Source organism: Vanellus vanellus (genome assembly GCF_965231255.1).
Source record: "Vanellus vanellus genome assembly, chromosome: 1".
In the NCBI taxonomy this organism is placed as follows: domain Eukaryota; kingdom Metazoa; phylum Chordata; class Aves; order Charadriiformes; family Charadriidae; genus Vanellus; species Vanellus vanellus.
In genome coordinates, this window is record NC_138905.1 from 87704750 (window position 1) to 87772481 (window position 67732).

At 41.8% G+C, this 67732-nt stretch overlaps 2 protein-coding genes across 3 annotated transcripts; one reads left to right on the top strand and one right to left on the bottom strand.

Moving 5' to 3' along the window:
- Positions 1-2133: 2133 nt before the first annotated feature.
- On the top strand, positions 2134-9655 carry GSTK1 (glutathione S-transferase kappa 1). The gene is made up of 8 exons (XM_082498211.1): positions 2134-2241; positions 2907-2988; positions 3724-3852; positions 4180-4280; positions 4681-4716; positions 7230-7346; positions 7871-7964; positions 9313-9655. Exons 1-8 carry the CDS (start codon positions 2176-2178, stop codon positions 9360-9362), a joined length of 675 nt encoding a protein of 224 aa, XP_082354337.1. The 5' UTR covers positions 2134-2175; the 3' UTR covers positions 9363-9655.
- A 3114-nt stretch (positions 9656-12769) lies between these two features.
- Positions 12770-52346, bottom strand: LOC309685428 (rap1 GTPase-activating protein 1-like; the record flags this gene model as incomplete). Of its 2 annotated transcripts, XM_082498311.1 has the most annotated exons (21): positions 12770-12793; positions 12950-13035; positions 19429-19531; positions 19617-19743; positions 24625-24741; positions 27073-27176; positions 28436-28582; positions 30141-30275; positions 30916-31002; positions 31218-31289; positions 34028-34183; positions 34440-34569; positions 35208-35308; positions 35559-35642; positions 35733-35786; positions 36082-36160; positions 37627-37730; positions 45477-45668; positions 45766-45804; positions 46915-46962; positions 52314-52346. In XM_082498311.1, 21 exons carry the CDS (start codon positions 52329-52331, stop codon positions 12770-12772), a joined length of 2007 nt encoding a protein of 668 aa, XP_082354437.1. The 2 variants fall into 2 exon arrangements, with proteins under 2 accessions (XP_082354437.1, XP_082354436.1); XM_082498310.1 differs by lacking the exon at positions 12770-12793 and having other exon boundaries at positions 12840-13035; positions 52314-52331.
- Positions 52347-67732: the final 15386 nt, after the last annotated feature.

Below are 67732 nucleotides of genomic sequence, written 5' to 3' on the forward strand. Positions count from 1 at the left end.
TCAGCCTCACTACTGGCTGAACCCGAAAATGGGAAAGCTTTATCAAAGCTGATGTCTTCTCATGCGTATGACTTACTTTTCAAACCACTTTTTAAAGAATTTGCCTGCTTTGAAGAAGGCAAGACTTGGTTTAATAACAAAGGAGAAATCCTTTGTAATCTTAAATTATACTTTTCAATGATTTTTAACAGAACATCTGCTAACCCTAACACGTATATATATATAGACAGTTGTCTTGGCTCTACCTGGCTTTAAGTCAAGCTTCCTCAGTGCTATCACATAACATGGAATAAGTTAGAGGGCAAATAGAGTTGGTTTTGCTTCCTTCTTTCTGTCCACACTTAATTTCTTTACCTTACTATAAGTGTTGCCAGAGGTAACGTACAAATGGACAGCACTAAATAACGCATGGTTTGGGTAATCTTAGAGAGCTGAGTCAAACATCTTTAACACAAAGAGGAACAACTTGTGCTCCACTCAAAGGTAGCCAGTCTGACTCTCTCAGCCACTCTCTCCCTCTTTTTAAATAAATACATATAATATGTAATACAGGCTGTGATTATGAACCAGTTTTGTTTCTCCAAGGGAAAATTGAACCTCGTAATTTTTTATAGTATCAGTGAATGAAGAATTGAATGGAAAAAGTCAAGTGGATGAAATTCCTAGAAGCACTCAAAATCATTTAGAAAACATATATTGATCATAGCTGTTAATAATGGTAGACACTCCCTACAATGTCATTTCAGAACTAAATGTGAAACAGTGCATTTTCTTTTCAAGGGTAGATGTATAATGATCAATCAATATAGTTTCATAGATTAAACATGTTAAATATAAAGACAAGCAGTTCTATTATAACAAGCATTTTATTTTTCTAAGACATAAAAGTTTGTAAGCACATACTTCTATGCTGGAAACTGTTATCATCTCTACATTCAAAATTTATTGTCTAAAGTTAGACACATTCATGTTTTAACTTCTGAAGAGGAAGAGGCCCATTTTCAAAGCATTTGAGTGCTTGAAAACCCATAAAACCCAGTGGGAGATGCCTACCCAAGAGCTGAATTTAGCCCGGCATATTCAGTATTGTTCATTGACATACGGGAGGAAGCAAAGACCAAAGAGCTGAGTCTGTAGATGGTACCTCAGTTACTCCAAAGAGCGAATACTCAAAAGGCAGTAGGGAAGCGTACTGCACTTCCAGATCAGGCAGCACGAAAGACTGAAATTCTCTTCTCCAGGGCCACATTGTGATTGCCTCTGAGCACGAGGGGGTCTCCTGAGGAACGAGACGATGGAATTAGCGTGGGCTGTGCGCTTTTGGAAGAGCTGACTTTGTGCTGTTGCTCATGTACACGAGCCACGCTTAGAATAGTGAAATGAACTTAATGAAAAGGAGATGGTGTGTCCTGGTTTGTTGTGGCCCAAACCACGACATGGTGGCATAATATTATCTTGCTACTTCCTATGTGCTTCAATGGGGTATTGGAATATACTTGATAGGACTTTTAAATATCACAAAAGGAAAGAGACTTACGAATTATTTGACTGGTGTGTGTAACATAATAATAAAAAAGGAAAATACAAAAAAAAAAAAAAGGAAAAATAGTGATTGTTTCTGTGCTTTAGATTGTAGCATAAGAAAATTCTTAAAAACATCAGTGTGCTTAAATAGAATGGTTTATAACTATGAATTTTCTAGCGAGCAAGAACTTCGTTACCCCAACCGATCAGTTTTCAGGGGGAATTTTTGGCTTTTTCTTTTAATTACACACACCCTCCGCAGGCTCCGGCAGGGAAGCCGCGCTGCCGGGGAAACATGCCGGGCTGCTCCGCTGGGTCAGGTCCCTCCTCGGGAGTCTCCTCTCCTCCTGCCTCGCCATGGAGAAGGGCACAGGCTCCCCCCGGCTCCCGCCCCTCCTCCTTCTCCCACGCCGGGCTTCAACGGGAGGGACAGCAAAGGGCACCTCTCAGCCGAGACCGGGCCCTGACCACGCCGGGGCGGGCAGCCGCACCGGGAAAGACGGAGAGACAGGGCCAGACCGCCCGAACCGCGATGGCGGCCCGGGGAAGCGGAAGGACGGCCCCGCCTCGGCCCGCCCCGCCCCGGGGAGGTGCAGCGGCCGCCGGGGCCCGCTGGGTAGCGGCGGCGGGACGGGAGGGTGCCGAGCCGAGATGGGGCGGACGCTGGTGGAGCTCTTTTACGATGTGGTGTCCCCGTACTCCTGGCTGGGGTTTGAGGTGAGGGCGAGGGGAGGTGAGGGAGGCCGTTCCCGGGGCGCCCCGCTCTTCGGCGGCCCCGCGGCGGCTGCTATGCCGGCGGGCGGGCCGGACCGGGCCGGGCCTGGGCGTCGCTCCCTCCCTCCCTCCCTCCGCCGCCGCCGCCTCTCCTTCAGGAGGCGGCTGAAGGGCAGCTCGGACGGCTGGCGGTGCCTCCCCCCCCCCCCCCTTCCCGCCTTATGCTGCGGTGTTATCTGTTATCTTTATCTCGCGTGTGAGGGGCGTTGCGGTTTCTTCCTCGCGGGTGGAGAGCCCGCGGCACGAAGGAAGCCTGTTCTCAGCCAGACGGCAGCCGCGGCCTGTGCTGGTTCGGGAGTTACGGCTGAACATTCTGTTTTAGGGATAGTTTTGTTATTTAACAAGTGCGAGTGTCCACTCACGAGCTTGATTTTTTTTTTTTCCTTATTTACCGCTGCTTAGACTTGTGTGGTCGTAATACAATCGCGGTCCTTCCAGTTTTTCTGAGACGGGAGTGCTCTGGCAGCCTGCAGAGAAGGGTTTTATCCCTAGCACTAACATAATATAAAAGGATTTTCTGCGGTGTCTATTTCACGCCTTGGCTTATTTCCTATTTCTGCAGCCGTCTGCTCTCACTGTTAATCCGTCACAACTTTTTCATGCCGCAGGTGCTCTGCCGGTACCAGCGCATCTGGAATATCGATCTGCGCTTTCGCCCAGCTTTCCTTGGTGGCGTAATGCAAGCGACTGGTAGGCACTGCGGGGAGATTAGCTCTGCAGGGAAATGCCTTTGCTGGTAGGACACTAGTGGGCAATCTCTTAGTGAGCGCAGAGCCAGAGAGGCAGCTTTAAACTCAGTTTTGGCACCAGTAGCAAATTAACCATAAGACTGTGGAGCTCGGTAGCGACTGAGAAATTGGCCACAAGGAATTTCACACAGCACAGTCTGTGCCAAAGTTCATCAGTTCTAAAACAGGATAATAATAATTTCATGTGGCATGTTTTCCTAAAAGTTTTCTGTTGAGTTCAAACCAGAATTAATTTGTGGAACACTTGCACGTTGTAAGAGGCATGAAGTATCCAAGTATGCCATAAAATAGAATTTGTGGCCTTATTAGAACAAGTTAATCACTGAGACTTATAAATAGTGAAATTAACAAGTCTCTACATTTGTTTACGCATGCATTAGTAGCCATTTAGCTTAAAAGTCGTCTGTCTGAAGCAGTATAAATTGCTGCTAGGACACTTGTACCTTGGTTTAAAACTCATTCTGCTAACTTACAGAGTTGATCTGTGCAAAATCAAAATAAATCATGTTTAAATCCTAGCATTTTCTTTGGAAAAACTGTGTATGTTTCAGTAAGCCAGTATGAAATTACACTCTTCCTTAGGTACATGTATGGATGAGGTCTAATTTGCCCAGTTTTGTTTTGTCCAGTGTTGTTATAGTACAGTTAAAAGTCTCAACAGAACTTTTTCTGAAAGGTAACAAGCCCCCAGCAATGTTGCCAAAGCGTGCAGAATACATGCTGAAGGATATAAAAAGGATGGCAAAATACTACCAAGTGCCTGTACAAATTTCAGAAGATGACTTCCAACGTATCTTTAGTACAAGTAAGTAAGAGACGTAGCTTAGCGGTATCTTTCAACTTTAGCACTTCTGGTTCAAGTTCTGCGTAACAGTAAAGGTGAAGATGAATCCCCTTTCCACAGCCTCTTCCTTTATCTGTGAGCAGTATGAAGTCTGTGCATTTTTAACCATAAAAGGAACTTCTGGAGAAACATGCTTGTGAATTATATGAGCATGGAAGATACTGTGAATCAACATAAGCTTTACTATTTGGGGGCAGTTACAGAGAAGATCGTACTGTTCTTAGGTAGCACTTGTGCAGACCGTATCTGTTCCTTCAGTTTATTTCTCTGTCTCCTCACTAATCCCAGGCAGTCTTGGGGCCATGCGCTTTATCACAGCCATTGATATGACACAACCACGATACTTGGAAACCTTATCTAGGGAGTTCTGGATGCGTTTTTGGTCACAGGTTAGTATTTTGTGAAGCCAACTTCTTGATCCTTTCTCTGTCACCCTTCCTGCCCCACTTTGTTCAAATGTGGGATTCAAGCAAGAGAAAGGAAATGTCTTTTAATGAAAAGTCAGAGCAGACAACATCACAGTGATTCAGGAAAAGAACTGGCTTATAGTCAGCTATATCTGCCTTCTTTTAGGTATGTATGATGAATCCCATGGGCTGAGTGGATCAGTAGTTTGTATCAGAAATCATTAATACATTTCCAGATTAGGTGACTTGAAACTTTTTCTGAGGAAATTTCTCTGGCAACTAGCATTGTTTTTATTTATATTTTCTTAGAAAACTTGCTTTTAAGTCCAGAGCTCAGCTTTTGTTCTTAAGTACTGAATTACTTATTTTATTCTTTTACCAGCGTGAAGATATCAGTCAGATGGAGAATATATTGGCTGTAAGTGTTGCCTTTTTGTTGGTGCTTCTGTGTTTCTGATGCAGATTTTTATTGATGGCTTGGATCAGTAATGGACATGAAGACAGCTTAGTCACATGATCATTTGGAGTTTTGAGAAATTGCAGCTAGAAGAAAGTGGATTTAATTTCCCTAGCAGCTCTGTTTGGAATGATTTTTTTGTTGTTGGTATGCTTTAAATGACACTCAGAACCAGAATCTCTTTTTTTCGTTAATTCATGTGGTGAGATACCCAGGGTGGACAATGGATTATCTGTTAATACTGTTTTATTAACAGTAGTGAAAGTATGAGCAGTGTCTCCAGAATGTATTGAGGTCTTGCTGCTATATGAAATCTTCAGCTGAAATGCAACACTTTGGAGTGATGGAGTCAGGCTTTACTATTAAGTTCAATGCTGTATTGCCCTTTTACATGCTTAAAATTGTACTATTTTGATGTATTTTCTCGTGCTGTCTAGATTTTGTTTATTACAGTAAAAGCTGTAATGGCGTGTAAGTTAGTATACCATGAGATCCTCTTTAAGGGCTCTCCTTTCCACATTATTTTATTTTTTAAGTTCTTGGAATATGAAGAAAAGAGAGGAATTGTCCATGACTAGTCTCTCCTATCCAACATCCCTATTTGAAAACTGAAACCTGCAGTCTTGCTCTTTCCCCAGAGTCTAGTCGTTGCACTTCAGCTTCATCTTAGTGTACCTTTTTTACCAGAATTTCAGCAAAGGTTTGCATTTTGCCTTTTCAAGAGGCAAGATTTGAAGGATATAGTTAAACTGTGGTGTGTCAATCTTGGTAGGCAGTTAAGCACACAGGTGCTTCCTTGCTTCCCTCTGTTGCCCAGTGGGAAAGGGGAAGAGGAATAGAAGAATAAAAGCAAGAAAACTTGTGGGTCAAATTGCTTAATAAGCGAAGGAGAAGTGGAAGGGAAGGGGAAAAGGAAGGGAAGGGAAGGGAAAAAGGAAAAGAAGAAAAGAAGTGATGCAAAGGCAAACGTAGGAGCTGCTGTGAAGAAAACTAACTCCATCCCAGCCAGACCCAGTACATAAATAGGCACAGAAAGCACTTATATAGTCTCCGAGTCCATCATTATTTAAATAAAGATAAAGCAAGGACATGCAGAACTTCAGCTAAACGATACTCAAAAAGATCTCTATGTAATTTAGTCACTGTTTGGTAGTCTATGAGTATCCCCCTATGTTCAGCAAGGCAGAGAGGTAGGCATCTCCATGTTTGCTTGTGTCTGTCGTCATTCACCCCTGGAGCAAGTACTAGACTTTCCTCTTCTGGAAATATGCCATCCAAAGGTGGGTGAGGGGTCCCAGCCTTTTCATCTGAGTTTTTATAGGTGAATTTATTTTACACATCAATTAGAAAAATGGAATGTTGTTTACTTGATACAATTCCTTAGTATTTTTTTACTTCTTTTTTTTAGTCAGCAGTAACTTCGCATAAATTACTACAGAAGCAATGTATAGTCTTTGAATCCCGCCCCAGTCCACTTAAATACCCCTTCCACTCTAAAATGCTGAGGACCAGATACTATATCTCTGTGTAAATATTGCAGACTAAACACCGTGGCTACCAAGCATACACAGCATTTCATTCTACTCCAGTGCTACGCTTGTTTATCTCCTCTTCAACCATAGTCAGAAAGAGCTCCTAATCTCCCTGATGTGGAAGTAGGAGAAGGTACAATAAAATGTGGATGCTAAACAAAAAAGTGTTTGAGAGAAAGAAAAAATCATTAACATCTGCATGTGCAGGATTACTGGCCCGTGTGCAATACTGTTAGCATTTTTAAATTTATGGTTTTTTTAAGAAAAAAAAAAGGGCATGTCATTCAGGTACATGGCATGGAAGTTAACGTTTTTTGTTAAATACTTTATTAAAACAGGTGCTTCTAATGTTGATGTTACCCGATAAACATTGGACTTCTACCTTTGGCCACTTTGTCTCATTCCTGTGTGGCACAGACACAGAGGAGACTAAAAAGAAACAGCAATTAACACTAGCAACTGTTTAACCTCTGAAAGTTACAGTCTTTTTCATGCAGTATCACTTATAGATCCTGTGTGGCCACATTTGTCATACAAACTGGTTTTGTCTTGGCAGGCTTGTACACTAAGATTTTCAGAACAATTTTTTCTTTTTTTTTTAAGTTATCTGGTAACTTATTGGGTCAGAGGTTAAACTTAGTATTTATCTTTTTTTTTCTTTTTTTTTTTTTTTCCTGTTTAGGAACTCCTGAAAAAAAAGTGTAGATTTGGGGCTTAGAAGTTTAAAATATCCCTTCTACTTTGTATGTGAGAGTTGATAAATGATGAATTGGTGGGGAGTACAGCAAAACAGCTGTGCAAGAAGTGCTTCAAGGGTATTTTTGTAATTTTTTTTTTTGTAATAGACCTTGGGTGATAATGCTGAAGATTAAATTGACTGGACCATAGTAGGAATTAGAACATTTAGTTTTAGAGTACTCCTAATTATACCATCTTTCTCAGGTTGCCAGACAGGCTGGGCTATCACCAGAGCTCAGCCAGAAGCTACTTGAAATGATTTCATCCCCTGCAGTGAAGAACCGACTGAAAGAGACAACAGAGGAAGCAATAAAATATGGGGTGAGAAGCTTCCAATGCCATTTGGCATCACAGCTATGCATTCCTTCCCTAGTAAGACTATTGGGAAGCAAGGAACAATGAAAGTGATGATTAGAAAGCACTATATAGACCATATAAAGCACTATATAAAGCACTATGCTTTGTGAACGTGTGAAAACTAACTCACTGGTTTTGGTAGTTTATCCCATTGTCATCTGGGAAACCCATTCAGCTCATTCCAGCTGGACAGCAAGAATGGGGAGCTACAGGACCAGTACTAAGAGCTACCATTTATCGCTACTTGACAAAAAACTGTGGATTTATCAGGTTGCTCTTTTTGCTCCTTAAAAAGGGGCGCACAGGCTCTGGAGAGTCCCCTACTTTCTGATGGCTACATTAGACTCATCTTTAAGAATGAAGAAGGTGAAAAGAAGGGGAGGAAAAAAAGTCAAAGCTTTTGCTTTTTATTCCTGAAGATTGATCACGTGTCTGAAAAACTTTCTCTCATTATAACATTCTCTGTTTCATCTCCACGGTGTCAATAGGCATTTGGGATGCCTGCTGTTGTGGCACATTTTAATGGAGAACCTCATCTCTTTTTTGGCTCTGATCGTTTAGAGCTGCTAGGCAACGTTATAGGTGAGTGTACCTAATAATATAATATCCCTTTTGGTTTCATGCTTTCACCCTCTTCTAATGAAGTATGTAATACAGCTAAATAAAACACTCTTAATGTCTTAAAAATATTAAATAATGTTGGGTATCCTTCTCATGGGATGAAACTGCTGACACTGGAATGTATCTTGGTACAGTTAGAGTGACCAAAGACATAGTCCTTTTCCAAAGAAGCAGTAATTTGACTTCTCCATCCTCTCTTGGTATGTTTCAAGGCTTTGTGTTCCACATATCCAATTACTATTGAAACTCTTTAGTTTTTAAAATGTTTGTATTTAGCCCTTTGGTACTGGGCATTCAGTCTTGGCTAAGATTAAGGCTATGGCTGATGCAGCTTTTTTTCTTTCCATAGTTTTAACATTTTAATTTTCTATCTGTTCCTTAATAAAAAGCACATTATCACAGCTCCCCAATCCATAATTTGTAATTACCTAACTAAAAAACTTTTTAACAGAAATTCATATATTGACCATCCTTCTTTCCATTTTTCTGTTAATAGAATATGAGCTTCAAATTTTAAAAGACAATTGGAATAGGTTGTGATAACTAATAAAACTCAGTCACCTGCTTTTGCATAAGTTAGAGGGCATTTGACTATTGATCTCAAGATTTGGCACTTGAGTTTATCACTAGAAAGAGTTATGTACATAATTAGCTCTGATACATTTGTTGAAAAATTTCAGCAGAAAATCTTAATGTAATTTAAAATTAGTTATAGGCTTAACGAGAAGGGATTTTTTTTGAGGTTTATTTTTTTTTCTGGATGGGTTTCTGATTCTATAAAAATATTCTTGATGAAAATGAGAGTGAGGAAGATAAATACCCAACATCCAGTACAATAGTCACTAATCCTAATTGGAATTCCTAATGGAATCCTAATGGAGTTCCATTAGGAATCCTAAATGGCCTGGTTTCTAGTCTCAACTCCAAGGACTTCAACAGATTTTCCTTTTGTTTCTCTGACTCCCCAGCCTTCCACCCTTTTTCTCTTCCTCACCCCCAGTCCCTCAAAAAAGGACTCCCAAAAAGAATCTGCTTTACCATCATGTGGAGTGCCACAGACCTGCAGAATCTCTTATCTGTGACAGATCAAAATTATTCTTCTGTACAGCTTCAGTTGTGACTAGACAGTGAAGAATTTATGGAGCTGGCTGAAGCATGCCAAACAAGATATAAATCTGTAGTCCATTATCAGTAGTTAGTCTTCAAAAGAGGAGTAGGAATAGTCATCCTGCTGCAGAAATGCAACTGGCCAATCACTTCTATGTATTAAATTTTAACTTTTTCTCTTTTGTGCTGGTTTGCTTTGCAGGTGAAAAATGGCTGGGACCAGTTCCATCAGTTCCAAGCCCCAAGATGTGAAAAGTCCTGGGGAAATATATATGAGTGAAAACATATATGAACATGGTCAATATTCAGTGATCTGAATGTATCCAATTTTATGGAGAGAAGGCTTTTTCATCCTTAACAGCTAACTTTACAGCTCAGTCTCATCTCTAATTGCGAAGAAATTCAAGGTTTGACGGTATTATCAGCGTGGTGAGGTCTTTACCAATACAAATGTGCTTCTTTTCTTTCAACAGATTAATGATTAACTTTAAAGATTAAACACTAAATATTTAACTTCTTGCAGATTAAACATTCTTCTTTCCTGATTAGTTCTCTTTCTCTTACCCTAAAAGCATGAGGATTAAATTGTTATGGGTCTGCGATCTCTGGATTTCTCGTATCTTCATGCTTGTCCTTTAGAAACGCACACACATACAGCCTAAGAGGAGCTGGCCACTTTCTCCGTTTATTTTAAGTCCAAGATACTACATAGACACTAGGAGCACAGGACAAGGTATTCATGCTTCCTTTTACTCTGCAGCATGGTAATCGGTGGGGACACGAGAGAGAAGAGTGGAAGAGAGAGGGACAATTCAAGCCCAAAGAGAAATCTGTGAAACCAATCAAGTATTTCAAAAGGAACTGTTCCCCCTCCTGGACAGTATTTTATACACCTCGCTCTGCAGTGACTGACATTTGAGGAGACCACCACACACATGCATTCTTGGGCACCAAGCCCAGACCTTGCAGGGGTTTTTAATTAATGCAAGTTTTATGGTAATGTCTTTGGTGGACAATGATGAATACTGTATAAGTTTAGTTGGTAGCTGAACCAGACTGTGTCTTCCCATCTCAAGAATGGCCTAATTGCTGCCTATCCAAAGGTGATTCGGATATGGCTATGAGGGACTTCCTATCATATAGTCTGCTGAGGGAAAGACATGCAAACTATAAAATTAAAACCAAAACACTTTGTTTTTCACTCTCATCTCTGATTACAGTAGTTAGAAATTTCACACTGAAATAGTTTGAACCTGGCCCTGTATTAGCTGAATTGGAATAACACACTCGAATTAATTTGATTTGTATAAGGTTTGATTTCTCAGTGATTCCTGGCTATCTCTGACGCATCACTGAAGGAAGCAGAAGAACTAGCAGCAGCTGGAATTCCATTTTTTGTCTCTTTCTGAACTTTAAGGTAAAACATATTCATGGTTGTTGACTTGAACAGCAAATCCTGAAACAAAGCAAAATATTTGTATTGTTCGTGTTCTTACAGCTTTAAGTGTTCTAAGAGTATCATTTGTTCCTCTAGCCACAGTTTTTCCCTCTTACACCTCTTTCAGCTCTTCAGAAAATACCCTATGATTTGAGAACTCCTTCCTCCTTCCCACCAGTGCACCCATTAGTCTTTGGGCAAATCGAGCCTGGAATTTAAGGAAATCTTTGTGAGATATGAGGTTGCATTCATGTAGGAGTTAGAATTACAGGGAAGTTATCATGTACGTGGTGCTATAGGTTTCTTTGAGTCCCTTGAAGCCCTATTAAAGAAATTTTTTACTATTCCCACCCTGAGATTTGCTAGTCTCCAGTTTGTGCTATCAAACTGATTCTGAGGTTGTGATAAAAAATGGAATGACTGAAACATCACTTTAAGCCAGATCACGCCAGTGACCTGTTGCCGCTGCCATAGGTAGTGCTGTCTGAGAAATGGGTAAAATGGGAGGTAATGAAATATGGTGGGAGGGTGGAGAGAATGCAAGGAACATATTGAAATAATCTCGTGGTGAAAGCCAGGGTCTCATGAAACTTTGTCGTTTGAACCAGCTTGACTTAAAAAAAAAAAAAACAAAAAAACAAAAAAAACAAACAGCCTTTGTGCTAGAATGTTCTTGATTTGGCAGGTGGGCTAAATGAGATGGATCATATAGACTGCTATATATGTCCCAAAATGATCTTAAAAGCCCTTAGACCTACTTGAAATCCATGGAAATGAAATGCTCAAAGGCTCGGGTACTAAAATAGTACTTAAACACTACTGAGACAAGGAAAATCCAAACTCGGGATTTTCCTTACATTGCTTATTGCCTGTGATAACCACTAGTAAGTGGTTACAGCCTTTGCATCTATATCATTGAGTATGCATATTGTTGCAATTCCGACTGTATAGCTACAACGAGAAGAAGTTGCCTGTTTGGGAGCAGAGCTCTGAGGAAGTTCTGCCTCTTGTTTAGGCAACCTTACTCCTGCTTTACAGAGACCTGATCAAGCACAGGCTCTTGGCAGACACTGGTGATTCTACCAGTAAACACTGGCTGGCAGCTATACTGTCATGCTCAGTAGTTATCTTTGGCGTAGTGTGCATTTAAGAAGTCTCAGCGCTGACTACCAGCTTCTGTACCCAGCTTCCCTTTCTGTTCTGTCTTTAAATGTCAGTCTGCTGCGTCACCAGTGATCGCCACCCCATGGATTTGACCTGTTTATCTCACTGCTCTGAGTGCCGCCAGGTGGCAGGGCAGCTAAAAATTGAGCATTACTTGAAAACCCATTGAGGATCTAAACTGTTGTGTCTTTTTACCAAGTACGGGGATAGATGCTAATAAGTAATAAGAACTGCCAGCTATTTATGAATAGCTGGAAGAATTTTCTTCCATAAAGATGATACCTACTATAGCTATATAACAAAGTAGTTCCTGAGAGCCTGGCATCCACATCACTTTCAAGGTAGCATGCTGTTTAGCTGTGAAGCCAGAGGAGATACTGGGCAAGGAAAGGGACTTTGAGCCAAAAGGGACAGCGACACAGGCAAAACTGGTCTATGAGCTCTTGGGAACAAACTTAGAGTTGTGTTCCCCTTTGCTCTATTGCCGACCTCATCAGGTGATTCAGTCCCACTTCCCATATCTGGAAAAGCTGTGAAAGTGGCATGGAGAAGTAGGTCCCACCAGTGCTAGGCTGAAAGCAAATGAGCAAGTGTAGAGATAGGTACAAAGTTACAAAATGAGAAAAAGAAAGTGGTTTAGCAAAATAATGAAACCTTAGGAAGCACAGAATAGGGGCAGATAAAGCTAGGTGGCATCTGAGCAAAGGAAACCAAACAGTGAAAGAAAAAGAAGAGAATAAAACTAAGCATAGATTAGGGCAGGGAGAGGTGTCTAATTGGGAAATGCTGTTCCCTGAGAGGGAACGGCAACCAAGAAAGGCAGAGCTTAGGTAGATTAAACAGGCCACAGTCAGCTGGCCATGGAAGATCATTTGAAGGTATAGGAATAACTCTATTTACTGTGACACCGTACAGTAATTGCTGCACTCTTTTAGTGAGGCCAGGGGTAGCCCAGGGGACTGCCTCCACCCTGAACCACTGGCCAGCGGTGCTTCTCCATGTGCGTTACCTGTGGTCCTCACTCAGTGTGCACCGAGACAGTCCTCCAGTGGCGACCTCACACGCAGCACAAAATGGAAGCCTGCAGAACAAGGCAGTTCTTTAACCTTCCCTGCAATCACCTTCTTACTGTCCTTTCAACCCTCAGCAAGCAAAGCCTCCTAAATTAAATCTCTCTCTTTTCTCCCATCCTTGTCTCTGTGCAAGCGAGAAGGGAACATTTTATTAAAGCACTTACTGGATTATGGTGCTGAGCATCTGCTTTGCTGCCTTTTCCTTTTCCAGTGGGGCCAGCAACACTGCTGGAAGGAAGCAACCTGCTTCCTAGAAGGAAACCAAGCACAGAACAATAAAGAAATAATCAAGAGGGTATCTCAGGAGCTGCAGACATAGCTGGTTTTACCCCAAACTTTTCACAGATCTGTGGCTCATCCACAGGTTAAGAGTGAACGGAGTGTATCTACAACCAACTTGACTAATGTTACCTTGACCTACTTCTCATTCCAGCTTGAAACACAAGGAAAGTGACTACTTCACTTTCATTTCATTAAAAAAAATCATTGGCCACTGGTCCCAGACTCTGTTTCAATGCCACAGCTGTTCTGGCTATAGTTTCTTGCATAAAGAAGCTATGTCTATAGCTATCTAATGAGTAATGAAGGCATTCTGCAACTTTCCCGATAGTTTCCATCAGTCCCATTTTCAATTTCTACATCAGTCGACTGTTATACACAAAAAATAGTTTAAAATAATACAGCATGTTCCAGTAGGTGACAGCATCATGCAGTCAAGCTAAGAAATGCCATTACTGAATAATTCTGTCCAACCCGAATGCCTTAAGAAAACACTTTGTGAAGTAAGAGTCTAATCTTATGCTCTTACAGTGTTTCTCTCCCTTTTCCTCCCTCTGCCCCCTCCCTTAAGATTCCCACATCTGACCTCAGGGTTTAAGGAATTTGCCTATCATCACGTATCAACACCATGGCAAAACCAGGGATGAAATACTTTGCAAAATTCACAAACTTAAAACATTCTTTTGCTTTCTGTAATCATACTCACCATACACATTTCACAAGAAATGAGTAAGGTCTTTAACATAACAGCCCTCTTTCTTACACCATTCTAATTTATTCTTACATGACCCTCTATCCCTTGTTGGTTTAAAATTATTAAATATCGTCATTTCATAGATAGTATAGTTCCTTGGAGTTTATACATAACTGTATTGCAACAGTAAATCTGTATTATAACTCTTTTCTTTGAATCTGAGGAAAATGGAAATAGTTTGAATTAAAAAGTTGGTGTCAGCGTGGAATGTGCTAAGAGGGCAGAAGGAGCGACGAATGACTGATGGCATACCTAGCCACCATTCAGTCACGAAAGTTAAGAAAGCTGTAAAATTCAGCTAATGAGGGATTCCTGCAAGAAGATGGTAAGCCAAGATGTTCTTCACAGGAACATTTTGTTCTTTTTGAACTGTACATGATCATACCAACATTTTCTAGGGGACGGGTAAGATGCAACTGTTTCAGCAGTTTTTCAAAGGTAGACTATCCCCTTTCCCAGTTTCATGATGTAATTTAAAACTGTGAGGTTTAAAAACAAAACTAGTAAATCGCTGCCATTTGTTGCTAAACTGTGGCTTTAAACAACATGAATTTGCAGTACCAAGGTTCTTCTCCATTTTTTATATATCCCAGCTCCAGTAGTTTGAAATTTAATTATGATGTATGTAGGTAGTGACTAACAGACCGAGTAACTGAATAAAAACACATCTAAAAGAACTATGCGTGTGAATAAACATAGAATTGTCATTAAGAAAGTGTTAAGGAGGGTTATAGCTGAATCCTGGCCTTGAGGCTAGGGGGAAAAGCACCTCTGCCTCATGTGATACGCACTGGCATACAAGACAGAAAATAGCAGTTTTGGCCATGGTAATTCTCTATGTCATTATCTAGCTGTGGTAGCATAATGACCATATATTATTTTACTTTATTTAACTTTGGTCTCTCAATCTGAATGGCAAATTGGAGAATCCAAGAATGTGTACATGGGTTTGAAATTGTAGAATCATTCAGTGTAAGATCCAGACTTAGAGTGGGCATCCAAAATGTCTTAGGTTTCTTCATAAAAAATCAATTCAGACTGATTTTACACAGTAGATTGACTGTGGCTGAACAATTATTGTATATCTCACTAAAGGGCAAAACTAAACACCCAGATGCTTCTCTGTGTCCCATGGTGTTTCCTTTGCTTTCAGTTTATCTTAACTCTGGCATTTCTTCAGTTTGTTATGCTTAGTTATGGATAATTACAGTTCTTCCCTGTTGCATAGATTAACCCAAATTATCAATGTTGATTTAAATGTAATTTTGACTAGGTGTCATGGGTTAACCCCAGCTAGAAAATAGGATCACGCAGCCATCCACTTGTGTGCCCCCTCCCCAGTAGGACTGGGAGAAGAGAGAGAAAAAGGAGAAAAAAAATTTTGGGTTGAGATGAAGATAGTTTAATAGAACAGTAAAGGAAGAGAAAATAAAATAATAATAATAATAATAATAATAATAATAATAATAATAATAATAATGATAAAAGATTATACAAAATAAAGTGATGCAAACCAAATTGCTCTCACCACCCAATGATTGATTGCCTAGCCCGTCCTGAACAGCTATTGCGGATCCCTGGGCCCCGGGTAATCCCCATTTATATACTGACCATGATGTCTATGGTATGGAATATTTCTTTGGCCAGCTTGTCCTGTCTATGTTCCCTCTCAACTTCCATGGGAAGCTGAAAAAGTCCTTGACTTAATATAAACATTACTTAGCAACAACTAAAACAACTTGTTATCAACGTTATTCTCATACTAAATCCAAAACATAGCAGCTACTAGGAAGAAAATTAACTCTATCCCAGCTGAAGCCAGGATACTAGGAATATTAACATGTATTGCCACATTTGATCTTTTGGTAATTAGCCTTCTATCAGGACCGGCTGTAGTACATAAATAGAAAACTTTTTAGTATTAGCAAAAATCAAAATAAATATATCATCCCTGTTTTTTTTCTTAATTTCTAGCACAAGAAATTGCTCTTAATCCCAGCTTTTTCTATCTCAAGAACTGTCAGAATTTCTGGAAAATAAAATTTCAAAAACTTCAAAATTCCTATGGACAAAATTTCACTTTGTGCTCAGAAAATGCAGGCTCAACTCTGCTACCTCATGTACCTCACGCTCACACATAACCTTTTAGTTCCTTCCTCTGTACCCCTTCATCTATTACTACAAACATATTCTAAATGGTGTGGATGGTGACATCATCAAGCTTTTTTACTGCAATCAGCAATAACACTCAACTACATCTTTACAGTCTCCTGATTAGGTGAGTCGATTTCAACTAGTCAGAAAAGTATCCACTATGTTTATCTCTTTTAACCATGGCTCTCCTGGCATAAATCAGAAGTCCATATACAAACCTGCATGTTTTTTGGTGTACCTTTATATACTTTAAAAAAAAAAAAATCTCTACACTGAAGATATAAAAGTAGATATGATACCAAAAAAAATAACCACTCCTGCAGGGTACAGCTGTCTTACCACGCCAAGGTACCAAGAAAACACTGTGAAACTTTTGCAGTGTCAGTATCAGATCACTGCCATTGACAATGGAGTGTATAAAACCTAAAAATTACGTTGAACTTTACATCACATCCTCTGTAATGATTATTCCCAGTGATGTATATAGCTGTGGGACAATAAGGAGTCAGCAGATAGGGAAACTATCTAGGAAGAACAGCAGAGGCCACTGGAAAGCATCCCTGCTTCCAATATCCATAGCAAAAGGGGAACAGCTAGGCTGAATAACCTAGCACTCTTCTACTGGAGAGTAGATTGAGTCAGCAGCTTTTCCCCAAGCTGACAAGCTGGGAGCTCAGAGCGAGCTGGGCTTGTACTGTCAACCTAGAAATTGGATCTGGATCTGAACTTTCATTAGCTCAGCTGCAGCTCTAGGATCCAGTGGGATTTTCTCGCAAGAAAAAGAATGCAGGAAGTAAAATGTTACATAAGTGAGTAGAGGAATGTGCCAGTTTAGGCTGGGGTAGAATTTATTTTCTTCATACTAGCTAGTATGGGGCTGTGTTTTGGATTTGTGCTGGAAACAGTGTTGATAAATACAGGGATGTTTTAGTTATTGCTGAGCAGTGCTTAGACAGAGTCAAGGCCTCTTCTGCTCCACGCACCGCCCCGCCAGTGAAGAAGCTGGGAGTGCACAAAAATCTGGGAGGAGACATGGCTGGGACAGCTGACCCCAACTGACCAAAGGGCTATTCCACGCCATATGACGTCATGCTCAGTATATAAAGCTGGGGGAAGAAGAAGGAAGGGGGAGATGTTTGGAGTTAAGGCATTTGTCTTCCCAAGTAACCGTTTCGCATGATGGAGCCCTGCTTTCCTGGAGATGGCTGAACATCTGCCTGCCCATGGGAAGTAGTGAATTAATTCCTTGTTTTGCTTTGCTTGTGTGTGCAGCTTTTGCTCTACCAATTAAACTGCCTTTACCTCAACCCACGGGTTTTCTCACTTTTACTCTTCCAATCCTCTCCCCCATCCCAGCAGGGAGCGAGGGGCTGCGTGGGGCCTAGCTGCCAGCTGGCGCTAAACTGCGAGAAGGGGTAAATGGAGAGTTAGAACCCAAGCCAATAAAATAAAAGCTTATAGTGGATCACTTCCATTGGGTTTTATGTGATGCAGGTAGATGGGAGTGATAAGTGGATTTGTGGAAAGAGCGCACTCAGATTCAACTATGGACCATGTCAGGGGAGGCCCAACAGCACTGTTAAAAACAGCACTTCATTATGTCTGTGCCCAGGAGTGCTCTTGGAGAAATGGAGGGCGAAGGGAAACTGCAGTTACCCTCAAGGTCAAAAGGAATGTGAAATCTTTCACTTGATGACAGTAGACAATTTCTGACACTCAAGTGAAACAAAGTAGTTTGCATTTACACTAATTTTATGCTCCCATTAGTATTTCTCATCACAAGTAAACACAAACTGTTCATTCACTTTTGGCAGGGAACCATCTTTCACACCTGCTCAGTCTCAGTGTAGTGCCACAAAGGCAACAGGAGTGAATAAAGCTCAAACATTTGTGAGGGGAGCTGTGGCCTGCTCAGGATAATCCCAAACCTGTGGAAATGGTAGCCTGGACAATGCCATGGTGATACAGCAAAAATCCTTGCACCGCCAGGCACATAGCAGCTATTGCCTTTTTGAAGGGATCTGGAAATGACACCATAAAGAGACAATTTCATGGTGCTGGACCTCCCTGGCCTTATAGTACCTATTTATCACTTTTTGCTCTGCACGATCAATAGCTGCACTTCTTTTTCCTGTTCTTCCAGAGTTTCAATACCAGCTCCTTGGGTCCTCTTGTGCCTCTAAGTATACAAGCACTCGTGCTGTGAGTTGTTCTGCAGAAGCAGAGAAATCTTACAGAACATCTCACAGAACAGAGGTCTCTGCAGAACATCACGCAGTATCACATCTTTATTCCTGTTGCTGAGATACAGGCAATTTTAAGCAGGGATCTGATGGCCACTCTTGATATCTCAGACAGGGCTGCTGCAGAGATGGAGAGAACCAACTCTGTCTTCAAAGTAAATTGTCTCTACTTTCTGACCTTATAATCCCTTGTAATCTTTTTCAACAATCCCTTTTCACACAATTCCTATAAAGATTTCACTGTTCCTTCCAACCTACTTACTTCCTTGCCATCCACATAATCCCTAGTATCTCTTACCATCTCAACCTGCTGCTATTCCAGAATCTTTTAGCAAAAAATGTCTGTTTTGCCTTCCACTGTTCCTAATGACTTCCCAATCTCAAAAACTTGATATTTTCAATCATACTATCCCAAAACCTTACACAGTCCCTTCAGCCTCATTCTCTAAAACATACTGAAAGGGATTTTTCCATAATTTGCCATAATTTTAACTTTAGGCTGATGGTCAACAAGAAATGCTTCAATCCAAAACAGTTCATTTTAACAAAGTGAAACACAACTGTAAACAGGGTCTGAGATCAGGGCAGCTGATACAACCTCAACAACAGATACTGCAACAGTTGCAGTACTGCTAAGGGACTAAAGAGAACTTGTAGTGACTCGAATCACCTCTGCACTGTGAATGGATCCAAGCTGAATTTCATCAACCACTTCAACTTTAGTCAAGTACTACACTAAGAGCCCAGCCTTGGCAGTCAAAAAGCTCAGTGCAGGTTAGCTACCTGATTACTCATCTTCTCAGGAGCATGCTGTTTCGTTGAGGAAGCACTGCTTCTGTAATTCCCATATCCAAACTATCTAGTTTATAAAAGGGCACTGCATTCAGAAAAGCAACCATTGAGATACATGCTCTCCCTAGAAACACATAAACACATTAATTCTTTGCAAACTACTGCAACTCCTTCTGCAATATACAGCACTATTTATTCACACTACTGAAACACACTTCCTCTTCCCGTTCTCTCCCCATTACCGTTTGCATGCCAGCTTCTCTCCCCATTTCTCTGAGCCTATCATCTACCTATGCTTCTCAAATCTTAAGTACAGCTATACAAAAGATTTTGCCAAACCAATGTGGCTCAACCTCACATATGCTTCTAGAAGCATAAGCAGAAGATTTTTTCTGGTTTTCTTTCTTTCTTTCTTTTTTACCTGGTGAGCTGGAAGTACTGGGTGTGCAGTCACTGTCATCCAGACACATACTCGGAACCATTGAATCCTGTTTTGGAGGGCCCTCAAGAGAGCACATCAGCTCCTGGAGAGGGCAAAGATGACATGTTTTAATAACGCACTTGGTAAAATCAGGGAGGTAGCCTGTTTGTTAGAGATCATACACCCACCCTGTCATTCTCCTCTTCCGTGGATGTTTCATTTTCCCTCAAACCACTACAACAACTGCTTACACTGGATGAAGAATGAGAGAATGGCTGCATCACACAGTATCCTGAAGTCTGACTCCTGAGCAGTCTGTGAAATGCAAGCATTCAACATTATCATGCTTATTGTTACACATAGACTTGCACTTTTTGTGACATAACTTTATTATATAGCAGTCAGAAACAGTCAGAATATTATATATTCATCCACAATTAGATTTTCCACCTAGGAACAGAATTCAGGTGAACTGGCTTGCATTCCTTAATTTCTAGTTGCTGCTTCATTTAGTAGAAACACCATTTCTTGTTTTCATGCTGGATAACTGTATGAAAGGACAAGACTAAATGAATTTTTAAGTCACAGACCTAAGCGTCTTAAAGCAGAGTGAGTCAAACCACCTGCATTTAAGCACTGTTTACCTCTAGACATTCATTAAAGTCAAAGATGCCTTTGTTTTGGAGATCAGATATTTCAGAAGCCTAAATACAACATGATGAGGTGTTAAACTGAGTATTAAGGGAAGGCACTACCCAGCCTAGGCTACCCATTCCCACAGCCACTCTCAACTTACCATGTATGGTCTTATGTGAAATTCCAGATAGTATAAGGGGACTATAAAAGCACATTTTTCATGTCACAGAGTTTATAAACTGTCACCACTGTGTTTCTGGACAGTTGTAACAGGAGTCAGGAAAGCATATAGACATTTGCCAGTATGATAGAAGAGTTAACTAAGAAAGTTTAAGGAAGCAATGAGGAGTTAGAAAAAACTACTGAGATCTGCATTATTTTAGGATGTCTCCATGCCAAACTATTCAGATCAAGTGCCAAGCTCTTACACAGACAGGTCAGAACCCTCCTCTTGCTTACAGATAGGAACATATCAAGGTCAGGATACCCAACCTGGTGATTTTGCATATGCCCTGTTGCCAGTAGACTGGCTCCTCCTGTAGGTCCATCCCACTAGACATTTAGCTCCCACAGGGTCATTACAAAAGGAACGTTCAAAGCAAACTGAATTGGATTACTTGACCACCACTCTCTCAAATGTGATGGACACTGAGGTAGCCTGGTGTGTATTTCATTCAGTCAAGAAAGATCCTTAAGGTCAGGTTCTCCCAGCTCAGAATTTGGGATCCACTCCTTGAAGTCATCTAGGAGAAAGAGCAGTCCTTGAGGCTGATAAGCTTATGTGGTGGAAGGTACACTGTGCATGTAAGCCTCACATTCACGGTGAAATACTCACTGCATGCACAAGAGACCAGCCAATAAGAGAGAGATGAAGTGCTTAAAAATGTTTAAGAAACCCAAAAAGCTATGAGAGGCAAGAAAGATAAGACACCTTTAACATACTAAATATATTTATTCCTTCAGAAACACTGCAAAATGTGGCCAGTCTTGACCTACAAGCAGTAATGAAACCTGAAGTCCCAGGCATATTACATGCCAGCATGCAACAGGGAGAACAGTAAAGACGGGGCCAATGTAGGCCAAAGATATTTCCTCAGGAGATAAGGAAATATATTTTGGAGGAAATGAAGGCCAATATGTTTCTCCCTTGGCAGAGCAAATCAATAACATGAATTTAAGTGAGCTGGGACCTAGATTTCCACAAAGCATCTCCTTCTCAGCATCCTCATTCTCTGCACTGCGCTTCCTGACCTATGTCTTCCGAAGGCACTAGAGACAGAGGTGGAAAGATGTTCTTCTGCTCTTGCCTTCTGTGGGCCAAGTTGTTCTCTTCTCGCTCATCTGAGGGGAGGGGAAGAGAAGGAGAGGCACTTCAAGGTGGCCTCCTTCCCCCATCATTAGTAGGGGCTGGTGCAGTGGCTGCTGACTGGGCAATGGGAAGGGCATATAGCCAAAATGCTCCAATAGGAGCTATCTGTCCATCTCCCTTTCCCAGGGTTTCTGCTCCAGGAACTGCCAGTGGAGCGTTACTTGGTGCCACTTGGTCTCTCCACAGTCCTTGAGGTCCTCTAAGTAAGTTCATGCTCCTCTTAGCCAGGACTCTCATTTCACCCCAAAAGTCTTGTCAGTATCTTCAGTGAGGTAACCAATGGCTGAGTAGCATCCGGTCCACTCCTGATTGGCTTGATGTCCCCACTCAGATGTGTCTGAGGAGGGAAAACACAGACACAAAAAACCCATGTACTTTTCCTAGGATTTGGACATACACAGTACAGTGCTTGATTTTTCAGATGCAACCCAGAAAGCCGTCTGATCTCAAGGAGTTTCGCTACCTGGTTACTTAGGCTGGGTTCATTCTTTTGAGTCTGTCCCTTGGGAAGAAGGATTATTTGAAGGCTACCTGGACAGTGGAGCAGAAAAACTAAGGAGAATTGTCCCTGTATGTGGGAGAGAAGACACTGTTAGCCCAAGTGAACAACACGTTTTCATGGGCTGCAGGCTGATCAATGCAGAAGGGTGTGTTGGAAATCAGCATGCGAGGACAGAAAGTAAGTGCTGGTTTGTCTTTACTGTAAAAGAATTAATCTATTATTCATGTGTTCCTTTTGCATTTATTTCCAAGTTGGTTTTAGTAGAACGTAGATGAAGAGTTTGATCATTCAAGCCTAGAATCTGAAACGATTATTTAAGACAGGCAGCAACATGCTGGACATTTTTGCAATAGAGAAATTTCCTGTGACACTACTCCCTGGAGAAAACCAGGAGTGGATTACTGACATACTACCAGGCATAACATTTTAAATATGGGCTGCATAAATTACTCTAGAACTAGCTGAAACTCTTTCTGCATTAGAAATATGCCTATATCATGTTCCCGATTTGTGATTCCACAATTAATGAACAATATATAGACTATTTCAGTAGAACTTCAGTAAAACTGTCTCTGAGACAGACTGTTCAAACTATGCTCCTAGACTGTTCCTGCGATACTATGTTATTACTGTCCTGGTGAAAATGGTGTGCTTTACATGGTGGAATTACATGTCCTTGATTGTCTGTCCCAGATACGATGCACAAGGTATGGCTGCATGTGGGCTGGTCCCTAACTCTGAAACCGCAACTCTAATTCTGGCTAATCACCAGTTGTGCACAACTCTATGCTACATCCCGCCTCGTAAACAAACTGTCCAGGAATGGGCTAAACCACCACAACAGCAAAAAGTTTTCTGGTGATCGTACTTGTAGTTTTGAGTCCATGGCTGGAAATAGATGCATAGAGAGAATCCTAGGGACAGAAGTAGACAGACTGCCAAATCACACAGGTCACATCTCATGTGCATACATGATATTCATGCAAGTATTGTTAGTGAAATCCCATGCTATGTTTGCTCTCTGAAAGCATGTGATAGCAATTTGAAACAGACATTGCAGCTGGCTCCCTCCCCAGCTGATGGATGGACAATGAGGGTTGGGAAGCGGGGGAAGCCGCAATCAAATGCGGAAATCGGGAACAGATGTCAAGAAAGCTTCAGCATTTTTTTCCAGGACACGCACACATTCTACAGTAGGGAAACCAGGCCTAGCCAAGTTATGAGATGTTTTCTTAGTAGGCAGAATTCTTGCTGATTATGCAAGGTTACTTCACCTACCTAATCAGAGCAAGAGTCCCTCACATGCGTCTAGCCAGGCACTTCTAGTTCACTAACAAGGTCCCAGGCAGGATGAGGAAGAGGAGGTGGAATGGTGTGGAAATACTGGAAGATGGGGGTTGCTGACCAATCAGCAGTTCCATGTCCTGCATTCTCTCTTGCCCTTGGCTGCCAGGGCTAGCATCTTAAATGGTCTGTATCTCCTAGCTGCGCTCCCATCCTCCTCCCTACCAAAATTTTTGGACACCCACCCAACCCAAACACTAGTATCACAAAAACATACTTACCAAAACTTGCCCCTTGGCTGTGACAAAATTCCGGGCAGTCCTACAGCATACAATTGGGTAGCTGAACCACTGCAGATAGTTACCAGCCTGTAATTCTTGGGGAGCGTTGGTTCTAGTTGGAAGGAAGACCCTTCCTTGTCAGACCTGGCACCTGCAGCAACTACAACCATAGAGGCCTGGCTCTTCTGAAACTTTCTTAGATCAGCCCCAGGCCTAAGAAAGGGACATGCCCTACTACAAAGTGCTCAGTGCCCTTTTTGCCACAGGTCTCATCCAAGCTCTCATGAAAAAAAAAAAATCAGGCATGGCAAGCTGTTCCAGATTCCAGAAAGTCAGCAGCAGTCTTGGATTTAGAGACAGGCTGCTCTGGAGTCTTGGAAATGCAAATGTGTGGTTTCCATGAAGCCCTAAATTATCCTAGATAGGATCACATCCCAGCATAATACAGCTTAGCAAGAGCAAAGATGCACTACCGGGAAAGTGCATTTCTCCATTTTTTGACCATCAGAAACTAGAGAACTATTTTGCAGACTACAGCATGAAGTGTTTTGCAGGAGAACACTGGGTGTGGTATGGTGTGCTTTAGCAATGAAAGATGGGTACAACACATGAGACCCTGATGTAACACCTGCTGTAACACTTTGAGGACTGAAGACAGGCTAGCTTGGGCTGGTTGGGAGCAGCAGCATGAATCCTGCTTAAAGGGGCAGAACTTGAGTACAACCCAACGTCCCAACATACCCTTGTCCAAGCTTCTCCATGAAGCTCCAAAATCCCTCCAGAGCAAACTATAGAGGAAACATACACATGAGTAAGCATGAATAATTGGACAGCTAGGGTTTTGTGTATCCTGCTGGATGCAAGCTAATATTACAGTAAAGATATAGCCCAAATCACCTTTAAGTGGTCCAATCTTTCTTCACTGACTGCTTAAGAAAGCTGAGTTCCTTACTTACATGGTCTGAATTACTGTGCCATGGCCAGACACCTAACTTTTAAGATGCTGCAATGCCTGATGTGGACAATCTCAGTAAAGCCTCCGACAGAGCAAGACATGCATCACACATAAGCCAATACCAGACACAGTGAGCATCTTTCAAATATTTAAATTATTTCCAACTCACTTGTTCTTCCTGCTGGGGAACTCTGGGGAGCTGGGACTGGATGATCTCTCAGACTTCAAGTCAAAGAAAGTTCCTGGACTGTCCAGCACCTTCTGTATCCTCTCTGCAGCGTCTCTGCTGGGACAAAAGAGAAACCAGATATACCCCAGGGCCAGAGTTAAGCACTATCTATTCTAACACTTCCTTATAAGCCACAATGTAAAGATGGATCTTTCCTACACACATGAAAGGGAAGAAAACACAGTTGTGTTGAAAAGGGCAGGCTCCTTAGACATGACCTGTTTATGGCAATATCTTAGAAATGGCCAACTTTCAGCTTCTTTTGAATTCACATAAAAGCCAAAATTAATTTCAGTATTCTCCTTTAATTCTTCAACGTTTTCTTCTACTATCCCCATTTCATTGGGTTTAAGAAGCTTTAGGATTGATTCGAGAGCTTATATATTTATTGCATAAAGAAAAAGGATTCAGCAAATTTCCCTGTTTCAGGATGGTTACAATAGTTTTATTGCTACTGGTACTTGTCAAGATATTTCTGAAGAAAGCTGTCCGTGTGAGTAACTGAAAAGTGGGGTACGTTTAATTAAGGATTGGAAACATCAGGTTTTTGTTGGGTTTTTTTTTGTGGCTTCAGTGATGGAGTTCACAAAGTTCCTCCGCTGCTCTCTTAGTTAGTTGATCCTACCTGTACTCCTCACATCACAGTTCCTCGTGCCCTCACCTATGCTAATACAACTGTTGTGAGACTGGAAACGATCCAGACAAAAAACAATCCTAAACAACCCTGAAACTCCTATGACACATGAACAAGCGGGATGGACTGGGTCAGTTCTGTCACCAAAGCCTGCATATCACAGATTCAGGGTGTCACACATGACATGTTGACCTTGCTGTTGCCAGACAGAGCACCTGCTCCAGCCTCCTCCACTCTTGCTGAGTGTACTTTCCATCAGTCCTGGTACCCATCAGACTTCTCCACAAGCCAGTTCACAGCAGAACCTGGCAGATAATTAATCCAATGAAAGAAAGTTGATATTTTTGCTGTTAGATTAATGGGCTGAATCAGTTCCATGAAGGGTCCACTAAGCACCTGAGCCATCACAAGGAATGGGAGAGGATTGGGTAGCTGAAAGAGACACTGGGAGAGGGAAAGTATGATACCTTCTTTTCAGCAGCAATGAACTGTTAGACCAGTTGCTAGTGAAACTGCACCTTCAAGAATCACCCAAAAAGTCTTTCACAAAACACAAGATAAGGCTCACTGTTCCTCATATTTAAGATTACAAATAAGAAAAAGGAAAGCTAAGTAAACACAATAGCTTACCAATCCCTTCCTAGCAAAGAGCAAGGGAAAAAAGACAATAAATCCAGGTTTTTTCCTTGTAGAAAACTTTTACAGATCTTTTAAGGGGATAGTGAAGGATGTTGTATGCAAAGTAATGGATTGAAGGGCACAGCTGCATAAGGTACAAAACTATTTAAAGTAGCGAGGAGCTGTGAGTACTGTCTTAGCTTAGATTGTTACAGGGAAGTTGTCTCAGAAGATTTTATTTTTCCCAAAGAAACTTCTATAATATTTTTACTCATATTGGGTCATAGGCACCTCATTAAGGAAAGGTCCAAGAGAATAACTTGAAAGAAAGGAAAATGCAGTAATTCTTCCTGTTGTGAAATCACTAGCTTTTCCCCTTTTACACTGAACCTTTAAGCTGTTCCCTGGACTTACTGCAACTGGGAAAAATGTGTGTTAGATGCACAGCACTCGTGACTTTTGAGACTGTATAATCTTAAAAAGATGTCTCAGCTAGAGCTGAGACAAATTTATTGATTTAACTAAATGATCACTTGTGACCAGTAGAAAACTTTTGAATGGTTATAATTCTGTCAAATATGCCAATTCACTCCTTAAACCTGTATGTTACCCCTTAATTACAATTATTTCTCAGACCATCCAACTTAAATTTTGATGTAAAGCTTTTTTTAAAAAAATCCCTATTTTAAGATATCAGAAGTTTTGTCTATTTGAACTTTTTAACATGAAAACAAACAAACAATCAAGTACCAAATTCCCCCTTCCCAAGTAAAAGCCTTTCATCTGACACTTATCTAAAAGTGGCAAATACAGACCAGGAGAACCAAGAGTCCTGGATCAAACTGCACAATGTTTAAGAGCAATTTTACCATGTTCCTCCACCCATCTCCTCCCTTCCTCCTCAAATGTTGATTCTCCCCGTTTCCAAATGTCCTTTTTTATTTTGTTTGTTTCTGTCATTTGTCCATTTCTCCATCATCCTATAACTGGGCTTTTCTTTCCATTCCAACCATTTCCATTTCAGTTCTCATTCTTGTCAATTCCCTTTCTGTCCTTATATAAGCCTTTCTACCTCCTTTTTCTCATCTCCTCCTGTTGTTTTTTCTCTCTTTGTCTCACCTTTCCACAGCTCATACCTCTTTTCCTCCTGTATGTTCTCAATGCCAATGGCACTACTCCGTCGCCCATGGAAGCGGCTGGCTCGAGTACGTGATGGGCTCCTACCAGGCAAGGCAAAAGACTAGAAAAAAGGAAAGTGTGACAGAAAGGAGGGAAGGGAACAAGACAGGAAAAACTGGAGAACTGAAAGCATGGGAGAGGGAGTTTGTGATGTGGATCCAGATCCTCTTCTTTACTCTGCAATACAATAGCACAGCCCAGCTCCACCGGTGCAAGGAGGAGTACTTTCTGTCAGAAAAGTACTTTCTTCTCAGAAAGAGAAGCTAGGGCTTACAAAGGTGGTATGAGAAAGAGATATAGAAACAAAGGCAGAACAAGATACACAGCTAGTATACAGAGAAAGAGGCTCAGGAAGGGAGGTATCCCCATATGATGAGAGATGGAGAGGCAGAATCGGAAAGGCGGAGAAAGCTAGAAGTTAAAGGAGAGAAGGAGGCAGCAAACCCAAGTCATTACTATTCTGTGACTTTGTTGTGCTGACGTAAAGAATGCATACAACTGAGTAAACTGTTACCAAGAAATTTCCACACTGAAAGGCACCTTCTTGGCTTACTCAGAGATGTTTGGGTTTTTTTTCTAGTTTGCCTGTATTGACATCGCTAGTGCAGAAACCACAATAAGCTGGATGCACTTTGGCCAACATAACCATATTGCCACTGCCAGAAACATGGATCCTTTTCTGGAAACATTTGTCACATTTGTTATGCTCACATTGATCACGTATGTTTAGTATCCATAGCAAATAAGAAAGGCTTTGATAGTGACTAAAAATACTCACTCTTTTTCTCACCCCAAACTATTAATTCTGCTGTTTGTACCCAACAGGCAAATTCTATTTACAGCAAAACAGCACCTTGAATAAACACTGTGCACCTGTTTATATTACAGAAAAGAATCTGACTGGTGAAACTGAAGAAATGGAACAGATCTAGTGTCCTTATTTTCTCAGCTCTTGCCATATGACAATACTGTACCACTCTGGTCAAACCACAGTGCATGCATTTTTTTTAAGGTATGGCAACGTACAAGATCTAATCCAGGATAGCAGAGATAGATGTCTGATATAGAATCATGTCTGGCTTTCTTCTCCCAGTCTGCGTCAATCTCAGCTCTAGTTTACAGATGAACTGGGGCTAGAGATAGGCACAGACACAACCGACTGCAACACGTGCTGTCACCACTTGTGAAACGGGATGATACAACAAAATGAGATTCACAGAAGGACAAGAGGACAAACCAATAGGGAAAGATAAATAGAATGTATGGGTGGGTCACAAAGGTATGCCGGGTCTCTCCTTACAGCCCACCCGAATACCTTACCGCAGCAATGGCCTTAGGGCCCTCGGCGACACTCTGGCTGAGGGCAAGGCCAGCTGTAGCTGGGCGGCTGGGCAGGGTGGCTGGCTGCTGCTTTCTCATGGATATCCCCATGGTATCCAGGCTCTGGCTGCGGCCTCTGATCACCCGCTGAACAGAAGGGAGGCAGGGAAACAGACAAACATGGATACACATATAGACATGCACACGGTAGGGCAGCATGAAAAGCACCACAGATTGGGTGGAAAGTTGTGACAGATCAACACCAGAACCACAGAAATCCTAAACTCCTAGAATCTAAGATGCTGCCTTCTAGGAGGCATCTTCTTAGATACTACCCATTTTTGGTCCTAGACAACTCATGAAGCCCACTGCCGGGGAAGAATTCTTCCTCAATTATATTCTCTACTTTCACCTCCCTTATCCTGTTGCAATAAATAGATTCCCTACCAGTATTGCAGCATACTGGATAAGACAGCATCATCCGGAGCAGTCCTACCCAGTACAGGCTACAAAATATAAAATCAAACTCCTGTTCAAGACCATAAGGTTCAGTCTTGCATGAACTTGAGTGCTGGTTCCAAGGGGAAAGCAGCCATATCAAAATTTGCAGCATTTGAAAAAGCCATTTTCTGAGTTTACTTAGCCTTTTACAAAGGTCGTCTGTGTACATGACATGCAAATCACAGCATGTGATGGAAGTTAGAAAAGGACATTTTGGGATAATTAGCGTAAGACATGAATGGGCATGAAATTCCTGGTTCACAGCAAAGGCAGGGTAGACTGATTGTATGTAAAAATACACTTCACCAAAGCACCCTAGCTCTGACCAAAGCTACGCATATAGCTACCAAACCTACGCATATAGCTACCAAACCTATATGTGAATGGATTAGTTTCACAGCCCTTAACGACTCTAACCAGCCCACCATACAAAGCAGGTGGAGGTCATCTGAAAAAAATGCTATTTATAATACATGTCTATGTCCAGACAGGTAACTTATACAGAAGAAGTGGTGAGGTAATTCCCACAAAAGTGGGAAAGGGGAAGTAGATAGGAAAGCGATATAAGATTCTCTCAATATAATCAATTCAAAACTCAGTTTGCCTGTTCACACAAAAAAAAACTTTGCTTTCTTATATCTTCTTTATCACTTTTAAAAGTAAGTTCTGTTACCTGATCCTGATCTATTAAAAAAAAAAAAAGTGTCATCTACTCTGAACAAAGGTAAATTAACTCTGGTAAGTAAAGCATCACAGTTTTTCTGGATAGTACACTCACAGATATGTTAGAAACTTGCAGTGGCTCTTGCAACTCTTTCATCTATAATGAAAATGAATTGGAAGAGATCTGCTGCAGGAAATGAAAGCTGTTTGCAAACACTCGCTCCTTTTTCTGTAAGTCATGGAGTGAAACCCCATCTGACACTAGACACCAGCATGAAGCATGAAGAGTTCTCAGGGACAGTATGGAATTCCACCCTAGACCATGCTGTAGCTCTGTTGAAAGGAGCACAGGAAGGGGAAAAAAAATATTTTCTTGAGAGATATAGATGCTCTAAAGAAAGACTGCTGGATAAAAGGACATTTTTTCCTGTCTCACCCTAAGCACAGCTGATCAGCAGGGTCAATATTCCTTGGAGGGACACACAATGAACATGAGAAAAGCGTAAGCAACTGGGTAAGGAATCAGTCCACTATGGCTCACCTTGAAATTCTCGAGGAAGCCCCCACTGCCATTCTCTATCTTGTCATCCTCCCCTATGGGCAATCCCATCATACTGCGGCTGCGAAGCTGCAGCTCCTCAAAAAGGCTCTCCAAAAGGGCACTCCTGGTTCTTTCCTGCATCAATATCGGGAATGAAAAAACAGCTATTATTGGAAATGGAGGGATTCTTTTCCCCCTGTTTTTGCATCATCCTTAAAAAAAAACACCATGAAAATTAATTTAAACAGTGTGAAGTGGTTTTAGCTGTAGAGTTGTGGAATATATTACAGTATCATCCAGCCCCTTTAAACTCTTTCTAAAGCAAGTCATAAAGGACATCAGTACTTTTTTTACAGGTGATAAAACAGAGGCATGGATTGAGGGAATTTTTTTTCTAGACCAGACAAGCAGCAGAGTCTGGAACAGAATTTTGGTACCTTGAACAAAAATCAGTGATACCAGTACACATCCTGTAGCACAATAATGATGTTTCAGCTAATATAGAATTTCTTCCAGCAAAATGTATGCATCATGTTCCCATTCTTACTTGAGGATTAGATCTTTACATTAGAATGTACCTGTTCATATTCTATCACACCTGCTGTGAAATAGAAAGGAAGCATCACATAGCTGAGTATAATCACATTTCATTCTCCTTTTTTAAGCAACACAAAACTAGAAGTAGAAGAAAGTAAAAAATTATATTGTATTTTCCTAATCTGGCAATAATACAGTTTCATAGTTTTTAATGGAAGCAATCAGGTAATAGACCCACCTCTAATTTAGCAAATTTCTCAGCTCGATAGCAGCTGTACTCAGCATTGATGAGCTTGGCCAGGAGGAATTCACGAAACTCTGCACTCTATAAGACAAGATGAAGACTAGACTGGAGATGAAAACAGTAACAAAAAATTCATAGGAGAAAAGCTCTGCCTTACTACTCTTTAGACCTCCAAAGTTTCCTAGCCAGACTGACGATACTGGGTCAGAACACAGGGGTGTGTACCAGACCCCCTTGACATCTAACGCTGGAATAAAGTATTAACTTTTTTAACTCACTAACCCAGAGAAACAAACCTTTCTAAATATGGCTGGATTTGGCAGAGGGGGTCCAAAGAAGGGGACATCATCTCGGGCTGTGACTGAAACCTGAAACAATATAAGTGGAAAAAAATAAGTATTATAACACAAGTGAGACTACCAAAGCCTTCAAACTACTATGATATATCTGATCCCTCCTGAATCATTTACATATCCAAAAGAGATCTAATGTGCCGTCCCATGCATCCGTTTCTGTACTTAGTGAATGGATGTGCTGATTTATCTCCCAGAAATTCAGTCAGCTGTGTGCACGCACACTAAGAGCAACAAAAATCAATTGAACCAATTGCTTTTTTAAAAAAATATTTTCATAAATATTTAAACAATAACCACTGTATTTAGAACAAAAAAAAAATAAGATGCTTCTATTCAGCCTGCAAGATTTACCTCCACTAGAAGAACCTGTGTCAATATGGGTGTACTGACCTATTTTCTTGACAGAGAATACTCAGTGGAGATAAATTGCACACTAAGCATCTCAGTGACACTGCCTCTCTGAGTCACATGCGGTAAGCACATAAATGCACTTTTGCAGTAAGAAATAAGGAAATCCATGGGTTTGGGTTAGGTGTGGGGGTTTTTTGTCGGTTTGTTTTGTTTTTCTTTTTACATGCTCATACCTGACATACTAATGCCAAAAAAAGTAACTGTATGCAGTCCAGTTTTTACATACTGTCACTTGGCTCTTCACAGCACTTACCTATAATTATATGCAGCTATCTTACCAGATACGGACAGCGCTTAAGAATATTTCACAGGTTGGGGTGGGTTTTTTGGTCATCTTTGAGATGGAACAATACCATTATTTGCCATTTCATACAACAGGGAACAGTGTCAGAACAACTTACATAAACTGCCTTAAAATAACACTCCAGTGTAAATGACAGGCATGAGTTTAATGAGAGGAAGAAGGAAAGACGCCCTCCATTTAATTCAGATTTCTCACATTGTAGGCCAGCTTCCCTAATTACGAGGCCTCCTTCTTCCTCCTAATAGATATCTACCAGGTACAATCCCGCTTTGCATTCTTATTTTCTGATTACAAAAATTGATTCAAAGAAATAATTGCCATTAATATTCCAATTTAACCACTAGGCACTAAAGCTTAAGTAAATGGAACAAAGGATAGAAAAAAATCTTCCCAAACTGCAGTCTCTTCAGTACTAGAATGCTTTCAAGGCAGAATGAGTTAAAACCGCTTTAGAAAAGCCTTTACAGAACACTTTGCATTGGCTCTAGGGTCCTGACTGGGACTATTTCTTTTTCATGAAATGATACAACCAGCTCTATTACACTGACAAAAACAATGCCATTGCAGAGAGGCAAAGATGAAAACAACAGCAGGAAGAGACAAGACAAATGGCAAGCTTCCCCAGCTCTTTCTCTTGTCATTAAAAATTCCAGTGAATTCCTGTGCCCTACAGAACAGAGAACGAGAGGAGAAGTAGAACCCCATGCCACTGATCAACATGAGGCTCTCTTATCACTACAGACCTGGCTGCCCATAGCATAGGGAACAACAGAAGGTGGTCGTTCCACCCCCAGCACTCTCTTTGGTGGGAGAGGAGATGGGGATCCTGTCCTAATTCTGATGTTCTTGGTGTTCTTGTAGACCTCCAAGGCCTAAGGACTCATCATCACCAAATCAGAATTCCTACATGATATGAGACATAGCACTTTGATTAAAATGTTTCTACAATGGAAAATCCACCGCAGAATGCAAGCTTTATATATTTTCTGCTCCCTCAGCATGACTGAAAGTTGAACATAAAGTTATACAGACATCCGTACAGAGTTAAGTGACAGAGAAACAGCTGTGTCCAAAGACTGCAGACAGGGAATTTGTGTTCTTGCAGGGCTTCTTTCAACTGGTGGGCACTAACAGGCAGCACTTCCCTGCCAGATGGGCACCAGTTCTGCAATTCCCCCAAAGCAGGCGTAGCTGGTTTGAATTCCACAGATTAGGCCAACCAGCTGTATCTGACCTGCAGTCTCAGGCAGTGCAAGCTCTCAGCACTGTGCTCTGCCGCATGAGCAGCATGTCATGTCATGACTGACATGACTGACAGTCAGGTGAATTAGTTTTACCTGTTTTATATAATGCAAGCAAGGCATCCCCCAAAACGACATCAATTGCTCCTTGTGGTCTTTGATGTAAACAAAAATTTTTTATCCGAATTCATCCTGCTTCAATTCCCAAGCTTTAAGCTTCAGAAATTTACCAGCTACTTTGCCAAATATACAAGTATATTCTAGTTTCATGTGCAGACACTTAACAAATTGATCATATTATTCTTTAACCTTCTATTTGCTAGGTAGAAGCAGTAAGCAGTCCTTTTCAGTAAAATACTTGTGTTACAGAATTTCAATCATTCTCAGCCTCACCTCCTAGCCCCGTCCAGCTTATCAATATCTTTAAGAAATCTGAATACTCAACAAACATGAACACAGATTGCTAAATAGCAGCAATCACACCAAGCAGAGAGGACCTCTGCAAAAGTATAGAATAGAGAACAACATAGCAATAAGGAGACTCCTGGTCAGAGATCACAGAGTGGGTGAAGGGGAAGGAGACCTGGCGGCAGCTACTGGATTTCTAGGTTTACGGGTAATAGATCTAATTATTGTCTTTCGCTGAAAACACTGATCAAGTTTACTAATAGAGCAAGCAGGATAGGATGACAACTGGATGAACTTGTACCTTTCCCAAAGGCCCAAGAACAGGTTTCCACATCAAGGATCAATATCAGTAAATCAGCACAGAGCAATCTATTGGCTCCATTTACCTTGTAGAAAGTGTCCCCAGTGGTGACAGGAGTGAGCTGAACTACAACGTAAGCATGTAGGAAATTAGAAGCAATCATATCAGGGACAAAAGGCGTGCTTTCATCCTGGAAGATGATGGCCACAATGTCATTCCCAATGTGACGCTTTCGCTGAAGCTGGAGAGAAAAAAAAAATAATAAAGTGAGAAGGTGGGTGAAAAAGAGTAAGACAGTACGTTGGGGCCTCAAACACCAGTCTGTCTAGCATCTCCAACCATTTGTTCAACCAAACCTCTTATCACTGCTTTTACCATTATTCCAGCCGTAATTCCCAACATTACGCCATTAGGCATTCTCCCCTCTAACTAGGCCCCCGTCAAACACCCTTCCCTCTTAGCCACACTGTTGAATTCCTTAGTTCTCCTTCCAATACCTGCTGGGAATCTCCCTCTGTGAAGGGCAGTTTTGTAGATACATGAAACATGATCTCCTTGCCCCGGAAGTTTGTATAGACCGACTCAGTGCCTGTTTGACCTCTGGTGACATCCAATCCTCCCCGGAACCTGAGCAAATCCATACCATGCCATAGGTCAGGCAGGGCAGAGATGAGAAAGTGGAGAGATGAAAGAAGATATCAGTAACAGTAGCTTGGTACCATCAATATTATCAAAGGTGATTTTTAAGAAATCAGTGATAGTGAGGCACCAAATCTTCCCAAAACAAAGGCACTGACTGAAGCTGCCCAATGTTTCTTGAACATACTTGCTTGCTAAAAGCTACGAAGCTAAACGAGGGATCCTCAAAGGAGGTACTTTCTTTGGCATTCTTCTGAGAAATACAATCCATATTTCAGAAGTACAGAAAGAACAGGCTGCCCCACAGAAAAAGACTAAAACAATACTGACCCCTACCATTGTGAAACAAACTTACATTCGCATAGTCAAATAAATTTTTTCTTTGCTGATACCATGAGTCAGATTGAGATACCAGGAGACCTTTAAATGGAAATACCAGCAGACACCTAAACTCCAACTGTTTCCCAGACAAGATGGTTAAGAAAAGCATTCTGGGCTTCTCCACCTGCACTGGGAGTCAGAGGATGCAGCACTTTTCTGAAAGCCGGGCTCTAACAGAGTCACAGCCTCTGAACATGTGGTGTTCCCAAACTCGACCTGGCTTTCCAATGGCACTGGGTACACACCCACGGAAATCTTGCAGCTGAATCTTGTCACCAAGGAAATCCAGGAACTCCAGAAAACCCAGACTCTCTTCTGTGTTACTGAAGACTTCTTCTTCGGTTGTCTTCAAAAGGAAAGGAGAAGTCATAAGGAGCACAAGCAGTACAAAGAACAGGCAGTAATTTCTCTACATAGTTCGACCAGCTTTGAGGACTTGCACAAACAAATTGATTAACACAAGGCAAGCTTCTATCCTTTCTCTTTAGGGCACCTGTATTTTTCACAGGACAGTATAGACCTTGTTATTACGTTTAAGCTAAGAGAACCAACTCTTCACATTCTACCTGAGTATCATGGGATCTGAAGGAGCTTACCTGTCCAGGTTTCTGGTAGATGACCCCAAATTTGAAGTTATTGCTTATGACATGTTCATCAAATGCAACAATAAGCTGAGAAGCCTGAGGTAATGAAAATACAAATTATCAGTCGGACGTCATTAGCCAGACCTTGATGGAACAGGGACATACAGACATATCAGAACATTATACCTTGGGGTAGAGGACAGGAAAGAAGCGTTCAACATTCACATCCTCACACAGTAGCTGTTGAGTGAGAGAGAGAGAGAGAGAGAAACAGAAGTGCGATTATCACGTGCCCTAGCTTGCTGTGGGCGTGAGAACATAGTCACTGTTTATAATTATCTGACAGGAGTCCCTTCAGGCAAAAAAATCTGAGACAAAATTAGAAGAGAAAGAAGAGAAGCTACATTGAAGTGTAAAAGGGAAGTATATGACAGTACTATTGGGGAATAGTAGAAAAGAGGGAAATGGGAGGACAGAGGTGAAAATAACTTGAAGAATGAGGCTGTGAGAGTGAACCGGCAAACATGAATCTCACCTTTGCCATCTGGACAGCACTGGGAAACTCATTCAGACAAGAAATGGGGATCAGGTCATGTTTGGTGCCAGTCCGAGTCCTGACACAAAACAGAAAAAAGGCATTAGAGCAAAAGCTGAAGGGAAACATAAGCAACACTGGCTCTTTAAAGAAAGAGTAGCCATTCCTCAGATTATCTTTTAAGCCTGATGCATAAAATCACTGGAAAAGGAAGGTATTTACTCTTCTTTTTGCTCACCACTTGTATGTGAGGAGCAGAGGAAGACAAAACGGGGATGTTTAGTATCTTGCTCCTTTGCATTCTTTTCTTGCTTGAAGAAATATTTTGCTCTTCCTGCCTCCCCCCCTCCCCTGCCATTTTCTTTCACAGAAATCTAAATGTTGAAATACAATTCATGGACACAGTATTATAATGGATTCATAAGATCATACGAGTGTTTGAAAGACTGCTAAAAGGTCTGTTAGAGACAGCCTAGGAAAGCAGATCTATGCAAATTATAGAAGGTAGAAACCAGTGTAGCATTGTTCCAGAAAGCTGATGGAGAAAAGTTTCCTTTCTCTATATATATATATTAAATATATATATATAGGAGAGATGTCTTTCTAAGGGAGAAGAAATATTGGGCTGTCAGAGTCCCCTTCAAAACATTATGAACAAACTATTGAGCAAAAGGTGCTGCATATAGTACAATATCTTAAGAAAGGAATTACTACCATTATGTTCTTCACCAGTCTCTTCCATGTAGGAAGGTTTCTGGGATCAGATAAACATTCCCTGGCACAGCTCACAAACAGGTTCTCTCTTCCCAACCTCCACCCCCCACCCCCTCCCCGATTATTGCTCTGCCTGGTACTCTGAAGTGTCCTCTGCATGCAACAGAGGAAACTCACCAGTGATTCTCTTGTAGCTGACTGCTATGCAATCAGTATTTTCCCTCAGTCCTGGACGAGTCCTTGTCAGCAGCAACTGTAAGTCAGTTGCTTCCAGCAGCACACTGTCTACTGGAAGTGCACCCAGCCCATAGCGTGCTAAAAAGCTTTTCTGCAGCGTGCCTCACCTATGCAGCATCCATCTCTGTTCTTCATCTAGCTCATTCAGCAACTACCTGTGGAAGCCCTAAAGGACAGCCTAAAGACACTTCATAGGCTGTCCTGGGAAGCTAAGGAATGTTCTAGCTCACCTTCAAGGGAACCTTATTCTCAAGTACAAAGTCCAAAGACAGGCCTGGCCTAGGCTGTCCTCCATCAGGAAATACGTATTCTCCTAGAGAGTACTCAACATGTCTCTAAGTAAACAGAATAAACAGAAAAACTTTCCTTTTGAGGGAAGAACAGGAGCTATAAAAATGTGCCTACAAACACTACTTCAGCTTGCTGAAGGAAACTGCTAAGAGAAACTCAGAGGGAAAGGCAAGAAAAGAAGGCTCAAAGGTTCCTTTGCAGTCTTCTCCAGGAGAAAGACACAATTCACACCCATATATATGCAGAGGAAGCTCAAGAGAGACACAGCACAGTAACATACACTTCAAAAACAGGCAGTGTTACCTCAGCAACAGGCGTAAATTTTCCTGTTTCTCGATCTGTTCATACTTCACAGAAAGTACCAGGTAGCCCAAGGATATGTCACTGGAGTAAAAGTTCTGGTGCTCCTGAAAACAGGAAGCCATTATTCCCAACATGCTCACCCGAGAGGTTTACCTAGATTTTTTGCGTACAACCTGTCACTCAAGATTAGTTGATTTTTTTTTTTTTAAACTAGCAATGGCATGCTTGAAGACACGCCTATGCTGTCTCCCAGCCCCCTGAGTTGATCAATGCATGAGCGTATGAGTCAATATTCATCCACTATCAGTTCAGTTCCTTCTCAGCTGTCCATCATCACAAGGGCTCCTGAGAAGGAATAGGATGAGAACATTCAGCGATACATTTTGAAGAAATCAAGTTTCTTGTAAATAAAATCATGTGTTTCATGGACTTTCCCTGTATCCATTCAGACTCTGCTTGACTAAGTAGTGGTCTCCAGCACATTCAATTGCACGTGGTCATAGGAATTTTCTACACAAACAGTACTGGCATGATCATTATACCAAATGGTTGATCTCTAAGAGCACTCACATCTCAGGGAGGATGCAGTCAGAGCTCCAGGTAACTACTTTGCAGATGAAGACTGTTCTCAGCAGCGCCACTAACACTGCTTGAGCTTTAGTGGAGTATGCCCCAGAGAGAATCGTTCAGTCATACAATGAACCATAACGCAAACATTTTCACAGGCTCTATACAGAAGGGGCTGTGGCCATACATTTCTCCTAGGTATACAGCCATGTTCCAATGGCCTGAGTATATCAATATACATTTTTATATATATATATGTTTTATAGATATAGCATGTATTTTGATATATATAACCTTTAACTTCAAAAGGTTAAAACTTTTTGACAAGACATGTTAATGGAAAACTCTAGCACAATGAGAACACTATATAGGTGTAATCACCCCAAAATGCTTAGATTGCTCCCATCTTCCAAGTGGAAAACCACTTTATGGCCAGTTTTTGGAGCTGGCTGCTACTCCGACCAAACAAAATGCTGAGACTGAGCTCATGCTTTCAGCAAACAGTCCAAAATTATTGTGTTTGAGGTATAAGCAGGACAGAGAGACCAATAAGAATGTCATGAGGGGGAATCTGATTCTCTTTGGATTAGATTTGATTAGATTAATATCTTAATCTCTTGCTGCTAATGAGACCTTCTCTTGAAAGGGGCAGTAGTACTTTCCAGTATTTAGCCCCCAACCTAGGAGAATATAGTGAGATTGGTACGATAATTCTGAGCTAGCAATGACGGAAGTTGGGCTAACACTCCTTCTCAGCAAAGCAAAATAATAATAAATACAACAAAATAAAGAATCATCTCAGCTACCCTATAGCAGGCAGAATTATCAGTGCCCTTTTATGCCTTGGGACCATGAAAATCAAGAGAAAGCTATACAGCAATCTGCTGATGGTGGAATCAAGAATGTGGCCACAGAGATTGTCAGTGCAGAACAGTTTAGGCATCAAACAAAAAAAAAAAAAATCAAGGCTTTCTTTTGGTATCTTTTGTAGACAAATGTCATGATTTTCCAAATCCCAGATGATGCACCTCAAGACATTCAGCTGGATTGCCCACTTGTGGTTCTGTAGGAAAAAGAAGCTCTGTCCACTCACTGAGAAGTCAGATGCTCCCAGGAGATAAAATGCACACACTTTAATGGGAAGCCTGATTCCCAAATTCCACTTGTAAACTGTTTCACAGAGAAGAGGTACCAGTTGCTATCCTGCTTGCTGATATATTTTCTAATGACAGTGTTGCCCATCACCAACTTACTTGAAAGACATAATCAAAGTATTCTGCGTACATTTTAGTGTGTAGAGAATCTGTTCCAATGTACACCAGTGGTTTTATACTGTTGATATATCGAAATTATCTCCCCAGCATAGATGCAAAGTGTTTGTAATGGTCAAATTAAATGGAGGAGAGAGATAAACCACCATTCCCCTGCAAATAATCAATGGGCTGTTCTACCAGCAGAATAGCAGTCATCTCAAATTAAAGACAGTTATGTGTAACCTGAGAAGATGGCCAGGGAGCATGAAGTCAGTAACCAGGTTTGCAAGACTCAGAGGGACCATCATAGGAAGCACTGTATAAACACATCCTTGTGCATGACAAGGGACAGTAAGTTAAGTGTCCAGTTGTACAGTCAAAACATGCACAATTTGGAACGTGTTGTAAGAAAGAAATACTCTGAACACAATTAATTAAGGACTCAATGGGAGCAAAGTGTGTAATTTCACCAAAAAGAGTTGCTAGTCTGAGAGAACCTTCCTCAGCCTTTTGCCTAGAAAATACAGAAGGTCTGTTCTGTCTCTGATGGATTGTAACCTCTCTCAACACAGTGGTGAGACTGCCTTTTACCGTGGAAAAAAAAATCTAAGCAATTTTTTGTATTAGTCATAGTTCTGACTCACGGTGAAATAAAGATACATCTAGTGAAATACTCTGATATCTATGTGGACGTATGTATCTTAAGTCAACAGACATAAACCAATCCCCTCTTTGATAAAAAAGAGGAATAACTAAGACTACAGTCACTACCCTGAACCGGGATATGAAAATGAAGCTACTGAACTTCTTTAAGTACTAGAGATACCATTGTCATCTCTTCCTCTTTGAGACAGAAAAAAAACCCCAACACCAAGAACAGCCCTGCTACTGATTTATGGGGAAAAAGTTTCATGGCTTCTGGTGCTAGCACAGCCTACCTTCTGCCAAAGCAGACTGAACGAGCGTGTCCTGAAAAAGATAAGGTATAAGTGAAGACCAGCAAACAGGCAAACATAATAACGTTGCCTCTAGTTGCAATGTTCAGATCACAGAAGTCCAGTGTGATCTGTCACACGAGTCCATGGTAGTGACTGAACTTATCCATACATAGGAAGAAAAGCTGAAATCAAAGGAAGACACAAAGGCTGAAAGGACAACTTATTTTTCCTGACCATGACTTTCAGGATACTAGTAGATTTTGGGGATGTGAATAAGAATCAGGTGCGGTAGTCATTGTGACCAAGGGCAGAAAGAGAGAGAAGTTGAGGAATAGACAGATTCGAGGAGCAAAACAAAAGCACGCTCAATAGTCAGTTGATGTTTAAAATCAAAGATGTCCATAAACCAAAGAAGTCATATGCTAGGGTGGATGCCCGAGACAGGCTGTTGAGGAAAAAGATGGCCCAATGCCAACAGAAGTCGGGACTAGAAAGCAGAACAAAGGCCACAGCCTGAGGTAAACTGCAGCCAAAAGTAACACCAAGCTGCAGAGACCAGAAAACAGGATGCCTTTTGATGATACTTCTAAGCCAGACTCCAGCAGGTCTGACACACTGGGATCTCAGCTGCTTTGGACACTGGGTTATCAGCTCTGCAGACGGCATAACCAGAGAGAGCTGCACTAAGGGGTGCAATCCCCACAGGGTATCAGGCACCAGAATTAGTGGAGGTCTTAAAATAATTTAATTTCTGCCAAAGCTACTCTGTCTGCCTAGCTTGATCCTGAATGTAAGCCTAGGTTTTAAACTGAGATCTGAGTAATCGCATGTATGAACAAAACTATCATTTCCTCATAATGACTTTTTTTTCCTCTCTGATTTTCTTTCTCTTTGAAAACACACAGGCAACAGAAGGCAGACTCGGAGTCCTTCAACATACAACAGCATTTATTGTTAGCTGTCCTGAAGTTAGAGGTGAACCATCAATAGGCTTTATGGTTAATACTGAAGATTGCAACTCAGTGGTGAAAAGATACCCTGGAGCTTAGATGACCTATGTATAGGTACAAATTTGTTCGGCCACAGAAGCAGTTTCTGTAACATTTAAGGCAGTCTGAAAAGTTCTGGATTTCAAATGGAACTCTGCAAAAGCAACTAAGTATCTTCCATGGGGCCAAGGGAAAAGACTGACAGAATACAGAAGGAGTGCTGACAGTTCTCCTGAGAAGTTATGAAGCTATTAAGACATCTGCCATGTTCTGAGTCTCTTGGGTTCTTTTTGATGAAATAGAATTCTTTTTCACTACCTAGTAGCAGCAATTGCACCAAAGATGAACAAACCATAAAAAGGTAAAAGACATATTGCCCATGGGAACTGGTATGTTTCATCAGTTCTTTTAGCAATAAGAGCATAGGAAGCCAGAGAACACTAAATGATCTCTACAGGTTTCAAAATGGTTTCATTAGCCCATTCTCTTCCTTTAAGACAACTGAAAATAATAAAAAAACCCAACAATTAGCTTTGTTGCTAATTAGCAACCTCTGGTCACCTGGTAAAATACTGGGATGATTTCATTCCTGCAGAAGGAACAAAAGCAGCTTTGGTGGCCAAATGATTATGTGATGACCTACAGAAAGATAATGATACCTGAACATCCAAACCTATCAACAGTAACAGATAAACTTACAGTACTGAGTAGGCAGCATCATTATTCCATCATTATTCCATTTTATTTCATAAAATCATAGAATGGTTTAGGTTGGAAGGGACCTTGAAGACCATCAAGTTCCAACCCCCCTGCCATGGGAAGGGACACCTCCCACTAGACCAGGTTGCTCAAAGCCACATCCAACTTGGCCTTGAACACCTCCAGGGACGGAGCTTCCACAACTTCTCTGGGCAACCTGTTCCAGTGACTTACCACCCTCAAAGTGAAAAATTTCTTCCTGACATCTAATCTAAATCTACCCTCTTCCAGTTTGAAGCCATTACCCCTTGTCCGATCACTACATGCCCTTGTAAAAAGTCCCCCCTCAGCTTTCCTGTAGGCTCCCTTTAGGTACTGGAAAGCTGCTATAAGGTCTCCCTGGACCCTTCTCTTCTCCAGTCTGAACAACTCCAACGAACCCCAACCTCTCCTATGAGCCTGTCCTCATAGGAGAGGTGCTCCAGCCCTCTGATCATCTTTGTGGCCCTACTCTGGACCCGCTGCAACAGGTCCATGTCTTTCCTATGTTGGGGGCTCCAGAGCTGGATGCAGTACTCCAGGTGGGATCTCACTAGAGTAGAGTAGACGGGAAGAATCACCTCCCTCAACCTGCTGGCCACAGTTCTTCTGATGCAGCCCAGGATATGGTTGGCTTTCTTGGCTGCGATCGTGCATTGTCAGCTTGTGTTGAGCTTCTCATCAATCAGCACCCCCAGATCCTTCTCCCCAGGGCTGCTCTCAATCCATTCTCTGCCCAGCCTTTATTTGTGCTTGGGATTGCCCTGACACACATGCAGGACCCTGCACTTGGCCTTGTTGAACTTCATGCACAGGCCCACCTCTCCAGCCTGTCCAGGTCTCTCTGGATGGCATCCCTCCCCTCCAGTGTGTTTACCTTGCCACACAGCTTGGTACCATCAGCAAACTTGCTGAGGGTGCACTCAATCCCACTCTCCATGTCACCAACAAAGATGCTGAACAGCACAGGTCCCAGTACTGACCCCTGAGGAACACCACTCATAACTGGTCTCCACTTGGACGACAAGCCATGATTCACAACTCTTTGAGTGTGACCTTGCAGGCAGTTCCTTATCCATCAAGTGGTCCATCTGTCGAATCCATGTCTCTCCAATTTAGAGACCAGGATATCATCTGTGACAGTGTCAAACACTTTGCACAAGTCCAGGTAGATGTCATCAGTTGCTCTTCCCTTGTCCCCTACCACTGTAACCCTTAAATCATAAGGTATCATTTGCCAATCAGATGACAAGGACCTAGAAGCTACTGCCATTGTTGGCAACTGCAGAACACAGAACCACTAAGGCTGGGCTGGTACTGAAACAATACCTGATAAGGTTGTCTCCTTGCAGGCCCTCCCTGCATCTCTGCTTGGAGAAAACTAAAAAATAAAAATAAAATATCTTGGGCTGATGTCAGCTTGTCATGACAGGAAAATAGTAAAAAGCTCCATAACACATACATTTGCATACCAGAGGAAAATGATCCCGAATATGAGAAGATCTGCAGTCTCAGCAAGTCAGAGAACACATTTACTAAAATCATAGACTTGTAGTAATGAAACAAAATTAGACTTTAAAATAACAAAAGAGATAATTACAATTATGCCTAATAATAAAAATGTCCTTTGACTGCTTCAAATAGTTTCCACTTCTTTGTCCTAGGTTAAGCTGGAATTTCACACTAATAACTTAAGAAATAGTACTTTCCACTGAGAAGACTCCACTGAGTCAGTTCCCCAACAGTTCACAGCACTGCACCAATAATACTTTAACCAGCACAAAGGACAGCATAATGGAGAAATACATGGCCATATATGAATGTTTGGCAAGAAAGGTTCTCTCATCAGCACTGCCAGCTTCAAGTGCTTGTGAAACTGCACCCTAAAATTCTTTGACTTACATTCCCAATGTATACCTTTATTAATCCTTCCCGGCTTCAGGCTACTTCTCTTTATTATAGTCTTGAAAAACAACGTAGACATTTAATAATTCCTACAGTGTAAGACATAAGCTTTTACAGCTTTCTTCCTACAGGCAAAATTAATCTTACTGTGTAATCGCCATATAAAATATAGACCACAAAACAAAGAAAAGGAACTTAGCTATGGCTTATAGGTCCTGGCACTTTTTTTGTGTGGTTGTTTTACAGGATCTGCTATAAGGTGTTCTGCAAAAAGGGTCAAAAGAATTATCCGAGTTTGAGTGACCTGGTATATGCACACTCACAACACAGACACATGTATTAAGTTTGTAATACCACACATACTCTAATCTCCCATCTTGCTTAAAGCATATTTCCTAAACCACTAGCTATTCCTTCCCCATCACATGATGCTTATGGACTCTTCTTCAGCTGAGAACTGTTCGCAGTTATTCAAAGCATGCAAGAGATCTTTCTTTACCTTTCTGAAATAATCTTCTCATGTTATCAGCAAGGAAAGGACCCAAACCACATAGCATGAAAATCACTGGTGTTTCTTAACTTTGAACTGAAAAAATATTCTTCTTGTGGAAAAACTCTGAGCTCTCTCCTTACCTAAGCCTTTAAGTCATGGGTAAAGACATGAGTAAAGTTTTCTACCCATGGGTAGAATTTTCTGTGGCAAGAGTCCTGTTCACCTTGTCCTTTTCTGACACTGGCTCGCTCAAAACATGAACTGAATATCAGAAAAGATCATGAGTTTGTTCTCACTTGTTCTCGATGGCTAATACCGTCCTGAGATCCAGTCTGGGAATCAATCAATTCCCTGAATAGGCCAACCCAGATGGACATCAATGGCCATCCAACAAATATCCACTTAATGAGGCCAAATGCTGTCTCCATATTGGTCAGACTGAAATTTTTAAAGTCAGGCAACACTTAGCACCAAACTTACTGAAACAACTATAAAATGCATTGTCCAGTTTCTTCATACACATTCTGCGGTGACCATGCTTGCTACTGAGGAAAATGGACTATTTTTCTTACTACTGAGGGGCTTGCACTGTCGGTGCTGAAGTCCCCTCTAAAAATAATACCATCTCCATTTCCAATATTATTACACCTTTTCCCCCCTTGTCGTCCCAAAGTTGGTATCTGTCCAGGAGCCTCAAAAGAGTGTGTTAACCAAATATAAGCATTTCCTGTGCAAACCTTTCTCTTCTGTTAATGCACAGGATGATGCACATATCACAAGAGGACAGGACCAACCTAACACAATACTAGTCATACAGTAGTATATACCTTATTTACATTAGTTCAAGGCATCAGGAAGAACTGAAATCGAGTGGCTGTGCAGTTATTTCTAAATCCATCAGGAAAAGCCTGAGAGACATTTCAGCTTGAGGCTGGGTGGGCAGAGAAGCTCTGAAGGTCACCCTTACCTTCCCCAGAAAATGTTTGCGGTACAGCTTGGCTGTAGGGTCACTCTCCAGTTTCACTTTACCACTCCAGGGAAAGGGTATGTCAGACAGAGTTGGACTCAAGCTGGAGAGGTTGTGGCTGGTCCCTTCAATCCAGTAGCCCCCAAACTGGGGTAAGATAATGAGAGGATATGGCCACCCTTTCTGTAACACCTATTGAGAAGGACAGAGAACGTGAAAGCTGAAAGGCCAAAAAGCTGAAAGGCCAACAAAGTCCAAGGAAAAACAGAGGGGAGCAGTACTAACTCACCTCATGGATGCTGGGGTAAGGAATATACTCCTCTTCTGTCTGAAATCAGAAGAGACCATCAGCAAAAATGCATGATATCATTTAAAGTGTTACACTCTCAAGATGGCACAAGCTGTGCCCTCAGCTCCCACTCTGTCCTCATCCATCTTTAGAGTTTCACTTTGAAATTTAAGGTTAGACTCCATTTCCCAAGTCTCAGCATTACAATGCAGAACTTTGAGAGCAATAAATTTAGGAGTCTGATTTCACCCACCATCCTCCTTGAAACTACACAGAATATAGGCATGCAAAACAAGGAGGCAGTCAAACTATAGGCAAATGGGATGAGGTTAGGAGTGAGAGCCTCCCTCCTTTCCTTCCACACAGTGATAGACAGCTGCAGACAGAGACGGCAGTAGGGATGGTAGAAACAGTACTGTATTTACACCGAGATCAAGGTTGTGTCATCTCCATAGCTAGACCTGTGTTACACAACGGACTAGTACTGAGGCATGACTGCAATAGGAGGAGTATCTGAGCCACTTTATGCCAACTGGATGCCCCTTCCATCACCACAAAGAGCACTGACTATCTCTGTCAGAACTGAGCTATATCAATTCTCTATGTGGCTTTTTTTGTTGTTTTTTTTTTTACGGTCATTCCAAGACTGAATTCAAGGTCAAGGTTGACTTTAATGTTACTGTGCCTGAGCTGAGACTGAAAGAATAGGGAGGAAGGGTTGAGAATTTAAAGATGGGAATCAGTTCTTATTGACCTAAAATTGAGGGGAACAGACCAGCTTTCTAGTAACATCTACGAGTCCTCAAGCGGACTACTGAAATATATGCAATGTGGTTTCATAAATATTATTATAGCTCTTAAATTGAAAAAAATTTAAGAAATAATTTAGTCAAAACTAAGATTGTTAATAATATTAAATGCTTATTGGAACCACTTAGATTTGAAAAAGGGAAGTATTGATTCTGTTTCAGCTACATAGTTTCACTCTCTCATGCAGCAACTTAATAAATAAATAAAGAAGACAAGTATATATGTGTTCTTGGGCTGTTTATAGGCTCCCTGTTCACTCCAAGATGAAAATACACTGCAAGCCAGGTCAGTTATTATCTGCCATTCTCAGCAACGTAGGAGGCAACGACTTGGCCTGACCTTGAGAGGAGCTGGAAGGGAACACCTTTGTTCGTCCAGACGACTCCCCTGGAAATAGAAAGTCACAGACAGTGAATCCTATGTTTTAGCATGTCTGTTTCACTTACCCTCTGTGTCCTCCTCCATATCCCCAGTATGCATATTTCAGCTCTCCCTGTAATCTTCTATTTTATGCAAGTTTGGAATAAACAGAAGGAGTAAAGCTAGAACTTGGCCAGTCCCCTAGTTTGGCATTATAACCATAAAGACCCTCCACCTTCCATCTTTTAAAAAGCAGAAAGCAGGCAGAAATCAAAGGCAATCTCCCAAACTGATTTTCTTATTTGATTCTCTAATCTCTTCTAGGTACTTTACTTCCTATCCCAAGCAATAAAAAAAGGAAGAGGTAAAGACAGACCGCGAAAGAACAGTATTCCAGACCACTCATACCTGCTCTACTCTTCCCTCTCCCTTGACGATACTGCCAGGCAAAGCACTGAAAACCTCTAAGCAGGGTTAAGTGAAGTAACAAACAATTGTTTTGAGGATTAGGGCTAGGCAAGAAGACTTTTAAGCAGCTTATGTGCCTCGCTTCCATCCACATAAGGGAACAAATCTGTCTCTTGGAGGTAAGACAGAAAATCAGAGGTGCTCTCCATTCACCCATACATCTGACTAGTGCAACAGACTCCACCGGGCAGCTCGGAGCCCTGCAAAAGCAAAGCCCTGCCCATCTGCTTTCCTAGGCACTCTTACTGTGAGGTGGGTTGGAATGGAAGGGCAAAAGACTTCTGGATGCCCAGTTTCTTCCCGAATCAGCAGCTGGCATCCAGACTTGATTCTCTTTCTGAAGGCTATTCCATCCTTTGCCTTCTGACCATGGCAAGACTAGTTCACTTCCACCACACTTGTGCAGCAGAAGCACACAGGAATAGGAAAATTTTAGTGAGGATAGCCTCAACACCGACTGAGCAGAGGCCCAAAACAAAAAGATATGGGGGCCAACAGCCTCTCATGAAATGCTGGTCATAGTCCAAGTGGGCATCAATACAGACAGAAGAGTAACAAGCAAAATCTGCATTGTCTGATAGCAAACTGAAGACCAGGATTTAAGTTGTAGATTTCTCTCATACACAATACATGAGTGGAGGTCTACTGTGGAGATGTAAGAGGCTCAAGAGCAAAAGTTTGGGGCCAGTGCTCCAGCCATACAGGATGAAAAACTGCTAGTATAGCAACAACACTAACATTGGGCAATAGCAACATTAGATCGAGAATTAATAGTAATCAGGATGCTCCTTGCAGGAGCAACAAAAGAAAAAAAAAAAAAAAAGACATCTATTACACATAAAAGCGAGGGAATGAGAAAGCTTATTAAAAGAACCTAAAAACGAGCCACAAAAAAAAGCTAAACATTCATGAAATTATGAGGAGCCTTGAGCTCACAACAAATGCATAACACTTTCAAAAAACTTAGAAACAGCAGAAGTAAACCAGTATGGCTAAACTCCAGGGTAAGGGAGACTAATAGTAGATGCACGAGGGATTCTTCATGAGTCTGAAGTTGAGTTCAAACACAAAAATAGCAATAACAACAAATTTTAGTTGGTTAAATATAGAAACACAGCAAGTGAGGAAGAATCTGCAGATAACATACTAACCGAAAAAAAAATCATTTCCTTAAATAATTTAGGAGAAAGGAGCTTGCCAAAACGTCTACAGCATGACACAGGATCAAACCATAAAAGCCAAGCTTAGAGAGTGTTACCCCCCTAAATTTTTTTTTTATATATATTTTATTTGTATTTTCCACAGAGGAGCCTGAGCAAATACCAGCTGAGAACTACGCTTCATAGAAGATCTGTTTCAAATTGCAGTGTCAGTAGGCAGCACTGATAAAATGAACAACAAATTACCAGGATGTGGTGGGTAATTAAGATGGAACCAAAGCTGACACGTGATCTTTATTTTTTGCAGAGGTGACCATTTTGCAGAGTAACCATTTTGCATTTGGGGAAGTCATAAAGCTGCGCAAGTGGAGTGCATGAAAAATAAGTGCAAATGAATGTTTTGTTGACGTAATCTGGAGTTTCACTTGTCAACCTAGTAGTGTGTTGAGGTTTATGAGATTAGGTTCTGAAACAGGGGTCTCAGGAACAGTTCTTTGGGGCAAGAAAATCCAATGCTCTATCAAAATAGGATGGAGACAGGAATGACACTCAGGTACAAAGCAGCCCCAACCTTCTGGAACAAACTGTGAAAGTACTGGGACAAACCTGCTGTGCACTGGGGGACTCCTGCACACGGAAATGGAGGTTGGGAAACTGCAATTTTGTAAGACCTCTCTCCCCTTCCCTGGCATTTTTGGCAGATCTGATAACTGCAAAAAGTTTCCAGTTTCAAAGGAGGTCCTGGTAGACGACCAGTATCTCAGAGAGGCCTGAGGGAAAACCTCCTGGACTGCTGTAAAGGAGCCGCTGTTTGTATCTGAGCCTCTACAGAGAGTGGAGGAACATGACAGGACATTCCATGACTCTGCACTGTTGAAGGAGCTCCTGGTAGCCTGGGAGCAGAAGACGTAGGCCTAAATCTACCAACTTCTCCTCCAGAGTGAAGCTTAAGATACTGGCAAAGATCTAATGCAGCTCTGGGCCGTATAGTCCAAAGCTTTATTTTAGAGGGTAACCAGGACTGCAGGGAACTTACAGCATAAGTTGTTGAAGTGTCAAAGAACAGGCAGAACATCTGGCTGACGATCACTGTCACTCCTCAAAAGGGAGAGGCGTAAACTACAGCAGTCTCAGCCACCTGTTGAAACACCCATCTGGTTTGGTCCAGTTTGGCTTGCAGCACTGCCTTTAAGGAAAGACTTTCCCACACTGTCTTCCTGGGTGTCTTACTAGAGACAGCATCAGTTTGGGAATCTGATATTCCCAGGGTCTTGTACAGGGGAAACACCTGGCCTGAGCAGGATGAAAGAACGGATGGCAGAGAAAAAAGCCTTCCAGATCCACAGTTGGGTCCAACGTGGCATAACAATGCTATGATAACACATATTTTTTATGGGGAAAGAGCAGTGCCTTGAGGGGACTAGTTCAAAACAGATAACTTGGATATAAAAGGGGATACAGGAAAAAAAAAATATGAAGGTAGTTGTGAGAAAATAAGACTGAAGGCTATGTTGAACTGGCAGGAGTGCAGAATAGAGGTAGTGAACATCACCCCATAAAAGACAAAAGCAGGTAAGAGAAAAGGGGTTGGTTATGTAAGTACGTGAAGACCTAAAGCATCTGAATTGATTGGCTGAAAAAAAGATCTGCTTGCTTTTCAACTGCTTGCACTGCAGAGCAATCTAGGAACAATGTATTCCTAAGTGTCCTTAACAAAGTATTCACTACATCTGTACGCATAGAATAATGCAGGCAGTAGTCCATTTACTTCAAGTAACAATTATTAAGATTAAGAAAAAGAAAAAAAGAAAAAAAGAAAAAAAAAAGGGGCAAACTTCATCCCTAGATCTTGGGGACAGCTTTCAGTTTAAAAAGAGAGCACAACTTTACCTGATAATTTATCACACATAATGAAATGGATGTGTTAATTTTCAGTCAAACAATTACACTCCAATCCGATCGTTAAAGTATTCAAAAACTAATTCTATCCTGTGGCTTTGTTGTTGTTATTTTACATGACAAATGTCCAAGTCTCCTCTTTTGCCTTTTACTCATTTGATTGCTAATGAAAATCCCAGATTTCATTTTCAAGAATAATTCACTAAACCTAAAGGACAGCCAGAGTCAAATGGAAGGAAAGGGAAAGCAAAAACAAACAAACAAAGAATAAATAAATAATTAGTAAAAATATAAAGAACAATCACAACAAATAATATAAAGAAATATTGGGAGGGAGTTTTTTCTTTTGGAATACATCACTCTTCCCTTCTTTCAAAAAATTGCTGTCATACTTAAGCAGCAGTTATTAATTCTCCTAACACAAGTGAGGTGATAAGCTAAATTAAAAATAATAATTAAAAAAAAGAATACAATCAAAAACCACGCCACTATAGAGTCTTAACAATGGGCAGCTAAGAAACCAATATAGATGCAAAATTAGGTGGTCTGCATATGTTGGAAACTCTCATCAGCTCCCTCTTTTATATCTCTAACTAAAGAGTACCAAATCCAGTGAGAGACAGTTTTCATATGTTAAACTGGGAGCTAAGAAACAGTGAAAATCTAAAGCAACACCGCCTTCCAGTAAGGGACATCCGCTAGCGGTTCTTCCTTATTTCAAAAAAGTTCCAGATTTCAAAAGGGACTTGAACTAAACAAGAAGCTCTGGACACTCAAGCTTACTTGTAGCACAGAGTTAAATGAGCCAGGCACACTTACACAGCTCGTTATTCTAAAGCACTGAGCATACATCCCAAACATAGTTTGGGTGCCAGTCCAGTAGTTTCAAGTTCTGTGTCTGTCTACACATAAATATATAAAATACATACCTTCAGCCCCTCCTTACCCGATTCCTCCTTTCTAGTCTGTCAAATAGTACTTCAGCCTCATAACTCTGTACTCACCTTTATAGTCCCAGCAAAGTCTTGCTTTTTCCTCATATACATAATTTGAGCACCCAAATTCCAGAAAAGAAGGTGTTTCCTAAAAGTTTAATTCCTGCACATAGTAAAAGGCAGGCGTTATGTGCCACGTCACGTGTTATGTTAGGTCAAAGTTAACCACAGCATTTTAAAGAAGGTGTACCACTCAGAGAAAATATTGGTAGTCTGTAAGGATGCTCTGAGAACAGAGGAACTGAAAAATTTGTTTATAAACATTTTTTATTAGATATATAACATATATTACTATCTCTATATTTGGTAGGACAGGGTTGGTTTTTTCCCCTTTTACTCTATTTTAAGTTTATAATGTAATGTATGCAATTAAATGCATGTATTTCCATAAGAGAATTAACCCAGAGTTATTCTTTCTTGTGCAAGTTAAAGACAGGGCCAACAGTAGTTATTCATTAAACTTTTTGACCTTGCTAAATGCAGCTATGTTAACATCCCATTAATCACCTGTCATTAGCAGCTGCTACCCAGCAAAAACATAGTTTCTTGAAGAAGATGCCAGAGATGCAACTTTGATTTTCTCTCAGAATCACACTTGTGCAAAGAACAGGCAGAATTATAATAATTTGTGTCTATTCCTTCCATCATGCTGGTTGGAAAAATGAACACAGGAAAATGCTTTTGAAACTCCATTTAAAAGTAGGTATAGGAGCTTGGGCCTAGAAGAGCTAAATATTCTTCAAGTCCAAATCAAAGGGTATTGGAAATGGAGCGACAAGACAAATAGCAGCTGATTATTTGTTTGGCTATGAAAAATCAAGAGATCCCAAAGTTTGATAGAATAACTTCTCCTTACCTGCATTTTTTCAATCATCTCAAACAAGTCCACAGTCTGTGAAAAGGAAAAGACAACAGGGAAAAGAATTTAACATTTGCAGAAGCTAACGTGATCTTCTGTGGTAACCCACATATTGAAGGAGCCAAAATCTCCTTCCACATTTTGGCACAAAAACTACTTGCTCAATGAAGACAAGATGGAATTGTTCTTCCTTCTGGGGCCCCCAACATAAGAAGGACAATGGACCTTTTGGAGCGGGTCCACTGGAGGGCTATGAAGATGATCAGAGGTCTCTCCTATGAGGAAATGCTGAGAGAGTTGGGGTTGTTCAGCCTGGAGAAGATTAAGCTCCAGGGAGACCTTATAGCAGCCTTCCAGTACTAAAAGGGGGCCTACAGGAGAGCTGGGGAGGGACTCTTTGTCAGGTAGCGTAGTGATAGAATGAGGGGTAACAGTTTCAAACTGAAAGAGGGTAGATTTAGATTAAATATTAGGAAGAAAATCTTTACTGTGAGGGCGGTGAGACACTGGAACAGGTTGCCCAGAGAAGTTATGGAAGCTCCATCCCTGGAAGTGTTCAAGGACAGGTTAGATGGGGCTTTGAGCAACCTGGTCTAGTGGGAAGTGTCCCTTCCCATGGCAGGGGGGCTGGAACCAGGTGTCCCTTCCAACCCAAACCATTCTATAATTCTGTGATACCTTAACTGATAGTATGGACAATACAACTGAGCAAATTGCCTTCAGCTTGCGTTGCCAAAGCTTGACCGGGAACCTAATTGGACAGGTATCTGGAATTCCTTTCTTTCAATGGGTCAGACTACTGGCTGGATAGAGTATAGCATAAGAAATTATTAAATGAACAAGTTTAGGATTCTCACAGAAGTTGGCAACTATAGCCGTAACACACGCATGCACATGAGCTTGCTTTGAATCATTTCTTCTGCTCAGTGGTCCAAGGCACATTCCAACCCTGACCCAGAGGAATATGGACTGCCTTTACCTTGTTGGAGACAGCAGGAGCAAGAGCACATGGAAAGCCTTGGGTGGGAGAGTCTACATCACTGAAGCAGTGCACCCCCTCCTCCGACCTCCTGCAAGGGACAGAGGCAGAAGGGAATTAAAAAAAAAAAAAAAAAGAAAGAAAAAAAAAACAACACTTCTATCTCTTGGAGAACTCAAGATGCAAGTGATTGCCTGCAGTGCCTCCTTTGCCTCCTGCTTATTCTCCCTCTCCCTATTTCCTACCTGTGAGGAAGCTGTCATTCCCTGTGAGATTCCCTGAGCTGTCTTAACTTAGCACTTGCCACCTGAAACATCCTGGTTATAACAGCAGAAATCTTCTGGCCCCAACTGCTCTGTCTCCGTTTACGTGCATCATTTGCCTCACCACTGCCATGTAAGAGCTGAACGACCTTTTTTTGCCAGGTTCCTGCTCTATCATAGATTTGCAGCAGAATAAAGACAGGTCTCACAGCAAGCTTTGGGATCAGATCTCAAAACTGAACCATATTAAAAGAGCTGAAAGTTCTGAAATATCACTGAAATCAGCTCCTATTGCCACAGCCTGGCTATTAGTCTCCAAGACGGGAACATAACAGAGATGGTGCCAGAACAGAACTGATAACACCCTGCAGGAGAGATGCAGGTATGGTTCTGTGTTATCACTGCTGGTAGAGCCAGTGTGCATCAGATGGGCTTTTGTCTGCACATCTTCTATTGAAAATATATTATTGTTTTGGCCCCTGCTGGAGCAGCAACGTATACAGATAGCAGCAGCACTTACTTGATCTCACAGAAGAGAAAACAAAAAATAACATAAACAATACACTGTAGTTTAAAAGACATACATCGCATTGGGGGTTGGACTAGATGATCTCCAGAGGTCCCTTCCAACCCTGATCATTCTGTATGATTATGTGATTGCCCATTGCACTACGGACAGTCTCAGTGCTAGCTGCAGCTCTCCTACTGTTACCTAATAAACTTTCCATGCCATTCACAGATTTTACTAGGGAGTCACAACCGGGGTTTAAGTCATGGTGAAGGTGGGGCTGGGAACAAAGCCCAAGTTTCCAATCTAATGGACAAGGCTTATCCTCTTTGTAACGTAATCATGGATTGTTATGTGATCATATAATGCAGTCATGAATTGTTATCCTCTAGCTGTTAGATGCATGACTCCTACTGCTCCCATGATAAGTGATTGGTATCTGTAAGTCACGCAGACTCTTGTTCTGAACGCAATGGCTATGTTCCCTGTTGTATGGAAGTAGAACACTTCTGTAATCATGAAGCTACACTCTACTACAAGCTCCAAGAATCTCTATGCCCACCAACACTCTGACAATTCACAAATTATTTGGGTAGCCCAACGGCACCAGGTAACTTGCATATAGGCTGATCTACATAAAGTAACACAATGCTTCCATCCTACGATTTTCTCCTAAAACTCAAATGAGAGAGATCTGTGTAATGTATCTGAAGATTAAATCCATGCCTATGGGAGGGAAGCTGTAGGAGCTAATCTTGACATCCTCACATAAATATTGGAATAGTTAGATGGCAAATATAATTTAAATGAATATTAATATTATACCAACACATGCTTTACTTATCATTTTATTCATTTACTTGAAGCATGTTTGGGACTAACAAAATTTATGTCCAAGGCAGTACATGAAAGATTTTCATTGTTTCTTTTAGAAAGCTGAAGTTTCTGTTTTGTAAGCCCTAAAAAGGTAAGAGCTTAATCTGATAAATTCTTTTTCAGAAACTAGCCACCTCCAGAGAAGTGTAATAGTAGAACTTTTGTGCAACTGGATGCCCTGGGGCCTTGTTGCATGCTATAGTGTTTTTCTTTGGCTGCCACTGGTTTGAATACTGAAGCATTCAGTAGAGAGTAAAATACTCATCTGCATCATGGAAATCTGGTGTTTCCTACAGGAGGTCAGTGGGGCCAGTCCTGTCCCTGTTCTCACACCAGAAATTCATCTCTACACTTTGGACTGACCTGGGCGCTTTGTGCAGCAACTGCTCCTTACCATTCAATCCTAGTACAGTTCTATTGTCGAAAGGACTCCGGCAGATGCTAAAATCACCCGTCTTATCACACATTTGGAGATGTTCTCAATTCTGTAATTAACCCAGATTAGGAATGTGCCTAGACTTAAAAAATCCAGGAGAATTACTTAGATTTTATGTTATCTTTTACAAAATGTCACAAAAAATTGGGGCCATTGTAACTACTGCTTGAAAGTCCGTTTGTGAATTTTGAACTTCTGGAATAAAAAGTGCTAAGCTTTATTTATAGAAAGAGAATATACTTTTCAAATTAGAGCTTCAAACTCTGACCACAGAAAAGCAGGATAACATCCTTCTGAAAAAGAAAAACAATTCTGCAGACTGGGAGAGGAGCATGTATACCTGCTGAAGTTTTATTTTTAGGAAATGGCAACAAAGGGAAGCAAAAGGCATAGAAAATGCCAAGACTAAACTAGGATTTTACTAGTGACAGTAACCAGTGCATTAATTTTAAGCAGGTAGCCAAACTAAAAGTAGGCATTGCCGATCCACTGCTAAAGACTCCACTCTTCATTCTGAAATGGTGTGAGAAGCACCTCTGCAGACCTCTAAGCCACTGTCTCCACATGCACCACTCTGCTCGCATCCTGTATTCCCACCTGGCAGCATCCTCTGCTATTTCAGTCCTGGGATCTCTCTATACAGCTCTCTCAAAATCATTCCCACCTACTATAGCTGAGCCAGTTCAATAACCAAGTCAATGCAAGCATTTGTTCAGAGAAAAAACACAATTTGGCCTTGACAGATTTCATACATCCTTTCATCCACCTTTCATAAGTATTCCAGAGGTAAAGGGGATTTGTTGCGCTCTGAAGTGCCCCAAATCCTCAGGTAATTATTTTTCTTCCAGAAGGAGAAACAATACGGCATCTTTTACAGCTAATTATGGAATGACAGTCAGTATAGTAACTGGTGCCCCAGCCTGACAAGCAATTCTTGCAATGAGACGCTTTGGAAATCACTCACTAGAAGGGACGGGCGATGCAGAAGAACTGAAGGTAATTTGAAACAACAAGAAGAGGCCTGAAATGCTCATAAGGAAAATTCCGGGCAACCACTTCCCTCTTGAGCAACAGCTTCTGCTCATTCACTCCCTTGTTTCTCCCTTAGAGAGACATATTTGCTCTATCAAGTAAGATTTTTAAGTATTCAGTAAGACAGTGGAAAACATGACACAAATAGCCTTACTCTACTAACACCAGCATCTATAGAAAGTACAGCTTTGAATTTTGCTCTCACACAGATCCCTAAAATTCAAAAAAAAGAATTACCAAGACAGAACTGGGAAAAGGAAGCAACTCTACAGATAAGACACAGCTCGCTCTCAGCTGGTCACAAACTTTTCTGCCCGTAGACTCTGACCTCCATTCATCTGCACTCCCCTTTGCGGCTGCCGGGGGGCTCCTGAGGGCCACCGCTCCCACGTGTGGGCTACCCCCGCTCTCTGCACAGGGCTTCCTCCCTCTCTCCTTGCACCGACAAAAAGGGCGGGCGGGGTACCGAAAAGGCACGGGGAACCCAGCTAGCTCTCCCCCCTTACCAGGTACCACCCTGCGGGGCAGGAGAGAGGAGAACTCCCGAGGGAGATTAATCTCGCCACCCACCAAATCCAAATTGGTGAACTCCTCCATTCGCGGGGAGGCAGGAGAAAAGCAAGCGAGCCTCACCCAAGCCCTCTCTTCCCCTCCATGAGAGAAGCCCCCGACGACCTCACCCCGACCAGAAGGGGGCCCGGAGAGGGAGGAACGGCGGCAGCTCCGCGGGCAGCCGGACCGGCCCCGGAGCCGGAGCTGCAGGGCTGGGGCACGGCTGTCGCCTTCCCCCTCCTCGGCTCCCCTCTCCTTCACACAACCCACGCGGGTTTCTTCCCTCCTGCTCCCACAACGCGGCCCTCGCCTGAGGCGGGACCCGCTCCAGCACTTCGTCCCAAGCGCCGCCAGCCCCGTCCCCGGGCTGCCGAGGGGAAAGACAAAGCGCCGGGCTGAGCCGCCCGGTACCAGCACTGGTACCAGTACATACCCTCCGCAGGCTCCGGCAGGGAAGCCGCGCTGCCGGGGAAACATGCCGGGCTGCTCCGCTGGGTCAGGTCCCTCCTTGGGAGTCTCCTCTCCTCCTGCCTCGCCATGGAGAAGGGCACAGGCTCCCCCCGGCTCCCGCCCCTCCTCCTTCTCCCACGCCGGGCTTCAACGGGAGGGACAGCAAAGGGCACCTCTCAGCCGGGACCCGGCCAGTGGCACAGGGAAAAGCGGAGAGACGGAGGAAAATGAGACAACGGAGGATGATGAGTTCAGCCCCTCCTCCTGCTCCGCTGTGGAAGATCAGTTCCCCCTAGATTTTCCCTTTGTGGGGGATCCATGGCTGGTGCACAGCCTGCACTCCGCTGGGCCAGCCGAGCCGAGGAAGCTGTATTCCGGGTTGTCAGTGATGGTAAGACAAGCAGTATTGGACGAGGACAGCAGAGGGGTCTCTTATTCAACTCTGCCATAGAGTAAGATCTCTCCCCAAACTCTCAGTATTCAGAGGGAAAAGTGAGCATCAAGGCAATCCTCCACAACTTCCCGTTCCCTTCAAGGGAATACTAAGAAGATACCAAACCTGCTAGCCTTTGGTATTCGGAGCTGATGTAAATCAAGTACTACAGAGATTTGGCTCTACATACCCTTACAAAATAGCTCACTGATCTCACGTGTAAGCTATTTACTAGGGAAGCTCCAATTTTGAGATGTCAGATACCCTTTAACCACGTGTATTTGCATTCACTCATCAATGGCTCATCATTCCTGATAAAAACTGAGGATGAGGACATGATCTTCCATTGCAAGAGTATGCATATATTTGTGCTTAAATAAAAGCACAAACTTTCCTGGACACTTTTTTTTTTCCTGTTATTCCCAATTTCGTTCCACAGGATGACATAATGTTTCCTTTTTACATCAAGGGCTATAAAGGCAGCAGCCAGAGCCTTACGCCAAGTGTCAGTCTCACACTGCATTTGTTCTAACTCACAAAGGGGACAGTAGAAAACACAGAATGAGAGACAGAATTTGACAGAGGAGCCAGCGAGCTAAGAAAAGACACAAAGGAAGAGTGAAAGCAGAATGCAGAGAGACCAGACAGACAATATGGGAGAGCTGATACAGATGGTAAAAAGGAAAATAGAGAGAGCAAGCAGCTTCATCAAAGTTTTAGGGATAAGAGTGCAGCAATTTCATCTTAATGCTTCCTATAAATTCTACTTATGAAAGATCTGGATAGAAATGTTTGTGGGGGCTTCAACGGTCTGTGGGTGCGAAAAGAGACTGTAAGGAATCAATCAAGGTAGGTGACAACTTTGAATGGACGAAGAAAGGATCCACATGCTGTTTTTAGGAACTTGCATGGAGGCCAAGTGTTTCCATTTTCTCTCACCTACCTTTTTTCTTTCTTTTTTTTTTTCCCCAGTGGGTCCGATGCTGGAATACGGGCTAACTCATACAGCCCACCTCCTCACTCCAACCCAGATGCCTCCCAGAGGGGTCCAGGGCACTGAATTACAGCAGCTGCTCTCTGCACAAGCAGTTCTTACTCATTCACCCGACTCTCTGAGCAGAGATGTGACTGGGCGCAGCCAAAGAGCCGAGCCTGCCACTGCTGCTGCCTCCAGGAAGGAAGAAGAGACATTATTTTCTGCTGCTAGAGGAGGCTGCCAGCAATAACTACTGCCCTCCCCCACCCCAGGGTCGTTATCAGCAGCAACAGCAAGCCTGGATGGGGTGAAAGCAAAGTATACGGAGAGGCCCAGGTCTTTCTGCTGATCTTCAGCAGCTTGCCGCTACCAACAGGAGCCAACTTTGTTCACATACAAAACCACACTGGGCTCAGCTTTCATTTAGCTGTCTCACAGCTTCACCTAACTTCCTGTGCAGCTCCAGTTGTGTACGAAGCCCTCAAGACCCACCAGCCAACAATTATTAAACACCCTAGTTACTGTTCTAATTAGCTTGCTTTAGCAATAATCATACAAGTAAATCACTTCCACATGTAAGCAAATCACAGGCCCCCTTTCCCGTTACTGTTCCTCAACTTACAATCAAGCTAACAATTGTTAATATTTACACAGCTGATGCAACAATATCACCTAATATAAGCCTTCAGTTGTACTAAGTAGATTTAGTTCCTATTAACATTTGCTTTCTTATTGACTAATTCTGTGTACTTATAGTCTTACATTGTAATCCATATATTTGTCTATATTTGCATAGGTCATTACACATTTTATAGTCATTGTGAGTTTTAGGGACTGACACACAAGTTTCTGTTCTTTTGGGTATCCTTGTAGGTATGTTAATATGTGTATTACAGTAATTGGTGTTGATACATTTTGCTATGTATTCTTCCAGTTTTTGTTAACAGATTTTTTTTCATTCTTATAACTGCATTAGCATTTTATCTTGCTCATGTAGGAAAGGTCTGCATTAGCTGTAACACAGAAATTCATGTCTGCAATCTTATTAATTATTTGAGTCATTGTAAGAACATCAGAAGCTCCACAGAAGCTGCGCAGTAAACACAGCAGCATATCCTTCACTGGTAAACTCTTCAGGGCAGAAACTGTCCTTTTTAATGTATTGCTACAATATTACACTTCAGTCTTCACAAACTCATAGATGCACCCACAGATAGAATCATACATGTTTTCACATCAGCTGTTTCCACAGATCTGCGCACACAGCTTCTAAATATAGTACCGAGTGTGCACAGACAGCACCTCCCACTGCCCACTTGGGCTCATCCTGTTATGCCAAAGGTTGACAGAACCAGGGTGGGATTCCTCTGAGTCTGGACAGACCCCTCTTTCATGCCCCTCCATCTCTTCAGTTTGTCTCATTTCCTACACAGACATCTGCTTTCCCCACCTCCTCTTTCTCTCTCTCTCTCTTTTTCTCTCTCTCTCTCTCTCTTTCCCCAATTGCTTCTCTACACAATGCAGTATAACACAACGTCTTTTAAAAAGCATACAGCCACTTTCCCTGCTGAGGCTGAAACTGCCCCAAGGTCCATCCATTACACAACGCCACACAAGCAGCAGAGAAGATCTGAACCCACCCTCCCCCCGCTGTCTCTGCTCCCGTTCCTTCTAGATGCAAAATATATTTTAATTGGCACTGCTGGCAAGACGAGAATAAAAGCAGCTAAGCTGTTCATCCCCTACCTGAGCAAGGATCTCTCATCCCCAGCTGGTGAGCGGATGGAGACAGGGAACCCAGCTGCTCTCCGTTCCTTGCACTATCAATTATTCACGTAGGTTGCAGTGTCCTCCCTCTCCCTCCCTCCCTTTCCCTTCCGCTGCCCCCACCTGCGGATGAATGGAGAGCGAGCAGGTCGGCGCTGTCATACTCGAAACTAGAGATCATTGTCGATTGAACCGTCAGCCTGTGGAGCAGCTGGGCTCTTAAGCAGAGAAGCTTGGTCCTCGGGGAAGGGGCCAGACCGGCAGCTCCATAGGTGGAGCACGGGCAGCTCTGTACACCCGCATCCTGCTCCCTGCATTTCTAATCCCGGACCTGCAGGGATGACCTTTAAAAACGAGAGGGGTTTTGTCATGCTTTTCTTTTCTCCCCCACAGGAAAGCACATTTATTTATTTCTCTCAAGTATAACAGCAGTTATCTGGTGACAGTCAACTGGGTCACGCAGATTCATGTGTATAGATCAGAGTAGGAAGGGAAAGCAGCAGACTGGGAAAATCCGAAAAACGCTTACTTAGTACTGACTTAGTCCCACAGCAAAGGCACGGAAGTAGGATAATCTGAGGGGACAGGACGACATGGTACTTTCTGCAAATGCTTTTGGTAATTATGAGACAGACCTGTGGATTGGAATGATTGTTCAGTGGCAATTTTTGTAAACAATTAAAGAATTTCCTATGTGGTACCAGTCATAGGCAATGGTAAAATGAGTTCTGGCAGACCCAGGTAAAGGTGTTTAAAGCATTTTGCCTTTGTAGAGGGCTACTACCTACAACTGGGTGAGTGCTTTAGATCTGTCTCAGAGCAAAATTAGGCTTAATTCCCAGGCCAAATTAACCACTCCATTTTGCAGTGAAGTAACTCAGCCCAACTCTTACTGGTCCCATTGATCTGATGGGGAGACCTACTAGGTCATGTTAAACATCACAGTAATTTTTTCCCTTAATTCTCCCCATGACCATAGCCATGGCAGAGGCACCACAGAGACAAAACCAAAAGTTTTCTAGGGTGCTCAAAGAGTAGGTCAGCATTGGCTTTTCTGCCCTATTTAACTTTTCCTGCATTTTGAAAAAATATCTGCACGAATTTTACCAGAAGTAATAAAGAGTTTCCTGAAATTACATTAAAAATGAAGTGCCTAATAAAAACTGTTGGTATTGCAACCTCCATTGTAAGTAAGACTCCTGAAAACTTGGCAACTCTTTAAAAGAGGGCACTGTGATTGTATCTATAATTGTGTTTAATTATGTTATTGTTTCAAAACTTCATGGATCAAGCTTTGTCAAGCTTTTCTCCACAATTATGCAGGCTGGAAATATTTTATTTTAAACAAGGAAAAAGTCAGCACCTTTTTGTTTTCACATGAACATGGGAGCCAACAAGTTCTGTAGATGGACCAACATGGAATTTCCCATGGACTTGTTTTGCGTAGTTGTTCCAGGTCTAAGAACTCAGACTGAATCTGCTGGAGGACTTACAAGATCCTTCTCATGTGGTGAATCTCTGATGAGGTCTGCTTTGCAACCTTTTCCTCTTTTGGGGACATTTACAGAAATTGTTTTTCCTAATGGACCATTTTAATTAAGTTTATAGAAACCTTTTCTCTGAGATAAGGGACCAAATTCTCTTTGCAATAATTATCAAAGATATATCAAATCAAAAATTATCAAATTATCAAAATCTAATTTTGAGAAAATTATCAAATGAACAAATTATCTTTGAGACCTTGATCCCCTAATTTTAGTAGAAGATAACTATTCCAAAGGTTACTAAGGGATAATGGTGTACAGACACCCACACTGACTCTCTAAAATATGTTTTGTTTACAGAAAAGTAGGCTAAGAACTAAGTATGGTAAAACTGAATAAAAGTAAGAAAAATGGCATTGCAAATATTTGAAAAGTAGTCATGTTTGGCTTTTCAGTAAGCAGCAGATATCAATACCTGTATATCTACCTACAGATATCGGAGCAAAAATGTATGCATTTTATTCTGAATATTAGACTTATACTGGACATACTGTGTGTCTATTCTGGTACCTTGCAATTTAAATTAGTATTATTCATAACCTGATTAATAAAATTATAACCTCCTGCCATTTCTGCAAGCCTTTCAATCACCCTTAGATTACAAACTGACTGGGTCTTCACTTTTGTCTCTAAAGTATCTAGAAGAAATTGTTTGCATATAAGTACCGACACTTCACATTTCCTTGCTACCTTTATTTGAAGATCTGGCAATACATTATTGATGCTGGTTCCCATTATTACCACTATTCTGCATACGGACAAAACGGCACAGAAAGACTAACCCTCACTGTCACCCAGAGCTAGGAAAAGCAAACAGAGCTCTGCGTCTGTCAGTACAGTTGCACAAACAGCTCGAGGCACCTGCGTACCTCACGGACACCAGGACAGTCCCACTTGGATCAGCCAGCTGATCTGGGCGACATCCCGAATGCTGGCGCTGCTGCAATGAAGGGGGAGTGGAATAAGTGGCCAGGGATGGAAATGCGATATGGCAGGACTCCCTTTTTTGCAAGCAACAGTATTTTAAACTGGCCCGTGAAACTGCGTCCTCAGTCCACCGGCAGAACCCCCAGATAACAACTCAGTTTATTTTCAAGCTTTGAGCAAAGTTGCCTGCTAGTAGAACTTAATGATATGAGAAATATTTATTAATTTATGTTACTGTCAGTACTGTATGAATTGGGGAAGATTTTGGCAGTATACTCTGGATATTTGTCATCAGGGAAAATTCATATGGGTGGAAGTTATGGAATTACTTGCTAATTTCAGAGATGACTGGAATGGCCGCAACTCAGAAAAAAGGAAGCAGCTCCTCCACAGAAGTGACTTGTAGGTTCTCACATATGTGCACAGCAGAAGGACAAGAGGTAACATTCAGGTTGCACCAAGGAAAATTTCAGCTATGTGTAAGGAAAAATTGGTTCCTCCTATGAGGGTGGTTCAGTAACTGGAAGAAGTGTCAAGAGAGGCTGAGTAATCTCTATTCTTGGAGATCTTCAGAAGATATATGGACAAGCCCCTGAGCAACCTATTCTAGCTTTGAAGTTGTCCATTTTGTGCAGGGTAGTTGACCTAAATGAGAACTCTCCATCCTAATATATTCTATGATTTTACTCACTACGTGTTAGAACACCTGTGGCATGAAATGTTCAAAAGCTCAACGTTCATTGTTTCAGTACAAAATGTAAGAGCTTCAAGTTCTGCAGTGTATCAGATCACAACCAAGTTGAAATTCTTCGCCACCAGTTTCCACCCACAAGTCATCAAGTTTTCTAATCGTTCAGCAGATAAAAATTTTCTTGGCATATGTGAGAGCACTCTGAAAATCAGAAAGAGTTTGTAGCATCCAGCAAGTCTTGCCCCAGAAGTATATCACAGGTGCTCAACAAAAGAATAGCTCAGGCAGATGGAAAACCTGAGATGTGAGGACAGCTCCAGTAGAAGGTGGCACTCTAATAAACCCATATTTTACAAACAATAGTGCATTAACTATATAATAATCATGCCTAAGAGAAAGGACTTAGTTCCTGGGCTTTACTGCACAGTTAACTTCATAATTGGCTTTAAGTAATAATTTTAACAAAGAAAAACTTTCTTTACACTCACAGTCAGACCATCCCTCAAAAGAAGTAGTATATGGATATACAGTTCAAGTCCATGAATTCCACGTGAAATCAAGGCAGAGAAGTGAAAGGATTGCCAGGGTCATGTTAAAAAAGATGGATGGACAGACGTTTTTTGACAGCAGAGAGGCAAATCATTGGAGTGCAGAAAGGCTGAAGAGCAAATAGGTGAAGATACAGGCCATGTTTGGGTGGGTCAACAAGTTTAACGGTTTGCAGAAATGAAACGGTATTCAAACAAGAGGAATAATAGCAGTCTAACCCAAACAGAAGGACAGGGAGCACAGTTTTTGTGCTATGTATGTACCCACAAGTTTCCAAATTGGCACTGGGACCGCTAGAAAGACGCACGGGATGGGAAGGAAGGGAGGTCAGACCTGGAGGGATGCAGTGTGGGTGAGGACAACAGGGGAATGCCTGGATGCAAAGGCAATCGGACTTTAAGTTTCTTTTAATCGGAAAGTATGTTTCTTTTGCAGGGATAAAGCTGCTCTCAATTTCTCTGAACCAGCTGGGATTATTCCTCACAAACCTCTCCTGCCAGCCCGAAACTCTGGAGGGAGCAGAAGGGGTTAAAGCCGCCCACAGTAAAAGGGGTGGCAGGAGCAGTCCCTGCCATGCCACCTCAAGCTGGGGAATCCCTGGCGGTAGGACACCATCAGCCCAGAGCCTCCTCCTCTGGCAGGATTTCCCTCCCCCGCCCCCCGCTTTTGGCGGGTCCCCGGGAAATGGGGAAGACGCCGATGCCCCTTTAAGAGCGGGAGCAGCTGCTTATTAGTGTGGACGGCACGATCCACTGCGGCGCCGGCGGGGAGCGGGGGGCATCCACCATCCAGCATCCAGCATCCAGCATCCACCATCCAGCATCCAGCATCCGCAAACCACCATGCCCTCAAAACGTTAGGGAAACCCAGTAAGACTGGTACCCCAGGATACAAAAGTTCACTCGCAAATACACGGGGGAAGGGACAGTCCGCGCCGCTAATTTCTTAGACTTCATCAACACCTGAAATGCTGTGGAATTATGTATTTCAGCGCAACATTTCTATTCTTGTTTTCATCGAAGGAGGCTGCAAGATAGCTCAGCAAGATCTCGGCCCTATTTGCAAGGCACAAAATAAAGAGTCAGTCCCCATTCTAAAAAAACTCGTTCTCCAAGAGACCTGTGATGAGCCAAGTGATTTGCTTAAAGTCACAGCCAAAAGGTTTGTAGCAACTGGAAATTTATCTGCGATTACCTGAATCAGAGTTCAGTTCCTCTGTTACAAGAACAGTCTCCTTGCTTCCCCTTTCCTTGCTATTACTCCTCAATAGATGAAAAGCATGAAATGCAGTGTCTTTAATTAGGGGAAGGGGAGGACATTGTTACTTTACTTGCATCAGGACAGTAAAGAAACAATATGCAGACTGTTTACAATTACTGCCTCAGGAGAATTTCATCAAAAAGCACCTACCAATTATTCCACAATGACAGGCCACCACGGAAGTGGCAAAGACGGTTTATTCAGAGCATTAGGAGAAAAAATAATGGATCATTTGTTTGTTAACCAGTAAGGACGCATAAAGAATAAGGAAGGTGTAGTAGTCTAAGTATGTATGACAGCAGAGAACAGCTGATACATGCTTTGACAAATACTTAGCATATATAATGTCTTAAAAAGAATGACTTCGTGATCTTCAGTAAGAAAATATCTACCACTTAGGAACTATTCACTAACTCTAAATACTGAGAAAATCTATTAATGAAAAATGTGGGGGACATTTTGCTTGTGTGAATGGCTAACAATATATCCTACTGTGTTTGTACAGTACATATCACAATAGGACATAATTGGCATGTGTTGGCTGTGCAGTATAGGTATGCATATATTTATAAAATACATAATATATTCTGTCTACCAGCCCTGCAGTAAAATCTGAGTCTATGGCTTCAAGTTTATTATTACAAAGAAGTGCTCCCTAAACTTTTTGGAGTACCGTCAGACAACATGTCTCACAAAATAGTGTTTCTGTATCAAACTTAAAAGACAGAACAACTAAGGAAAAATGATTCTGTAGACCAGTTTGTTAAGCACCTCACTGACCTGGATAGCACTAAGAGGACAAACAACTGAGCACCGCTGGAAAATCAACCTGCATAGAGCACTACAGATAGTAAGAACCCAGTAGAATTCCTAAACTGCAGGAAGCTGAGCTGCTACAACTGAAAAAATCCTAGTAGATTGCAGTGAAACTGGCATGGGATAAAAAGCATCTAGCCATTCTTAGACAGCAAGGGACTACTTGGCTGGAACAGGAAACATCCAGCAATTTCTAAACTATAAATTGTAGACCTGAGATAAAGAATGCCAGCAATGCTTCGGTGACACATAAAACTGAAAACAGGGAAAATCCAGCAATCTTCTAACAGCACATAGAGCTACACAAACTAAAATATAACAAAAGGAGGGCAAGATGTTTACTTCCTTCTCAAAGAATATTAAGAATTGATAAATATACTGATATAACTGATGTGAATATATTTGTGGAATGCAAGACAGAACTACAGTCAATACTGGGACTCTGCCAAAATGAGGAAAGTCAGAATTGCATTGGCAGTAAATATTTATACTGTGTTAGTGCTCAAACCCCAGCTGACTTGCTGTGAATGCTATGGAGAAAACTCAGAAGGGTCAACAGCTAAACCAGAGACTTTAGGAACAGCAACAGCAACCGATTACTGTCTCATTCTGAAGGGTTTTGCATGTCAAATGTGGAGAATCAGCTAACCACAGCCTCTTTGTTTATAACATCAGTGTTTCATCTATCACCCCAAAACAGTATTTTTTTTCCCTTAACTCATCCAAAGATATATATGCAGTGTCGATTTGGAGAATATCGGGGGGGTTTTTTCACCTTTTTCTGTATGTTTTTCAAGCTGTTCCACTTCAGTTGTCTCTAATCGACCTACCACAAAAACCTCTTACTATGGCAATTTCTAGCCAAAACTTCCCCATTTAGAGAGCCACAATTCAGAAGCCGCCTTGCTTTTCTTTGGAAATATGTTTACAGTCAGAGTCTACACTTCTTGTTTGACCTACCAGTTTCAGCACAACCTGTAATTAAAACATTCAGCCTGCAAATTAACAAAATATAAAATAGGAGCATTAAAAAATCTCTATAAGTGTTTTAATGACTCATATTTGGGTCTTAATTACATTAAATAAGCCGTATATAGTTTGCATGGAAATTAACACTTTTCTGCCTTCTCCAGAACCATGGTGAAGTGTGTTGATCTGGTAGAAACTCATGTTGCCAGTTTCATGTACTTGAGGTTGGGAATTTTAGAAATTCTGAGACAGGCTTAACAAAGTTCACTGTAGCTGTGCTGCCATGTGAGGACAGTTCATGGTAGGGTTGCAAGGGGAAAGCAGCAAGCAGATGCAAGTGATGCAGAAAGCTGCAGTACTCAGTATAAGCAAACACTTGGCAGGGATT

Excerpts from the sequence above, each read along its gene's own strand:
- GSTK1 (XM_082498211.1), top strand. The coding sequence starts at position 2,176 with ATGGGGCGGACGCTGGTGGAGCTCTTTTACGATGTGGTGTCCCCGTAC. Across the intron at positions 4,281-4,680 it reads GGATGCGTTTTTGGTCACAG|CGTGAAGATATCAGTCAGAT; the intron begins GTTAGTATTTTG and ends TTCTTTTACCAG. Across the intron at positions 7,347-7,870 it reads AGGAAGCAATAAAATATGGG|GCATTTGGGATGCCTGCTGT; the intron begins GTGAGAAGCTTC and ends CGGTGTCAATAG.